Below are 64,513 nucleotides of genomic sequence, written 5' to 3'. Positions count from 1 at the left end.
GTAAGCCAGCGCCACCACGCACAGACCTTGGCGGTGGATGTGGAGCATCTTTCTGCCGCAGGCGTCACGACAACGTGATCATTTTGGGTGAAGGCAACCGGTCAATAAACCCACAAATGCTAGATGAAGGCATCAATGTTGCCGGATTCGAGACCCTCGTTATGTAATAAACGAGAACAAAGGGGGTTAACTAAGGGACCCGATTTTTATTAGTCAAATCATAAGAAGCCAACAAACAGTGACACCAAGGACAACATAGGGGAATTGCTTGTGCTTAATAAATGAAATAAAGAAACTATAAATTAATAATTATACCACTTTAACTTTTACGGGCTTGAGGACGGCTGGATCACGTCGTCTTGGAGCATCTTTCACCTGACGCTTGATGTTTCCCCTTCCACTGGAGACACTCTAAGGATGCTGGCGAACAGGACGTGCAGACCGTCCGTAATAATGCGGTGCTTTGTGATGGACGTTCGCCGTACTTTGGACGACATTGAAGAACAGTCCGCAAATTCATTCACGAGACTCAGTAGGCGGTCTTTGTGATCGTCTTGCAGAGCAGCGTTAAGGTGAATACGTTCTTTTAGGCTGGGTAACTCAAATGGCTGAGACTATACAATCTCCAATGTGGGAATGTCAGTAGCATCAATAATTGCGCAAAGAAATGCGACTGTCATTCTTCGCGGTACATGCTGATACTCGTTGCTAAATTTTGTTTGCAAAACGACTGAACATTCGTATCACAGCTGAAAAAGCCCTCTGACTATGCAAATGTGGTGCTCAATAAGCAGGGGGATGTGTGCCTCAGCAATTCCTTCGGCGTCGTCCTCCATGTCGCATCGGAGAAGGGTAAGCACGCTGCTCTTGGGCGGCAACGTAACGCGATCGTCAGCTACGCGAAGCGCGATGTCAAAGTCGTTGTCATTACTGTTCGCTATGGCTTGCGTAGTAGCGAAGCTGACTCTAGACCCTTGCAAGTAGATAATGGCGCCATTCGCCTGAAAAAAATCCATGCCGAGTATAAGGTCCTTTGAACATTCAGGATGAATGACGAAGTTGCCAATGTACATGAAGCTGCGAACGTTGACTCGTGCCGTGCACCGGCCGATTGGCCTTATGACGTGCCCTCCTGCAGTACGAATCTGAGTCCCGGTCCATTGCGTCGAAACTTTGTTCAGTATAGGCCCGAGATTCTGGCTCATAACAGACGTGTCCGCACCCGTGTCGACTAACACTGTGACATGGTGGTCGTCTGTGGTAACTGGTACGTCACGAGATACTGACATCGAACTACACTGCTATCTCGGCGTTTCAATTACGTCATATTGCGGTCGTCGTAGTGGAGAATACTGGATAAAGAAAGCGTAGTGGATAAAGAAAGCGCAGTGGATAAAGAAAGCGCAGTGGATAAAGAAAGCAACAAAATCCCAATAAAGAAAGGTGTCAGGCAGGGAGATACGATCTCTCCAATACTATTCACAGCGTGTTTACAGGAGGTATTCAGAGACCTGGATTGGGAAGAATTTGGGGATAAAAGTTACTGAAGAATACCTTAGTAACTTGAGATTCGCTGATCATATGGCCTTGCTTAGTAACTCAGGGGACCGATTGCAATGCATGCTCACTGACCTGGAGAGGCAAAGGAGATGAGTGGGTCTAAAAATTAATCTGCAGAAAACTAAAGTTATGTTTACCAGTCTCGGAAGAGAACACCAATTTACAATAGGTAGCGAGGCACTGGAAATGGCAAGGGAATACATCTACTTAGGGCAGGTAGTGACGGCGGATCCGAATAATGAGACAGAAACAATCAGAAGAATAAAAATGGGCTGGGGTGCGTTTGCCAGGCATTCTCAGATCATGAACAGTAGGTTGCCGTTATCCCTCACGAGAAAAGTGTATAATAGCTGTGTCTTACCAGTACTCACCTACGGGGCAGAAACCTGGAGGCTTACGAAAAGGGTTCTACTCAAATTGAGGACGGCGCAATGAGCTATGGAAAGAAGAATGATAGGTATAACGTTAAGGGATAAGAAAAGAGCAGATTGGGTCAGGGAACAAACGCGAGTTAATGACATCTTAGTTGAAATCAAGAAAATGAAATGGGCATGGGCAGGATATGTAATGGGGAGGGAAGATAACCGATGGTCATTAAGGGTTACGGACTGGATTTCAAGGGAAGGGATGCGTAGCAGGGGGCGGCAGAAAGTTAGGTGGGCGGATGAGATTAAGAAGCTTCCAGGGTCGACATGGCCACAATTAGCACATGACCGGGGTTGTTCGAGAAGTATGGGAGAGGCCTTTGCCCTGCAGTGGGCGTAACCAGGCTGACGAGGATAATGATGATGAGTGGCGCATCTTCAACGCTCGCAACGTCAGCGACCACACCTCTGCAGGTCGCGGGACTCAGTTTTCCCAGGAGGCAGGGCTGGGTGAGCGACGCCTTGTTGCGCTCGGCTCGAAGACGGGGCTGGAAGACTTGTTTCGGGCCGAGGGACGGTGACTGAGGGTCAGGGAGTCGTGGGGCAAACGAGGTCCTGGCGTCCGCAAGGCAGGCTTCAATCTCCAGGGGGGGGGGGCGTTCTACATTGCGCGGGCACAGCGCACTCAGTGAAAATCCTCGGAGCACAGCTCGGCGGCATGGACGCGCCCTGTAGAGGTGATAGGCTTCCCCGCAATGAACACACAAGGGCCTTCGGTCTGCAGTGTGGCATACGTCGCTCTTGCAGGGCGGTCTCGAGACATACTCATTGAAGTTGTCGGGTCAATGCGTGAACTAATGCGACACAATGGGTGACGTGACCTATCTCATGTGGCGTTTGCAGTGCACGAGCAGAAACTACCTGCACTATTCAGAACTAATCAGTGGGGTTTCAGAGCCCTTATAGCACAGGGCAGCTGCTGGAAGTGCCAAAGGAGAATAGTAATTAGTTGTGGTTTCATGGTTCTGTGCAACGATGGTTCACTCAATTCCACCGATTCACCCTTTCAGCAGCTTTGCTCATAAGACATAGGTACTGCCACGTTTAAGGATCTGTAGGCGCAAGAATCTGTTCAGCTCTGAGGCAACCCACCGTTTTTCGATCGCCAGGTGGCACCAAATTACAGGAAACGTGGTACTGGAAATGTTGCACCTTTTGTTTTTGTTTACCTATAAAGAGAAAAAAAAGTGTTGATTCGAACTCCGTGCTATGAATTACCAGAGAATTTCAAAAATCAGTTCATATACTAATAAATTAGAAGCTATGGCACCACTGCTTCCGAAACCAAAGCTAACGCTGCCTAAACACGGCCTACGCACTGTGCACAAGTTTATCGCGTTAGCATTTTGGAATTCAGATTCGGCATATCCGACTCCCGATGAACTACGGCGCCATTGCATAAGCGTCTATTTCAAGCCCAAAGCTTATGTTCATTGTCATAACAGTACGCGTTCACAATTAGTCACGCATGCCCCTGATGTAAGCGCACAAGTTGAAAGCAAGATAAAAGACATCAAAATGGAGGAATCAAGCCAAGCAATGTAAGAAAATTATAAATTTTGTGTTTTATGTAGTGAACACGATTTGATTGTGAGCCATGTCGCAGCGGTAGGTTCTGGGATGTTTCAACTACGTGGGGTACCGTAAGCTGAGCCCAGGTCACAGTGGGAGAGCGTTTCCGTATTTTGCCCCCATCGAAATGGGGCCACTGTGTCAGGGCATGTAAGCCGTCATTCGTGCATATCTGTTAGAAATGCTGCTTCGTATTTTTTTCACAGAAATATTCGAATAAGTTACGCCAGAAAATCATGTGCACATTATTAGCTGTAGGCATTAGGAGCACAGCAAAAATGATACATTAAACGCGCATGTTTGAGTCACTGTGAAGCGAAATACGTGCAACAAAGTTTAATCTATTGTGTACATTGACGATTGTCATGCCGTGCAATGTGTATTCTCCCGTAATGTGTATTTGTATGTGCCACACTGGTCCCAAATTTAATTTCATGCAATGTTTGTTCATCTTCTGCAACGCTCATATGCCGTGCTGAAATGAAAACAGCCCTTCATGTGGGTACGCATGGTGTTTTGATGATTCACTCGTGCAATAGTGTCACAGTGAAGGCAATGTTTGATTTTCGAGCACAGTAGAATAGTGAGGAGATGTGAGTGCAGATGAAACACTTACAGGACATACTCGATCTGGCAAACTGTCAATGAATGGACACTACCAAATGGCTTTTATCTAGAACGCGAAGGGTATGGTATGTTAAAACTTTAATAAAGTCCTGCAGATCGTGAGTCTTCACGAAGCGGGCCGCTCCCACGTGGGAACCGGAAGACCGAGCCTCTCGGCCGCATCGTGGGCCTGCTGGACAGCCCAGAGTTGGTCAGCCAGAAGAGGGCTGCGGAGAACCGCCTCCCATCTGGCCGAGCTGTTAGCGGTGAAAGAGCGTGACCGAGCACACCGCCAGAGCATATGATCTAGCGTTGCTATATCTCCACAATCGTGGCAGGTAGCGTTGGTGTAAGTATCCGGATAGATTTTATTTAAGAGCGACGGATTCGTATAGGTATTCGTTTTTAGTAGACGGAGCGTTAATGCTTCAGATCTATTGAGGACCGGATGAGGAACAAAGTAGGTTCTACGGCTGAGATAGTAGTGTTTAGTTACCTCGTTGTAGGTGGAGGGCGTGTCCCTGTTCTCTGGGGATTCAACTTCCGATTGGTCGAGGTTAACGCGGTGGGCAAGTTCACGCGCAGCCCCGTGAGCCGACTCGTTGAGGTTGGGAGGAGCACCCTTCATCTGACCCTGATGTGCGGGAAACCAATAAATTAAGTGGTGCGTGATTGCCTTGCCCCGCAATAAATCTGAGGGCCTCTTTGGAAACGGTGCCTTTTCCAAATGCTCTGACTGCAGAACGTGATTCACTATAGGTTCATCATAGAAGCCGCAACGACGGAAAGCAGCGCATAAAACTTACCGTTAAACGTGATAGCGACTTAAGCAAAGTGGTCTTTGCCTGCACTACTCGTTACAATCGAGCCATACAATGTCACATTGGGTAAACAGAAGGCTCAACTTGGCCTGATTTTGTCCTTGTGAACACTGGACAGGGCAAGCAAGAATAGAGACGTACACCAATGTTTACGCCGAGAATAACGTTTATGTTGTAGTCTAAATGACTTGGTTTGAAATTGTGAACAATATCCTATGGAAATTATAAAGGGAGAATCAGACATCCACCCGTTCGTAGCAATTTCTACAAAGGAAACCCATACGGGTTCTTCGAAAGAAAAGCCTCAGAGTTGAAGAAAAATTCGTCCTGGTCCGGGACTCGAACCCGGGACCTCCGCCTTTCCGGGGCAGCCGCTCTACCATCTGAGCTAACCAGGCGGCTAGCAGATGGCAGGGCGAAGTCGAATTTGTCGACAACACACGAAGCAAAGGCAAGTGTTTGACGTAGTAGTTCTGCGGAAGCCCGCAAGGTGGAGAGAAGAAAGAAATTATAAAGGGAGAATCAGACATCCACCCGTTCGTAGCAATTGCTACAAAGGAAACCCATACGGGTTCCTCTTTTCTTTCGAGGAACCCGTATGACTTTCCTTTGTAGCAATTGCTACGAACGGGTGGATGTCTGATTCTCCCTTTATAATTTCTTTCTTCTCTCCACCTTGCGGGCTTCCGCAGAACTACTACGTCAATATCCTATGGAGGTGACCAATTTTTTTATTGACGATGAAAAAAAATGTTATCGCTGCTTTTGCAGCAAAACGAGAACGTCGAAATCTCTCCAGGTGTACAGCATGACAATGGAGACAGGAGACAATGGGCACTCGGCAATCACTTCGTGTTGCATCGCGAATGTGACGTCCAAGAGTTTGGGCCAAAACTACCGAATTGACGGAGTCGAGAGAGAAATCAAAGGGTAAGAAATTAAAATACAACTGTCTACAGATAAAATCATCACGTTCATTTCACAAGAAACACGTCAGAAATATAAAATCACGGTGCAGAAAGCTTAGCAGTACGAACCTCAACACACAGCATTAAATTTTTGCGGACTAGAAAGGTCACTTTTGCAGTGAGCACTCATCGGCTGCAAATACAGAAGCTCACTGCCATCACGTCATCGCGCTTTTTAAAAGTAGCATTATAGGTACTCTGGCGAGTCATGAAGCCGGAGGTAAAAAACGTGGGTGGAAAGATAATTTTTTCGTTAGTTAGGGAAGCCATATGTGGTCGTCAATATCGATAGCCACAATTTTGCGGCCACGTGATGTAGATTAGGTACCACAGCTCATTGGGTCCGGGACAAGAACTGAAGGGCCCCTGCTTCGAGAGACTTCTTTCGTAGGGTTCACACATGCTTCGCCAAATCTTCATGCTGCTCAATTAACTTCGCAACACTGTGTGCCCTGTTCGGGGACCTTTCACAAACGCACTACACATGTTCTCTGTACTATTGGCTTCCGCGTCTTTGACGAGCGAAGAAGGTCTCCTTTGTTTGGTTCGAGCCGTCGTAGAGGACCTTGTGGGAGTCTTGCTTGATGAAAATGTCCTTAATTTTGCTGGTCACTTTCCCTGCTACTGGAATCGTCCTAGATAGAAAAAACAGAATGAAATTGCCAGACTACGAGAATTTGCGAACTTTATTAAGGTACGCGCATAATTAATACATGGTGCTCGGGAACTGATGGGTTAAAAGAGCGGATAATTAATACGGACAAGGGGGGAATACAGGCGAGCACTGATTGCGAACTAGTAGAGCTCACTTGACAGAATGTTAATGTACCTTCGCCACTAGTCTAGTTTTATCATTAAGGCACCACTTTTTATCACTCGACGCAGGTGCAGATATACTGAAAATTTGCACCCCCCTGTCTTTAAATAAGTATATTCGTGTATGCTCACAATGGACGCAAGTTGGTAGCCAGCGCTCGTCCTGTGTTCTTCCCTCGTCCGTCTTTATTTTGCGCTGTTCTCACCCGCGGTTTTACACCAACTAGCTCGCATTCTTTTAAGCTCAGCAACTGAAAAGCCATACTCGATGTAGGCGACTGGAGGGGGCTCTGGCGTCACCGGTGCGCGTTCGGCATGCCGAGCTGGAGTACTTGTGCACCAAATGAGAGCCAGCCTTCGTAATATGCTACGTCTGCATAACACCCAGCGCTCACGGTTGTGGCAAAGTGGGCTGGCTGCAATGCTGTCCGAGTATCGCCTTTCAATCGCTGAGCAGAGCTCATGCGTGGACCCTCCTAAGTAAATAGAGGGACAAATTCACTACGCTGCACCAAGGAAACGTTTAATATTCAACAGAGATTACACAAGTCCAATTACATTCAGGGGGTCCCAACTATCATGAAGGAAGCCTTATTGAGACCTTCTACGCGGATAAGGCATACTACATGTTTAAAGGTACTACAAGTTGTCCTCAACGGCGTTATTTCTTTTGTGTTTTTAGGCCAGTTTAGAAATTAAGAATAAGTTTATTTCTTGCCGGGCAATCAGTGTATTCAAAGTAATTAATTAACTTTATAATTTCTTTGCAAGTAGGCATGCTGGAAACCATGCAGGTAAATTAGTGATCAGAAGCTTCATGTTGGAGTTTCTGCGTAGGTACGCATCGTGTTTTAGTTTTCGCGATGAAAGATAAATATCGTGAAGTACAAACTTGTCACAACGCGCTGGGTGCAATAACATATAATAGTCCAAGGAGAGGGACGGTAGCTCGCTTCTAACTGGGCCAAGTCGTGGCAACCACGGCACGCATCTTGCGCGTGCCTTACACGATGTGCGGATAGGTCCAGGATGTAACTGTATACAAACACAAGCAGAAAAACATCCTGGCCGGAGCAACAAGCCGTTAATGAACAGCATGAAGTCTGTTTCGAACTGCTGGATGGTGATCATATTCCGTGGGAGACAATGTCGCTTTGCGCTCTCGTGGGAGAATAATAAATTGTACTTTTAAAATATAGCCGGCGTTTTTCTCCGAGAAACAAAAAAGATCAAAAGAAAACATGCGAAGTGTTTGTGCTTTTGGCCGAAAACTTACCTTTTCTGTTCTTGATAACGGCGGCTCCGTCACTGTAACATAGGAATAAATCGGCGTCAATAAAAACAAACGTCAACTTCACGAAATTAAAATTACCAGTTTCAAAAAAGTTTTGAACATATCGACAGTTTTCAAGAGGTTGCCGCCATTTCTGGAAAGCGGTGTCACATTGTCACGTGGAGTGACGTATGAAGAACACAATAGCAATACTTTGAAAGACGAAACTAACTTTTATTGGGCGAACCTGTTCCCACAAGAACAGTCTACACTTAAGCAACGGCGACAACGCCGAACACAGTCGGCGATCGTCAAAATCTGATCAGCGGGTCAAGCGCGTCGGATTTTCTAAATCAGTCATTGAATGTTCCAGAGTAACCGCTGGGACCCGCGTGCCTTCCACAAAGTTCTTTACCATTCGCGTCGTGCATACATGCAATCAGATTACATAACGTTCGGCGACAACATAGAAGCATCGATAACATTCTAGAAACTTCCGATACATTTAGACGCGTCCTGCCCTGAGCGATAACATTTCTTAGACGTTGAAAGCGCTCACCCGTAAAAGATAAACGAGTTCACGTGTCAATCTATATCCATTGGCTGGAATCTGGGACCACGGTTGCAACTTCCAGTGAAAGTCCCGTGGTAATTACGCAGCTGCAGTATAACGACTTACGTACGAAGGACACATCTTATTCACTAATATTTTGGCAGGCGAAATGCAATCAAGATAGTCAATCAAACTATGGCGGCCAGTTAAAGCCATGTTCTTGCTTTCTCTTACCTGTGGTATCACGCCCAGTATAAGTGGCGAGCTGCGATAGTCGCAGCCGTTCTACAGTGGCATCCGTCAAGTTCAGCCACATGGCGAAATTGGCCATCTTGTCGCTTCTGATTGGTTCGCAGTGCGACGAAGGCCTCCACCATTAACAAAATAACGCCTTCACGGCGCGATTCGAACGATGCGATTCAAATTGACAGCGTCTAAGACAGCCCCAGAGGTCCTGCTGACAGAACTAACCTGCGTGTAACTTCAGAAAAGTTTCGAGAGGGCTTGGTCGTTCGACAAACGGCACATCAACGTACACAATATCCTTCGTTGACTTTGTTCCGAATTGGTTCGTAGATTTGGCGGAGCGGCATCACCAGCTGACCGAGAAGCAGCTCTACGGGCTAGCCATGACAAAGCCCACCTATATGCACCCTACGAAATCAACTAAAAACAAGGAATCTGCGTTGGACGCAGAAACAGGACGTTATAGAAGTTGCGAGCGCCGTACGCTAGTGTGTCTACATCGTCCACGAGAGAAGAAATGTGGACAATCTACTGCCGGCCACCACGGCGGAGCCAGCATGAACGGTGACCTTCGACGTGCTTTATCGTGGTGGGCGTGAAAACGGAACATGTACTATCTCACGCCGGAGTCACTAGACCAGAGTTCATTGTGCGGTAGTTAGGCGGCTGACGACACATCGGCCTGTACACGCAGTGCGCATCTTCGGACGTGCCACTGGCGGCGGCTTGCGAAGCGCCCTCGTGAAAGGCGACAGCCGTTAGCCGCAGTTTTCTGCGTCCTTGCTCGTGGTTGGTGTGATGCGCGCTTTGGGAGCAAGATTAAGCAACACCGATCGCACGTGTGTCGTGGCGAAACTTCCAGGCATGTGGAAACAGAATGGTTGCGCGGTGGGGTGCTCAAATACGAGCAAGAACTTTCCAGTACCACGGTTCAAGCTATTCGTCACGAGGTCCCATGAGCGGGATAAACGGCAGCGATCGATCACCAACAGTTTGTCCATAAAGTTCTTGTTACGGTTTAGATTATGGTCTCGGTGTTCTTAGCACTTCAGAGAGGAGTGCACAAGAGCAGAGGAGTGCGCTTCGGACAGCTTTGGGGCACTTAGGCGACCGGCCATTAACAAAGGAGATCTTGGGTCCGTCGCCTCGAGCGTCTGCTAAGCGCAAGGCTAAAAATGCACTGGTGCGTTTTTTTGAAATGCAAACTGACGTTTCCCTTTCATCCTTTTCTTTCAGTCCCCATTCACCCTTCCCCAGTGTAGGATAGCATTCCGGGCTCAGCCTGAGTAACCTCCCTGCCTTCTCCTATGACTTCTCCCTCTCTGTAACTCTCTCTTCCTCTAGCACTTGATCGTTTATGCATGGGTAAGCGATGAAGTTGATGCGGTCTATAGACCGTTTTTTCATGGGTGCCATCATATTGCTACGCAGTGGCGCCATCTATGGGCCGTCGGCATGCTGGCTTTGACGAGCGCTCCGTCTTGCATGGCAGGTATACGCTCGGTGGTAGTTTCTGGCGTTTCTTTTTGCGCTCCTGCGATCCATTTAGTATGGCGTGCGTCTTTTACGTGCTAAACGGTTCTGTCAGACGTGCTCAAGTTGTTTAAGTCGGTATGGCCGAAGTTTCTGCCGGTGTTGAGGCGGACGGAGCACGCAGCGCGATGTGTGCGTGAATGTTTGAGCCTACAATCAGCCTAGGAGATCAATTCTGCATTTCTGAATGTTCCATTCGCTAGTGTGACTTCATTGCAGTGTTCTACCCTAGTTCTAAGCTGCGGTTTAGGAGCCATGAAGCATACGCGACGATCAAAACAGCGTGAGTACCGTTGTGCTACGATAGGGGATGTGCTGTTATACTTTGACATGCGTTCAAACTGTTAGCTGCAGATTACATTGCGTTATTACTTGGTTCGGCGGATGAGGTTTACACCAACGAATAAAATAGTTTTGGTCATTAAAAAAAAGCATATCTTACAATGCGAACTACACCTGTTTAGTACAGCGACCGTTTACGAACTGCGCGAACGTCCTAAGCATTGGTAGGTTCTGGATTACAGATAGTTTTGTTCTGTATAGTGCATTGTTCAAGCATCCGGCATCAATGTTTATAGATCTGTAAACGTTGTGCGGCGTGACTACGTGAGCTTGCATTTCAGCGTTAGCCCGTTTTCTCCTTTTTCGAGAAAGAGGTTGATAACAGATATTTTTTTCGGATGTGTTCGTTGCGTCTTCTAATACGTAAGGACTCACACGTATTATGAAAAGTTTGTCCTCAGAAATAGCCATCGCATACTTTTTATGCGATCCTTCTCATATATTATTGCTTTACAGGACAAAAAGGCAAGGCCGAATCAGACAGCTTATATATTAAACGAGAAGAGTTAACCGAGGGTCCCGATTTTTATTAGTGATACCATTAGAAGCCAACAAACACTGACACCAAGGACAACATAGGGGAAATTACTTGTGCTTAATAAATGAAATGAAGAAATGATCAATTAATGGAAATTAAAGTTGATGAAAAAACAACTTGCCGCAGGTGGGCACCGAACCCACAACCTTCGCATTTCGCGAAGGCTGATAGGCAAATTTCCCCTATGCTCTCCTTGGTCTCAGTGTTTGTTGGCTTCTAATGATAACTTATATATGTATCATGCTGGTTCACTAACCACAGCGATCGCTGTGTTGAGCAGCGCCACCGGCCTCATGCGGGAAGGCTAGCATAGAGATATAGATATTTCAGGAATACTAGACTTGAAATACGCGAGAACGATGCCGGTGCGTCACAAATATTTGATAGCGCCTGCCGCTTAGATGTTTCATAGTTTCCTTAGGCTGGCCGTACACGAGCATGCGCTCCTATGTTTTTAGTCCCTACGCCAAGCAATCAGATAGTGAGCAGATTTACCATTTCATGCTGGTAATTCTGAGACACCGGTCCTCTTCGGTGAATTAAAACCGATATACGCAAAATGGTCCATAATACAACACACACACACACACACACACACCGCGGCTGATAATGCGGATAATGCAACGTCACACGTTTGCGCTCTCAAGAGATATTTCCGCGTACTGCAATAAGGGATGCATAGAAAGGCTTCCCTGACGATCTTATATCAACGGACATTGCGTAAATTTAACAGAGTACGATCTAGAACATCTCGAAATCGTTCCGCACTACGCGACCGCAATACTTCCAAGCAGCGCAGCGCCGGATCGCCCATGCCAGAGAGGAGGAAAGGCTCGCCGTGCGCCCTTTCCTTCTCGCCTAATGAGAATGTCTATAGATGCTTTTTTATTTGTCAGCAGCGCAGCATGCGGGTCAACGCTAGGCATTTCGATTGGGTTCTAAATTGCGCTTACTACTTGTTTACGTGTTACTACGCTTCTTTACCGTGTTGCCATAACAAGTTCCTCTTGCATGCACAAGCTGCTGAAGCTTGCAAGGACTAGTTTTGTTTGTTCTACTGCCCATTAAACCGTAGCATTAGCTGTCGAGCAGTTCATGTTTTGTGTTCGTTTCATCGATGGGTTCGCGCTTGATGAACTGTTGCTGCTACGGAACAATTTTTCTTCGACACGCCTTGAAGCTTACCCCACCACACACGTGCGATGGATGTTGCTCATCTCTATCGGAAAACGCGAATAAAACAGACAAGCATGAGCAACGACGCAAGAAAGCGCGGCAAACTGCTGCCTCTCTCCCGAGTGTATTTAGAGAGACCGCCACCAGTGGCGCATCCGTCGGCGCACACTTCGCGTAGAGGCCCGTTTGCACTGAGCAGCTGACCCTGCAGGAACCGGAGAAACTTTCGGTGGCGAGCTGCACGTTGCCTCATCAAAAGCGCGCAAAGACAGATCCATTACCGTTTGTTCCACGCTTACGTACGATCTGCTGACGGAAATGCAAATGTGTGTTTGCTAACGCACTATGTGCAGCCCTGCTGCAAAATGTGGAGCGGTAGAGTAATGCCCTGTGCAGTAGTTGGCTGTAGAGTAGAAATAACGATTGACATGTTGAGGAATGAAATAAATCTTTGTGATCAATTGAATTGAGCGCTGCTTCCTACGGACTGTCTGTTTGGCCGGCCCTGTACCATTCGTGGTTTTCTAGAGGATAAAGTCAAGCCATATACCAGCATCGTATCGCTAACCTCGCAAGAATTGAGACAGAAGTGAGACCGGCTTGATAAACATGGATAATCTAGTAGCGCTGCTTCGTGGCATAGTAAATTTATCGCATGTTACCTACACATATTCACTCCAACTCACGGAAACTTACGCCCACTTTGTCAGCAACGTATGAAGAAAAAGTGAATGGGCGCACACGTCAATCAACGGAACGAAACATTGGTGACGGTAACTACGCCGACAATCTGGGGATGTTTACAGCTGAACGTGATCGTCGGAAGAGTAAGCTAGTTGCTAGCGATAACACAATTTTGCAAGAAGATATAAAGAAGTACAAAACATTTACGTTGCGCACTCGCTTGTGCGCAGCAAGAACAATTTTAGCGCGCCTGAGTCCTCCTGTTAACGATTAGATAGAAAAACAATCGGACAGCGCTCACATCGATGAACTTTATTGAGCCAGAAGCATCAGAATTTACTGATTCAAGTTGTGAGCCAAGTAAATAGCGAAGATCAAAGCACAGCGATCCGCATTTAATTTCCAAGAGGAAAGCTCTTATAGCTTTGAACAGATTTGAAGCCCCGCTTCTAATATAAGCATCCTATACTGTGCTTGCACCTTTTGGACAACGTATAATGGACTTCGAAAGCGCTTACATTTATGCTTGAGCTGTGGCGAAAATTTCTTCCAGCCAGTCGCCGCGCACGAAATCTGCCGAAACAGAAATTCACTGATCCGCACTGGCATCATGCACATCCATTACAAACTCGGAAGCAACGGAGACGGCTGAGGCAAGAAATGGACGTGTTACCACGTGATCAACGATGGCGGCATCTACGCGACCGCCGTGTTCAGAGTCAATACATGATCAAATGTGCCGTGATTGGGGCATCACTGGCATGACATATCAGGCTTCGCTAAGCGCTTCCTGGCTTGCTGGAAACGCTGGACTACTGCCGCGGCCCAAAGAGTGCGCTTATGGCTGCGTAGCCAAGCCATGCTAGTACGATGGGAACTGAGGACCCCCCCTATTTAGAGTATTCGACATTGCTTGGTCGGGTAAAGTCACCTGCGTGACGCTGTCAGCGATACGACGCGCAAATAAGTGGCCGAAAAAGCCAGAAGAAGCGCAAGCGATCGTACATTGAATCATCGAAGGTGGTTCGGGGCCCTGCAAAATTCTGCCATATCTGACAAGTGCGTTTGGTCGCGACTACTTCTGGAAGCAAGGCTCAGGGCTAATCAAGCGGGTACAAGTGTTTAAGAAAGACGAAAACAAGCAAAAGAATTGCACAGACAAGATGCGAGATGCACACAGCGCGAATACTTGCAAGGCTACAGTAAAGCGGGTTTATGCCCCGCTGAAGCTGCAAACTATGCTAATAAAGAGGCTTCGTTCAGGGAGAGCTTTCAAATAGAAACGTCCGTTTTATCTTAAAATGGCATTGCTGGTACGTGTCCTTCAGGCCGCGAAGGCACTTCACTGATTAACTAAAAATGAATTAGGCAATTTGAAGTCGCGAATTTAAGTCCCGTAACTAAAGCAGAGATAGCTATCATTGGACTAAGCATCCATAGAAGCATACGTAACACAGACATTGAAAGCGAAAAATTTGTACCGATGCCCTTAGATTGACAAGGATTAGATTATTACTGGCCCAGATGCTGTGGTCACTTGCGACCTCAGACAAGCGGTGCCACTAAGCTTTAATGAAATAATATGCTCCTTACAGCCATCAAACTTGGAAAGACTTCGCTTCCACAAAAGTGTATCTTACCAGAAGGCTGTTCAGGTTGGTCGGCTGCTGTTTCGTCTTTCGGGTCGCAAGCCTTCAAGACGGGTCCTGTCTTGTCGTCCGGTGCACTACTCATCAACTCTGCACCATCGTCAGCCCTGTGCTCACGGTAACTGGCAATTGCTAATCCAAGTTTGTCGATGTGGCCTTCGAGTATTCTTTCGGGATCTTTCTGCAGCACGACGTGGAGTGCGGCAGTGACACGGACCTCGCATCTCGTCGTGGCGTGAACGAACAGATACGGCAGCGAACGCGGAGCGCACAAGCCGATGACGTCGTGCTCCAATGACGTGTCTCCGAGAGGCGTGGCCATGACGCAGGCGTAGACGACACCTTCACTCTCAGTCTTAGCGCACTCGGTATGGCAACCCGGATATTTCAAAACGTTCGCCAATCGTTCGTGCAGAACGAAGCGGACTTTACGTGCCACAGCGGGAGTGGGGGCTCCGCTGATACGATACGAACGCCACGAGCGAAGTACTTGCCGCTCCGCGAGGCAGCAGTAGAGCCACGCAACGAGGAAGGTACGGGCGTCAAGCGCATCAAAACGTTCCAGGGAAAGTCGAATGGCGTGCGTGGCCTGCACCGGCGTATCATCCTCCAAGTCTGGTAGCCACCAGATGTCGGCTTTCTTCAGGGACAGCAGTTCTTCCGCTGACATTTGGGCGAGTGCATCACACAGCACGTCCAAGTCTTTTTGCGTCATCGCAAATGCTGAAAAAGGCTGCGGCGAACTTACTATAGCACCAGCATCAACCGTTGATACTATGACCCGGCTCTGCCACATTTAGTCGCCGTCGTGTCGGTTGCGGCTCAGGTGCTGCGCAGTAGTTCGCCGTTGCGGGTAAATCGAAACTTGCTTACAGTGAATGCAGTCGACGCCGCAGTGTGATGACTACACCGGGCGACAGCTTCGTAGCACAGTGAAACGTTGGCAGTTGCGTCGCAGTGTATTGGACTTTTCTCGCGGTGTCTTGAGCAGCGCCCTCTTAAATTCTGCATTCCACAGATGCAAGTCACGTTGGCTGTTCCTTCACTTCGGGCACGGTTGTAACAATCTTGATAGCACGCCTACCCAAAAAAAGTAACACGATAAACGAAGGTGAGCAAGCGACAACATTACTAAGAAGATACCCTATTGAAACAAAGCAGGACCATGACGCCTTCGTTTGTCATTCTTTGTCATTCGGTTCATGTACGCAGATCCGCATAAGCTGAAGCCTGGTAGCAAAAAAAGCGACTGTTCTTCTGGCTGTCGCAAGAAAGGAAATGAAGGGGAGAATTCGCTGGGCCGACGCTTGATCAACACACAAATGTGCGTGCTATCATACTCTGCTGTTTGCAACACAACTAACAGGGCTAAAATTAACGTCACAGGCTAATAGGCAGATTTACTCGGGGCATCGTCCCTCCCATGCAGAGTGCATCTTATGACTTTAAGGTGGCTCCAACCAAATAGTTTATTTTGCCTACACTTCGGGCATGTCGAGGCGCAACTATTAGGCTGTCATAGTCGAGGTGAGGGAAAGCGGGAGGGCAGAAAAGTCCAGCTTCTGTGAAAGTAATTTTATGGTCCATGTCTTCAGAGTGACCGGCTTGGGAGGGGGTGCATCAAATTGCCTACGAGGAAATCGAAATTCTTACAACCAAGACCAACAAAAAAACGAAGGCTTAAACCGTTCCAAAGAACACCTGTGTTACGTAATATTCACGGTGTAAGCACAGAATCATCCCGTACTTCCTCTGGCTGCCCTGCAGCCCTCAAGTAGTGAAGAATTGAATAGCCCGTCTTCCACCCCTTCTTTCCGCTGCTCCCCCACCTTGACTATGAAAGCATAAAAGTTGCTCCTCGACATCTCCGTCGTCTCTCTCCCCTGAAGTAGGAGTCAAGCTCCTTCCGAAACGTCAGGAAAATAAACGCATCCTTTCATTGGGGCCACTTGAGAGTCATAACTGTGTTTAACCCACTCAGACAGGCAATCCTGTCAAAATGCTTAGCTTTAAGGGTACATCTTGAGTGAAAGCCAGCTGGAGACATTATACCCCTTTGTACCCACAACGCATTTAGGATAAATTGGTATTCCCGAATTTTGCAGGATTAAACCTAACGCTCATCCGTCACTGTGGAAGCGTTTTGGAACGGGGTTCAAAACTTCCCTTCTCCTCCCCCAAACTCTCTGGCGCAGTCGCCCGTATCTGGCAGGTTCAGGTCTGGGTGCTGTTCGCACGTCTCCTCTCGCAAACTATGTCGGCAGAAGATAGAGGGGAAAACTTTATTCTATGGAGTGGATCGCTCGTAGCAGCTCTTCACCGAGGAATGACAGAGTTCACCATTCGGCAATCGAAAGGGACGTGACACCGACGCCTACGCCAGCGCATAGATCAGGCCAGGCACGGCGTGAAGCCACTGAAAGGAAACATCGTTGACGAGGGAGCAGACACGCCAGTAATTATGGCGTCTATCATTAGTGTAGCGCAGGCTTCAATATACCAAGCTTGCAAGGTTACAATATGGCCTATCTGGTGATAAATCGAGATCTTTCTGTCCTGTGAACGATGCTAGGTGGGCGTGACCGACTCATCTATAAATAACAGTTTTGGAGAACATCATAATTTCGAGAACATTTCTAGACTACCAGCTTATAAACTGATTATCATGCAGCATGTGAAAGGATCCAATGAGTTTATATTACGGTTTTCGCAATGGCTTCTGAACGTGAGGGTGAAAGCGTTAGAACAAACCTATAGCGCAGCAATGCCTAAACAAATTGTTTGCACGAAAACTATTGGCGATAAGCACGTAGAACTTAGGAATGAAAGTTAGTTCTTCGCATGCGCCTACATGGAGAACCAGTACAGGCCAGGAAGTGCTAAGGCAGTGTGGGTGTGCAGCTGAAGTATGCTGACATCATCCGATAGAGACGGCATGAAAATTGTACGGCATTTAGGATGACTAGATGCCCGTCGGTATCAGCGTTTGCTTTTGCTGTATCTGGATACGGCCATATCCATGCGCGCTGAAGAAGCGCATGCGCTTCATACGTTCTGGCGTGCCGGTTCCCAGTCTGGCCATATTCTGGACACATGTGCCTCAAGAAAAGCGCTGAAATTGACAGTACGAAATTGCAGCATGTGCTACTGAATGCTGTTTCCACCACTCGCTAGGCTGTGTGTTGCGGCGCTGCTACTGGCACGTGAAGTTTCATGCCTGCTTGCACATATTCACCCATCTTTCTAAAAAAAAAAGGGGGGTCGCAGTTTCCCCCGAAAGCGAAGAATCGATTGCGATAGCAAAATAAATCGATGGTTGTACGAAGGATTCTAAGTTTTTTGGCCGTATAATATTGTAAACATAGGCATACTGACAAAATTAACAAGCACAGTGTCACGCGCGCACAAGCAACATGAACGCATATCTCTCTCAGTGACCCTGGAAACTCGCTGTGAAAACGTTGGAGCAAGGAAGCGCGGCAGCAGCACCGAGCGATTTGACCTTCGTGCTGCGTCTCGCGTCTACGCGAAGTAAACCACGGAAACACAGCGCGCGGCCCACTGTGTATTTTCTCAGATGGCTTTCAAGGCACAATGGCCAGGGATTGCGTGCGCTGCCGTCCTGGCCACTTGGAGTGGAACGCGCCCCTCCCCCTCCCCCCCGTCCTTCTTACACCCCACCCCTTCCGAAGCAAGGCACGCTGGAAGACGGCGCGCTTCCACCCTGCTTCCCTCCCTTGCGGGTGCGAGCTTAGAGCCGCGATCGCCGGCTCAGATTCACACGCTTGCACTCGCATGCATGGAGCATTCGGCGTGCCGCGACGATTTTACCGGCCTTGTATTTATACGAAACCTCGCAGCCACGCCGACGGCAGCAACGTGCCTGGGGTGTCCATACAATTGCTATCACAGTAAAAAGTGTTCGCATCCATTGAGCCTGCAACTTTTTTACAGCCGAATTAAAGTGACAAAGTAGGAAATGAGCGAAGGAAGCGTATACTGTAACGATCACGCATAGTGGGGTGACTTGCGGCCTCAGAAACCAATTCTTTCCTTGCCAGTGGCCTCCATTATGCAGGGATAACGAAGACCCATACACGCGTGTAAACAATCGCGCAGGTGGTTATTATATTACAGCGATAGCGATCCTACTGTCACTCAAAGCGCACTCGCATCGTCACCATGGCTCCGCCGTCGGCGCTCTCGCCCTTTACTGCTATCGGCGGAACATGTGCCACCCGCACGTAGATTAGATGTTTATAAGGCTTCCAGAACTGCAGTGCTTTGGCCTGCAAAAACAGCGGAGCCAGGTGAATGCATCGTCACAGTCTGCCCAATCGATTACGCAGCAGCAGCGCTGTGGCTTCAGCTGCTTGCAAGGGCACTGCGCGCCCGTGCTGGCATCCCTGTTCAGAAGCGCGCCAAACCTGGTGCAAGGTCGATCCAAATAGATCGCGATGCTTCGGGCGTAAAGCGGTTCAGTGCAAATTGTCACCGACATCAGCAAGGGTGGCTATGGGAGCAGCGATTAAAGTGCGGCTATGTTTGGAAGGAACCAACATTAGGGAAAGAAAAACGCGTTTTTTTTTTAATTCAAGCGAACCACAGTTAGAATCATTCAATGAAAATAAGATTCCTGGTCAGCTTTATATATTGGTGACGAGCTAAGAAAATACAAGCTCATTTAATTTTATTAGTAATATTAAATGCATATCTTTTCAGCGCCCATAATTGCAGGGGGTGTTGACGCCGCTATCACTCGCAATGCAATGCAGCTCTTGAAATGTGCAGAAAGGCGCGCTCGTATAGTTCAACGGTTGAAATACGCCCGCCTCATACGTTGTGCTTTTTTTCTTGTCGGTGTTTGTCTGAATTTGGTCACGCGGGTAACTTCATCGCTTTTTAACCTGTTCAGTCAAACGTAGTGAGTTACGACCGCCAAATAATTGTTTAGTTGTTCTCGTGCGACTGCGCTGGCCGACGAGCTTGGCATCCGACGATAGGATCAGCACTCTACACCTAAAGCTTTCGTCGGCCTTCAAAGAAAATATGTTCTGTTGAGGGGTCCGATTTCGACAACCCTACGGCTGGCTTTTTCCCGCATCACTTCCCGCGCTGAAACCTCGAAACGCCCATTAAGTCGAACGGCGGGGCAATTGAATATATAGCTCTAAAGGCGAGCCAACAAAACAAATTTCGCGCCTTCAAAAAAAAAAAAAAATGACGACACTTCTGTTTTTAACGGATATAGCATCACATTATTTTTTTTTCGCCGGAAGTGTTCCCTCCACATATAGATGGCACTAAGCCTCATGAACCGTCGACGAACCGCCGTCTTTTGAACGTATGGGCTCCTATGGAAGCTTCGCTACCAGGTATAATTACCTTGCCTGGTGCGCACTATGGTCTGGGCGCAAGAAAGAGGATACGACAACCGACATTTAGTTAACCACTTTGTTGGATGCTCCGAAACGCCGAAGTTTTTCTCGCGGTGTCGTCTACCTGTAAACTTCTGCAAGCCTTTTGCAGAGCACCTGACTGCTTAGGCGTTTCACAAATGCCAGGGTGGTGTTCCTCACCCGGCTCGTGATCTGCGCACTTCACGTATCGGGCGCGAGGCCTACCACTGGAGATGCGGGCACTGCAACCCTTTTGACGTGCAAAGTTTGATCGCGTGATGCCACCTTGCTCCGACGAAGGGAAGCGGGCAGTTGGAATGCGTTTCTATAAGCGCAATTTCCTAATGTTTTTCCCTTTGAACAACGTTGCTCGTTGTTTTGCACTCACCTCACGTGCGCGGACACCTTGTAACTACAAAATATGGGAAAGTGCGTTAAATTTATCGGCAGCGCGATACTTTACTGCTCGGCGCGGAAGTGCACTATGTGCGCAAAGGAGGAGGGCGAGAGCTTTCACTTTTACCACAAAGATCAGAATCGTCGCAACGCATGGCTGATAAAGCTTCGAGAGGGTAAAGAACCGGCATCCTACCCGCGTTTTTGCAGCAAGCACTTCCGCGAAGAAGACTTTGTGTACGGACTCGGCGCGCAAGTGTTGGGCGTGTAGCAGACGACGCGAGACGGTCGCTCACGTACAGCGTTCAGCGATCGATTGAAACGCAATACTTGGGCTGCATCGCGATCGGTGCTTTTAACGCCGCTGATGAGCAGTAGGTGATCGGCGAGGGGACGAATGCAATCACAACCCACCAAAAAGACTCTAGCTTTCATGCGATACAGAAATGTATCAGCTCGGTGACCGCCGCGCCCACGGTGGCGCAAGGAGTGCCGGGACCCTCGGCAACCACGCGCTCCTAGTATCACGTTTCAATCGCTGAGCGCCGTTTGTTGTCCGCAAAACGCGAGCTGCACCTCGCAGCAAGCTACTGCATTCAAATCTGCAAAGTAATAATATCGGTACCACACGGTACGTTTTCGTTCTTGAGCGAGCCCGATAAGGAACAAATTTGTCGATAGCGATTGTCCCTTTGTGCGGCGGTGGAAGGAAGTCAATCGTCCAAGAATTGTATCCCGGTCAGGCTCGATCGCAATCGAAAATCCACCGTCTGAGAACCGTATAGGATTAGCGCACAAAGAAGCAACATTTAAATATTAAGATCGTTAGTCAGATGAACGTGCGCCCGTCGCCACACTGGCGAAAATCTAAAATGTTATCTAGCAACAACGTCAGAAAGGGAACCCCTGTCAGCAAAATAACAAGGCTAAATACTCTGAATGAGGCGCGCCCGTACACGTGGCTCTCGTGTGTATATATGTCTCCCAAAAAAACGGAGAAACCACTTGGGTTGTGCTCCATGGGGGTATGTGCGCTAATGTGCAATGTAATTTTCCGAATGCCATTTCCTTGTTGTGTCGATCGCGGCCCGGTTGTAGATGCGCATCTACAATTAATCAAATTGCACGTTGGACACGTTACATGTCTTTCCTGAGCAAAAATATTTTTTTTTTTACCGCAAGCACTCGCTGTAGCCCATTTGGTGCTTAGTTTTAATTCGACACAATGGTTTCTTACGTTTTAGAAAAGCAGAGGACTCGGTCTCCGTGGTTTCCATGTCGGTGGCCGTAGCAGGTGGCGTCGGCATTAGGGGCGATGTGTAAGCTTTTGTACAAAAGGAAATTTTTCGGAAGAGATATTTAGCACATCGTACAGTCACTGACGAAGCCATCGCAGTATTTAAGTCATTTGCTTGAAGTTAAATACAATAATATATTATTAATACAAAAAAGACGAGATGAAACCGGCGGCGGGCTAAACAGGAGAAGGCTGCCGGAGCAATCCAACATTGCACGTCGCACGGATGACTCCGCACGGCGGCGCCACTGTAGGTCCTGGCCCCCATTAGGTTTGCGTGAGTCGGCGATCGTACGGGGTGGCATCCTTTAGCGCATCATGGTTTTTGGTATGGGACTGCGTGTGCAATGTGTCGCACCTTCGCTTGTCCTAAACAAGCTGGAACCTGTTTCAGTCAACTTTCATTCCACAGTTGGGTACAGTAGAGCACACGACGGCCAGCTGTCTCTCTCTAATGCGACACGCTAGAGTTTACCTGCACCCTAGCAGACGACCTATACTCCGTCCCGAACTCGGCTTAAATCCAATTCGCTTTCTTAGCGCATTAGGTCCGTTTGCTAATCTGGTTGAGGTGAAAATGTCACCCCAAGATATCTGAGTTCCTTACCTGGCTGACGTCAGTTCCTTGTTAACTCTGGGCGAATACAGCAGTGCACACCTGTCGCTTCGAGGAAATCAACAATTTTTGTGAGTATTATTGCAATCTGTCAAGCTCAAAACTTGAAATGAAAGGATAAGGAACCACAATAAACTTACGTATAGCCCACCGTATGATGTCGCCCACTTCTCACAGTTTCATCTCTGCCAGACAATGAAACTGTGAAAACTATTATGTTTCTGAGTTTCACACAATATTCCCCGAAGTCACATGAAAGCAGATGGTTAAATTTGATTCCGCAGATGCTTTAGGGGGTTATGAATGAGCGTCCGCATGATTCGGACTAAAAATTAAACTGACATAATTAAAACAAAATAATAAATGAACTGCCTGCTGGGCGAATTAACAGACGCAATCCGGCAAGCGCGCCGAGAAAGTCATTCTGAAAGAAAACTTTAAGTGTTTGCTTTTATTTCCGCTTTATAAACGTCTATGAGAGCGATTGTCCTACAGCCTCTCTTGTACTGTGTTTTCCTCGGACTGTTCTCGAGGAATACATAGCGTCATCGAGCCTTTTCTGCGTTTTATTTGTTTTTTTTCCCTTAAACTTGCTCAGGTGTTTCAGCGGCTACTTCTTCATGTCGACAAAAGAGATAAGCACTGGAAGGTAATTTATTTATATGACATTATTTACATCAATAGCCTCAGATAAGATTGAAAAGCATATCAATTTTGCTTACAAACTAAAGAAAAAGTAAGCTCTTGTAACAAATTTTATTCGTGTGGCGCGTTTCTGCGATTAATGTTTCCTGTTTGCTCCGCTCTGTAGGCCAATGGTCAAACATAAACACGTGAGCGACCTGCTCAAGAAATAGCGCTGGTTTTCTTTAACCATAAGCACGTCATGCGCCGGCTCAATTGATGAGCGTAACGTGGTATTTGGTAACGTGTACAGTTATAATGAAGATTAATATGCAGAAGACAAAGATAATGTTCAATAGCATGGCAAGGAAGAAGAATTCAGGACCGCCTCGAGGTTTTCTATGCGGAGGCTGCTTAGAGCGCCAGCAACAGGCAGCAAGGGGAAGCATGTCCTCTTGCAGCGTCATCTTTTGGCGGCTAGAATAAGCAGACAGGGCTGACAGCCAAGTGGCAGCTGGACGGCCTCCCACGCCAGTTGGCTCCACAACAGGCGAGGCCGGCAACGCAGCGTCTGATGCTAGCAAACCGCGCTCGGTACGCTACCGCAGTGGAAATGTAGAACATATACCCCCTAGTTAATAGGCACTTGCAGCGTATTTTAATGCGTAAGCATTATTCGGTGAGTACTGCAGAAAGATCTATCTTGTTGTTACCAGCGCAAAACGTAGACGGAACACGAGACGAGAAGCGCCGTTTTGGGGATGGCACAGAAGCCGTGGTGTATTCTATACCTTTGAAATGTGGGAAAAAGTATATAGGGCAAACTGGAAGATGAACGAACGAAAGACTAAAGGAACATAAAGTTAGCGTCGAGCAGGCGGTATACCTCTAAATCTTGTGCCACAGAATTCACACGCTGCGAAGAGCTGGAAAAACACAATTACCAGCTGGTTCGGGAGATAATTGAGACAGCCGTGATAGCCAGACTTCGTGGCCAATGTGTTAGCATGCCGTCCTTGTTACTAGCAAAAAAAAGAAAAAAAGAAAAGAAGAACTGGAGCTTTTGCACATACAATCATTATCTTGAGAGCAAAAAAGTGCGTGTTTCACGTGATGTGCAATGACGTGTAAGTGACACGTGTGTGCCAAATTATAAGAAGCCGTGTTTCGTTCAAGTAGACTTTGTTGAAAGCCAGCTCTTGTGGTCTCGTCTTCCCGTGTACGTTTTGCGCTGTTAACACCAGGATGGAAAACCAACAAGCCCAAGCTGCTATTCTAAATATGTGTCCTCCACGCGAAAAGTGTAATGCCTTGTATCTGCACAAAAATTCCTAATGTGCCAAGTTACAACATTTAATCATTATAATAGTGTAAATGTAGATGATTGGTAGCTTTATAAGCTATGTGGAACAATTTACAGAATTTGATCACGGTGAAGAAGCATGGAGATGTATAGGGTCTACAGAAAATGCACGGGGAAGTCTATAGAAGGGGTGGGCCAACTTAAATTTGGGGGTTAGCCAACTTGAAATTTCGCTTTAGGCCAGCATGAACTTGGGGTGAGTCAACATAAATTTAGGGGTGAGCCAACTTTAAATTGGGAGTGGGCAAACTTGAAATTACGAGAAGTATGGAATTGGGCCCACTTAAAATTTGGGTGCGGGCCAACCTAAATTTGGGGGTTGAACAACTTGAAATCTGGGAGTAGGTTTATGCACACGAGCGACTATAGGCGGCCCGACGGTAGGTCAGAATGGCTGCCGAGACGGTGATAAGGCGATCTCGCACGCGTGTGCATCACGAGCAGCATAGCACGTCGGGCCCTCCGGTTTCGCTGTAGGCCATACTTTCACTCGCTAAAGAGACGCGAAGGTGCGTAAATGACGGCGTAGCTACGTTCAACGAAGGTCCCATCATATGCTGCGGCATCCGGTCCATTGCAGACACCGAGGCCAGCGTCGAATCGCCCTACCTGCAGATGAGCGCAATCAAGGGCCCACCGCACTGCGTGAACATCCAGTACGTGACGATACAGGCCCCTCTACAGTTCAGTTTGCCCGTTACTAGCCTTGAAAATTCTCACGGTCATGAAGCCATATATTTGTGTTTTCGCAAACAGTTAATAAACGGAAGCGCATAACGATAACAGTTGTTTTTCAAGCGCTCCTGTTTTCAACAAGTTAATGCTGTGCAGTAAGAAATAAACTTTAGTGCGTTTCCAAATGCGAACTTTAAAAACGAAGAACGGCTGTAAAATACAACAATTTACGGAACTCGTAACGTACAGGGCTGATCACGCTCGTCTAGAACCTCGAGCAGCGCACGGCGGAGCAAATAAACTGAAATTTAGCGTAGCTATTTGACTGGCGGAACGGTTTGAGCACTGCGGCACGCTGCACATGCGATTACTATTTGCTTTTCTTGCACTTCGGTGCGTCCACGACAACCGCGAGACCGAACCATAGAGTAACATAGTAAAAGTGAAGAGTGGACACTCCCGTAGGCGCCTGCGGCCGGATGGACGGATGGATGTTATGAGCGCCCCCTTTGGTACGGGGCGGTGGGTTGCACCACCAAGCTCTTGCTATTATACTGCCTGATGCCCTACCCAAGTTAAGAAAGAGAGAAAGGAAAAGGAACAACTATCAACTCCCACAACCACATTTTCTGACACCCAATTGCGAACTTTGCTTTTGTACGTCTCCATCTTTTGTCGTTTCCATACTTTTGTTCCAACCGCTCTTCCAATTGCCTCTTACTAATATCTATTGGGGACATGATTGCTTTTCCCGTACTCTCGTTGAACCCAAGGGCTTCAAGGAGGCCAGTGGTGCCCAAATCGACCGCTGGGCAGATGTTTTCACATTCTAATAATACATGCTCCATAGTATGCGTGAGCTTCCCTTTGAGTTGATTTTGGCTCTAAGCTCCCCTAGCGGAATCGGTGAAACGCACTAGCCTCCAAGATGGTCTCCGTAGGCTGCCGAATCTCGGAGGCCATGATTTCAGTTTCTGTTCTTTTTTTATTATTTTTTTGCGTCCCATAAGGTTGTATGAATCGAGTGATTTCACGTAGGCGCTTCTGCAGCTGTTGATATGTAGCCTTGAGGAGCACGCGAAGAGGCTTCGATTTATGCTAGTTTTATTTAAATTCGTATTTGCTGTTTCAAGCTATAACTTAGCACAAGAATCATGCCAACTGTGGACGAAGTAGAACTTTATCGTTTGTGATATTGTAATTCTAGTAACTGACACCGAAAAAAGTATCATAAATAAATGTTCCATGTTCCTTCAATATAAGGCAACTGGCTGCACATCCAAGAACACGGAAGTAGCAGACAACAATTCATTGCAGCAAGATTATGAGAAAAGTGGCAGATATGAAAACAAAAAGAAACTGCGAAATGCAAGTAATGGAGAATAGTCGGAAATTAATGGCGTGATGGCAATAACTTTCGACAAGCAAAACACATACAAGACGTGTTGTAGCGATCCAGCGAATGAAAAAAACAAAGTACAAAGACACGCCAGCAATAATTTTCCTCAAGATGGTATTGTTCTGGAAGGAAAAGTATATGAAGCTTTTTCTTTTACTTATGCTAAAAAGGGTGCAATATTGTGTGAACGGTTGCGTGCCAAAATAAAATGGCTACAAAAATAATTGGACGCGCATGTGTAAGTCAGTGCGTCCCTCATTGAACAGCTGCAAGATAATGGCGTCTCAGTCAGTTAAGCACTTTGACTGTGTTGGGGGTCTTCATCTGTTGATTTCGAAGCTTTGCAATCGTCTTCTGGTACTTGGAAATTTTCCCTTCAATATCTATGATGACCTTTGGCTGTAGAGTACATTTCGAGGAACCAGTGGAGATTGCTGCAGTACGTAGAATGAGTGGCAGAAGGCAAGCAATACTGGAGGCTTCAAGTCTTTAGAATGGAGGTACTCCGTTCCTTCGTGTGATGCATATTTTTCTGATCTAAGGTCAAGGAAGAAATGTTATAAATGCTAATAAAAAATGAAACTTTCTATGGTAAGGACTCTATGCACAAAACATGAAAACACGTATCTTCAGCCCAGCGCAAAACAGCTAACAACGCTCGAGCGCACATAACCTGCTACAGAGGTTGAGAGAGAACGCGTTATTTCCAAAGTGCAAATATTGCGCATGTAGCGCATGAGTAATAGCTACATTTATTTTGCAGAAGTGGAGCACCATACTCTTTCAGAAGTCGCTGCGCGTAAGATAAACCTCTCTGCACCGAACGGCATATGTTCATAGGCCGCACTTCTTAACGAACCATTTTATTTTATTTTATAACTTCGTTATCTTTTGGAACGTGCCTCGCAGCTCGGACGCTGCCGCGTCGCTGTTATCGCTAGCATCACCACTCATGCACTGCTGCGCATGATAAAAGAAAAAAAAATTGCCGACGATTACGTTACTTCCTAATGCGAAATTTGAGCGCAGCAAATAAGCTGTTTCACCTTTTCGATAGATTGAGGCAAAGAAATCGAGCAACACATGTATGCGCTATCACAGAATTTTTTTTTTATTTTTCACACGTATTCCTTTAACAAAGACTCCACTAACAGTTCTTGACAGTCATGAAGGAAGTTTTGTGGTCGGAGAAATAGACTGATATATGTTCGACTTGGTACACCAATGCTTGATTCTCAAAGACGAGATCTATACAAGTGCCTCGCGAGGTTGTCACAGCCGTGGGACGCGTTACGAGCGAGAGGAACGGGATGTTCTCCCGCATAACTGTTAGGAAATTGCTGTTTGTCTTTATGTCAAGCCGCCACCGATCTGGCTCTCTGATTGCCACCGCACAGGGCGAACGGCAGCGGCAATTTCGGCTCGGGCGGTGCACATATACAGATCCGCCGCCACCGATCTGGCTCTCTGATTGCCACCGCACAGGGGTTGCATTGGAGGAGGAGCGAAGAAAGGAATTAAGTTCGAGCCGGCGCTTTGACAACCGGAGACTCGCAGGAAGAGGGGGGAGGGGGGCGGCGTGTACACCCAGCGGCAAACGATGGGGGCAGAAGCGCGCGCAGCAAGCGGACAACATGATAAAGGGAGGAGGGAAGAGATAGCAGCGACTGACTGATGCCGCTGACGCCGATAGTGAGTCAACCCCAGCTGCGGAGTTGGTTTCAGGGACAACGAATAACCGGCGCGTCGGCAACTGAAGAGCACCCTATCCGCCACACAAGAACGGGGGGGGGACCCTTTCCTCCTCTTTCTGCATGGCGGCGACGGTGTTCTATGCAGTCACGTTATCTTGACTCTCTAGCGGCGTCAGCGGCATCCAGCGGTATCAGTCGGTCGCTGCTAGCGCTGGGGGGATGAAAGGGGGGCGGAGCTGGTTACGAGGCCGACGCCGACGACGACGCGAAACCCAGGAACGGACGCCAAAGAGCTGCGCTCTAAAAGAATGCGAAATGAAACACAGCGTTGCAAATCTGCAGCAGCTGTTTATGGCTTCAAGGCCGCCGTCACTGATTCATGCGGCTAACAGTGACACCAGGAAATATGAAAGAGAATAAGTCTTTACCAACGTGCAAATGAACTTCCGCTGACCTTACCATGAAACGGCAACGAAGCAGCAGTGCCAGACGCTGGCAGAAGAGCCTAACAACGATCTTCGAGAGCATTTAACAGAACTGCGAGCCCGGCGAAACGGCATGACTAGCCTGCGTCGCTGGATGGACCGAATGTGGCTACCCACTCCCCCCATAGCGGGAACAAACAGCACCTGATTCGGAGCTGTTTAGCAGAGAAGTGCACTCAGGTGAAAGTTTATCTTAGGTAAACAAACATAACTATTTCGAATAATAATTATTCGGGATTAGTTATTTCAATAATGACATTTACTTATTACTAAATTGGCCTTAGTTAAAGTTGTGATGAAGACTTTGTAACTAAATAACAATTAAGATTACTTAGGTCTTACTAATCTCAAGGTACCTTTAAATGTTGATTAAGCCACGTTGATTTAAACTAAGTAACTATTGATTAGTCTAATAATGTAACATAAATTGATTCCAATGAGCCCCGCTATTATTAATTACCCTCAATTAATCGATGTTTCGTTTAACTAATTTTACCCTAACTGACCTTATTAGTCTTTACTAACCTTGCCTACACTTATACCTTTAAGTACTCACTATGTATAGTCATAATCGTAAATCTCATTAGTCATGCGTAGTCATAAGGCATTCTCGTGTTTACCTATGCATGCAGCGCATTGTGTCACGCATTGCAGACAGGGAAAGATAAGGACAGACGGGCATAGTTCCCAGAGAAGTAGCCCTGGAATGCTTGCCAAGAGTACCTGATAACTACCGGCCGTATGTTGGCCCTTGCACGTTGCCAGTGCGCTTGCAGACCCAATGCGGTTTCCTAGCAGCAGACGTAGCACGGAAGGCCGCGCTCCTTGCGCAACAGTCATGCGAGGAGGCGGGGGGGGGGGATCCAGCTAATTCTAGCAGACTCTTTCCTATCGGCCATGCCTGGTTATTTTGGCCACCAATAGCTGACGCCACAAGCGGATATGCTTCTCGTTGCCGCCACTTGCTGGCCTTCTATGCAGCCTCCGCACAACACGGGCAACGCGTTCGCGCGTTCTCTTTCATAAATGACTTCCTTGTACAAGGAAAAGCAGTGTGATACCGCCGAAAAGTTTTATAGTTGTACTAAGTTTGAGAGTGCAGAAGTTGGGGCATTTGATACGGTTCTCCATGATATTCTCAGCTTTCTTGGCGCTGGATGCAGCTGCAGTAGAAGTTGGCAGCAGTGGCGCCGAGCATTCAGCAAGACACAAAGGGGCCGTCAGGAAAATTATGTTGAATGCCGTGACGGCGTCCCCTGAGCCAGTGCGCAGCGATATGATAAAGCACGCGTGGAAAGTGTGTTTCGTGGAATTGAGCAGTGACGACGGGTCCTTAAAGGGATGGAGACATCAAAATTTTCGTTCATGAGTTCGTTGATTCAAACGTTGCGTTATGCTTCAGGAAGCGCGATACACACAGCGGGATTTATATAGATCCGGTAAATAATTTAATAATAGCACTATTATACCGAGCGATTTCGGTTTCGGTTTCTAGGCTCCGGGTGATGCTATGACGTCATAGGGGAGCAAATGCAATATGGCATGGTCACGTGGGCCACAAGAATAGTGACGTAAAACGATGCTGCGTCGTCTGCTCGCGCGTACGCGTGCTCTCCCAGCAGAGGTAAACAACTGGCGACCCGAAGTGCATGTCGCGATGTCCGACGAATCATACTTCACGGAAAGCACGGCCTCCTCTGAATGGGAGTCGTACGAGGACACAGACTTGTTTTGTTACGGCGACAGTGAAGGTGACGAAAACAGCGCGGTCCCAAATCCAGAAAACCATTTTAGATTCGATCCGCTTGCCAGCGATGTAGAAGAGGAGAATGTCATGCCTGCCGTTCACGAGCAGCAAGTTGAGCGGAGCGGCAACGTTGACTGGTAAGATACGCTCGTTATGTTTTTATGGGCTTTGCTATATTTCTGAGCGTAGATGGCGTATCCCATATCACGTAAGCTAGGTTTTCGGCCCTTTGCCTCGTCGCGCTCTGAACTCCATTGTGCTCAAGACAGCTGGTGGTCGGCGATTGGTCTCCTGAATATTTCTTCTGAGCACTGTGACACAGCTGATCGGGTGCTACAGCTAATATCTAAAATAGCGATGTTATATGTTCTGAACTTTGCGGTCATATTTACTTCCGAGTCTGTACCATGTGCCGTCCTGACTCTGAGGCTTTTTAAGTACGCATGATGTATGTTAGAATACGAGAAACGATAAAATGTATGTTCATTGCAGGTGCCCCTGTGGTCGTTGTGGGCCACAAGTGTTTGACGTAATAGTAATGACGTAATAATAAAGTGATCCAAGTGTTTGAGGTAATAGTTCTGCGGAAACCCGCACAGTGGGGAGAAGTAATTAATAAAGGGAAAATCGAACATCCACGTTTTTCTTTCGAGGAACCCGTATGGGTTTCCTTTTTAGCAATTGCTACGAACTGGTGATGTCTGATCTTCCCTTTATTAATTACTTCACTCCACCTTGCAGGTTTCCGCAGAACTGTTACGTCAAACTCTTATCCTTGTTTTGTGTTGTTGACAAATTCGACTTCGCGCTTGCACCTGCTCCTGGTTATCTCAGATGGCAGAGCGGCTGCCGCTGAAAGGCGGTACTCCCGGGTTCGAGTCCTGGACTAGGACAAATTTTTCCTCTATTGTGAGGCTTTTCTTTCGAAGAACCCTATGGGTTTCCTTTGTAGCAATTGCTACGAACGGGTGGATGTCTCATTTTTACTTTATTAATCACATTGGGTTGTGCCAGTTGTCATCAGTGCTACTGCTTCTGTAATTTCCTGCTCGAGTTTGGGGTCTGTCATCGGTGAAGTCACTGTATTTATTGCGACGAGGTGTATTTTCGTTCACAACGTTGTGGGAAAAAAAAGGTAAAAGCACTGCAAGGGCTGTCCGTAACACGGGGCTCGCTCTCCATCACGGCACGGTCCTTCGTCTTCCTCTTCAGTCGGCACATACACAGGGGCGCGTCTGCTTCATTACAATGCCCCGGGAACGAAGCATAGCCATCCTGGCGACTCAGGGCGCGGAGAAGACGAGCGGGTCGTAATACGGTTTCAGGCGGTTAACATGTACTGTCTCTCGTCCACGACGACGTAGGTCTGGTGACACTGAGAGCGGCTCGACGATGCAGTTGAGCGGTGAAGTGGCCTCAATGATCCAGTATGGACCGTGATAACGCGCCAGGAGTTCAGAAGAAAGGCCAGGAATGTGGGCTGGTATCCAAAGCCACACAAGCAAACCAAGAGCAAAGTTGTGCGGTGGTTGATGAGTACGGTCATGTCTTGTCTTTTGACGTTCTTGAGTCTCACTAGTCAGGGCACGTGCTAGCTGACAGCAATGTTCAGCATATTTGACGACTTTGGAAAGCGGAGTATACTCTGTAGCATCTGGTTGGTATGGCAGTATGGTGTCCCATGGGCATGAAGGCTCACGGCCATACACGAGGAAAAAGGGGGAAATGCCGGTGGTCGCTTGCGTCGCGGTCTTGTATGCGAACGTAACAACAGGGAGTACGGTGTCCCAGTTGGAGTGATCGGATGAAATGTACATCCGCAACATGCCGCCAAGTGTGCGATTGCACCGCTCGGTCAGACAGTTGGTTTGGGGATGGCACGCGGTCGATTTGCGGTGAATTATTCTGCTCTCAGCGAGGAGGGCTTGGACGCCCTCCAACAGGAAAACACGGCCTCTATCACTAAGTAGTTCTCGGGGAGCACCGTGGCGAAGAACAAAATTGCAAAGCATGAAAAAACGAACGTCATGGACGGCGGCTGCTGGCAGAGCTGTAGTATCAGTGTAGCCAGTAAGGTGGTCTATGCCGATCATAATCCACAGATTTTCACACCCGCTACATGGAAGCGGGCCGTAGAGGTTGATGCCGATGAGGTTGAACGGACGAGACGGGCACGGTAGTGGCTGCAATGATCCTGTTAAATGCTGGGTAGGTGGCTTGACTTGTTGGCATGTAGTACAATACTTAATGTACTTTTGAACAAACTTCTACATGCCTCGCCAATAATAGCGCTGACGCAACATTGTGTAAGTTTTGAGGACGCCGGCATGAGCACTTTGGGGATCAGCGTGAAAAGGCGCGCAGATGTCAGAGCGCATATGACGAGGTATTGCAAGGAGCCATTTCCAACCGTCGGGAATGTAGTTGCGGCGATATAGAATGCTGTCCCACAAGAAAAAGCGGGTTGCTTGGCAACGCAGTGCTCGTGTCAAAGGGACATCAGATGGAGCGGCAGAGTAGTCAAGTAACATTACAAGTGTTGGATTCTTGCGCTGCTCTGTGAGCATGTCATTAATGGTCAACGGTGACAGTGTGGACGAGGAAGCTGACAAAGACGCCAATTTAGGCGTCAGTGGGGAGCGAGAGAGTGCATCAGCGTCGGAGTGCTTGCGGCCGGAGCGGTACATGACGCGGATGTCGTACTCTTGCAAGCGAAGCGCCCAATGTCCCAAGCGTTCCGACGGGTCTTTCAAGGGAGAACGCCAACAAAGGGCATGTTGGTCAGTAACTACGGCGAAAGAACGGCCGTAAAAGTATGGGCGAAGCTTGCTTAGTGTCCAGATGATCGTTAGGCACTCCTTTTCTGTGACGGAGCAATTTCTTTCTGCTTTCTTTAGAGTACGGCTCGCATAAGCGTCGACATATTCATCATAGCCAGTTTTCCGTTGCGCTAAGACCAGGCCAAGGCCAACTCCGCTGGCGTCAGTATGAACTTCCGTGGGAGCATCAGGGTCGTAGTGGCGAAGAATCAGTGGTGAGGTCAACAAGTGGCGCAACTGCTGACATGCTGCATCACATTCAGGTGACCACGCTGCTATGTCGTTACTAGCGGAACGTAAACTTGTCAAGGGTGCCATGATGGATGCGAAATTGCATACGAAGCGATGAAAATAGGAACCTAAGCCAATAAAACTTCGCAGGGTTTTGATAGACGTGGGGTTTGGGAAGTGTGCAACGGCGCGCAGCTTGTCTGGGTCCGGGAGGATGCCGTCTTTTGAGATAACGCGACACATGATGGTTAGCTTGCTCGCAGCAAAACAGCACTTTTTGAGGTTAAGCTGTAGGCCGGCACATGCGAGACAGGTCAGGATCTCATGCAGGCTAGCGAGGTGTGTCGGAAAATCGGCTGAGAAGACGACAATGTCGTCGATAAGCAGGTCTTGGTGGTGTCAATCATACGCTCAAAAGTAGCAGGCGCGTTGCACAGCCCGAAGGGCATGACGTTCAACTCGTAGAGGACATCGGGTGTAACGAATGGGGTTTTCGAACGGTCAGGCGCGGCCATTGAAACTTGCCAGTACCCGGAGCACAGATCCAAGGAACTCAAATATTCTGCGCCCTGTAAACAGTCGCTAGCGTCATCGATCCGAGGCAATGGATACACATCTTTTCTCGTTATCTTGTTTAGGCGTCTCTAGTAGACATAAAAGCGAATGAAGTCATCGTTTTGTCTTACCAATACGACAGGCGAAGACCAAGGACTTTGAGAGGGAGGGATGACTCTACGTTTGAGCATATCGTCCACTTGCCCTGTGATGGTTCGGCGCTCTTCGGCGGAGACACGATACGGGCGCTGTCCCAAGGGGGAGTGGGAACCGGCGGCGATGGTGTGAGAAACACCGGTTGCACGGCCCAATGACGTGTGATGACAGTGGAAAGAAGAGAGAAACTTGTGAAGGAGCGCGAGAAGTTGACAGCGATGAGATGTGGAAAGAGCAGGGTCGATGGTGTTGCCAAACCCACTGAAGGTGATGAGTCTGAAACCGAAGCGATTGCGTCAACGCGACGGAAGGAGTCGGTAGGAACATCAAGATCCTCAACGTAGTCGACAGCCTGGAAGTATTCTACGGTCTCTCCACGCAGTAGGCTGATCTGGTACTGGTAGTAGTTGGTGACCAGAATCACAGTTGAGCCAGACGTTATAGTGAGCACGGCAAATGGAAGAACAATGCCCTTGCGCTGAGTAAACAAATCAGACGGCGTAAACACTATAGCGGCGTCAGATGCGGCATCAGACGACAGGACAAAAGCCATCGACGACTCAGGGGGTATGGTTGTGTCGGCATCAACAGCGAGTTGTCGGCAAAGTGATGAGAGCTAGTCGGCAGTGATTCACATAGTGGTAAAAGCGACACTTCTGCACGCGAACAGTCAATGACAGCATGATGACGCGAGAGGAAATCCCAACCAAGGATGAGGTCATGAGACCACGGTGGTAGCAGGAAACATTCGATTATGGAGAGCGCATCGTTCATGACAACACGGGCCGTGCATAAAGCTGAAGGGTGAATTCACTGCGCGCTGGCAGTGGCGAGCACCAGGCCAAAGGGACCTGTAGTCACTTTTCATAATTTGCGAGAAAGGTTCTCGTGAATGACAGAAACGGCTGCCTCCGGTATCGACTAGTGCCACTGCGGGTACTCCCTCTACAAAAACGGTAATAACATTTTGCAGCGAAAAATGAGGTCTTGAAAACGTCCATATATTTGCAGTTCTGGCCTCGGGAACTGCCTCAGTCAGTTTCCCTCTTCATGGGGAGCTCGATGACGCAGGGGCGATATCGAACACCGACGAGGGTAAGGGGAACGCCGACTTTCCGACCAGCGATCAGTGTCAAGACGTCGCGGTGAAAATCGAGGGGCGGCGGGGTATTGTGGTACGTAGCTGGGCGTGTCAAAGGTGGTACGCGTAGTTGGGGCGCGGCGGCAACAAAAGCGCGCCACATGGGCAGCAATGCCTCAGGGGAAGCAGATAGGCCGGTTGTCTAGAGTGCGCCACGTCTCGGTTGGACGAAAAAACTGTGATGACGGTCAGGCAACTAGAAATGAAGCCGAATACATGGGCGATGAAAAGGAAGCTGTCGGCGCAGGTGGCCGTGCAACTACGGCTGCATAACTGAGTGGGAGCGATGTAGGATGTGTGGCAAAGCCTGTATGGGACAGCGGCACGTTCATAGGATTGGATCGAAGGGTTGTAGGAGCTGCAGGAGGCACTTTAAATATCTGAGTATGGATGGCATGCTGCAGCATTGAAGGCAAAGCTGTCGTAGGTGCGTCGCTGTGAGGCAGCAGCGAGAGCTGCCTCGCCACCTCTTCACGAATAAAATCTTTGATATGCTGTGAGAGGGTCGAGTGTGTCATGTTGGGAGAAAGCGCGATGCTCGAGATGGCATCGGCGTTCTGATTGTTCTGGCGGGCGATGGAACGTTGGTGGTGCAGCTCGTCAAAGCTGAGGCAGAGGTTAATGAGGACGCATACGCTGGTTGGGCTTTTGGCTAGCAACATCTGGAATGCACCGTCCTCGATGCCCTTGAGAATATGCTTGATCTTGTCATCCTCTGACATGCCGGTATTTACCCGCTTGCACAAACCGAGAACATCCTCGATATTGCTGGGGAATGTCTCTCCAGGCAGGTGTGCGAGCTGGCGTAGGCGCTGTTCAGCGCGTAGCTTACGCACACCTAGGCGTGCAAACACTTCGGCAAAAAGAGTAAGCCCTGAAGGACTCTGGCGATGCCCAGTCTTTGACCTAAGAGCAACTGCACAATTCGCTCGGATGTGCCCTCAATATTCCCAGTATAATGCTGGCAACCACAGGGACAATGATGCTTGATTGGGGTAGAATGCTCGCGTCTTCTTCAAGCACCCTAAGAGCAAAGCAATGCTCCGACGTTGTATTTCAATGCTTTGTCTTTGTTCGCCAAAAATTGATTGACTTCGATTGAAAGTCAAGGATCACTCGATGCTCAGTCAAAAAGTATGCATAAGACCACGTGTTGGGACTATTGGTATAAGGCTATGAAGGTTGTACGTCCGGGTAAGTACGTCCGCTGACCTTTATTTCTGCGGTGCATTGTCTTGACAGTGAAACAAATTGGCCTTCAGCAGTGCAGATTTGTGGGCCGTCCGAAGTGGTTGTCATCTAATTGAGCTGAGCGGCAAACGGTTCATTGATGACAGAATGGTCCACTCCTGTTTTAACTGATGTATTTAGCATGCGACTGTCAACAGCTACTTCAGGGTCAGTGGTCCATGTTGCTGCTTTGAAAGTTGGCGTTGGGGCCTGGTAAAGGCTTCTCAAGGTGCTACGATAGTGGTTGGGGTATCGTCACAATCTTGCAGGGTGGAGGCATCATCTTGAAGTCGGGTCGCATCATGGCCAACTTGTTTTTGTAGTGAGTGTGGAGTGTTCACGTGGCATGGTCAATGGAGGATCTTCAGCATTACACTCGTGAGCAATGTTACCTCAAACTAGTGCTGTCTTTAGTTTGCCTACACAGGCTAGCGGCTATCACTTGCACAGCGGCTGCGTAACGGCAATGTGGCGAAGCAAAGTGCACAGCTGATGGCAACGAGGAGCTTCATGAGTGGCTTGGCATGTATTCGGCGTCATGCAGGTAAGCTTCTACCTCGCGAGGCCGCTGACGGGGGTGTGGTCGTCGTGCACCGTAGAAGAAGCATCAGAGACCCATTCTTATGTATAAGCAGTGCTACGGGATGTGGCCAGGTTTGCTGCAGTGACCACGCAGTGGAAGATTGTCATGGGTTCTCCAGGTGTCACACTTCCTGGAGCTAGAGCACTGTTTGAACGCAGAGCAGGGGAGGGCTATGAGGTAGCATACTAATACAGTAGGTTTGCATCAGATGGGGATTAGGGCACCTCGACATGGCTCAGGGCTGCGTGGTGCCGCTGCGTATGTAATGACCGATGCTGCTCGCCCAGTGGTTGTTGTTGCCAGGGTTCGTCAATGAATTTCTTCTATGAATGCTAATACTGTCGCGCTTGGGTGCTGGTTATGTGACTGAAAACCACATATCCAAACCACATCCTTGCAGGGCTTTCCAGGGTGACAAAAAAAAACGTGGCCCACTTCTTTCGGAGTCTTCTCAGTTGTTGAATACGGCAACACGCTCAAAATGCTGGGTTTCATCTTGGAGGGCCCGAACTCAGACCAATACTTAGTAGTCGATGGCTAGCTTTTTGCGATGTTGTCAGCTTCTCCGGCGCTGCACAAGGAGGGCGTGTATAACAACTTGTAGGGAGCATTTGGAACATGAACGGGTACACCACATCTCCAGCAGGTGTCACGCAGTGGCGGCAATTAACAGTCCAGAAGGCATGAAAGGCTTCCTTAAGAAACTCCATTGGCTTGATTTGCGCCCATAAAGAACTGAAGGAATCGGCGGCCGTACCTGATAGCAACAAACATGCTTGCCTGTTGGTGGAGAACAGAATCTCTGCTGCACTCAATTTAAAGCTGGCAAAGGATATTCAAGATAAGGCGAAAAAGTAACTACAACAATTTCAAACAATACAGAAGCCCTTGTGCACGACTGCAACCACTGGACGTAAATCTGGCTGCTTGTTGCGTCACAAAAAAAATGATAAAGCCACATGCGCGTCGCTTTTAACAAGAACTAACATTAAAAGCGTTCGGGGCAATACAGTGATCGACACATCTCCCGTTTTGCAACACCTCTGCACTCTGCATGGAATTAATTCAGAGCCCTTCGCCATGACATCTCCACAGCACGTGTCACTCTGGGACGTTAATTCCTACAACTACTTGTTGGAAATTTATGACAATGATTGTCTCGTCCATGTGTAACCACATCACAGACTCTCATCATCTGTGTCTCCCAAACCACTGGGGTGGAAGGTGGTCGTGCACTAGATCTACCTTATCCACAGCTTCAAAACGGCTTGTAAGAGGTGGTGCCACAGGGGGTAGGGCAATCAGGTGCACAGCGCCAAAACTGTTGCTTTCCACAAGGTATTCAAGAATTTGAAGCAGTTTCACAACGTACTCTGCAGAAGATACGCGCAAACAAACAAAATCACATCATACTATTTTAAACTGATGCACAAGTGGGATACCCGCCGTCTCCGTACTTTAGTAAAGTACACAAAGCAGGAGTGCAAGTATTCAGTTTGAAATCTAAAAAGAATGACTGCTACTACTTCAAAACAAACACAGCCTTGAGGATTCTTGCTCTCATTAGGCAAGCTGGAGAACTGATATGATGCTGTATACCCCTTATCCACCTTAGGCAAAAATGTCATTTAAAAATTGAATTTTTTAAAGAGGGGTGACATTAATTGCAGTGAATTGTGGGTTGCTCTACAACAGAGTGAAGCACCTCTGTGCGATCACTGTCTTTTCCAATCTACCGTTTGACTGTAGGCTTGTCATTTATTTTGTATATAGGGTGTATCCCTTCAAGACGAACCTCAAGGGACCGGAACATTTGTTTCTCTGAACAGAAGTACCCCTAAAAATATTTGAGCCCACCAGGTACATCCATATGTTACATGTGAACACTGCGTAAAACAGCCTTTAAGAGAGAGGATAATTGCAAATAGAGTAGAGTCCCATTAAGATGAACTTCGTTAAGACAAATTCTTTGATAAGACGAACAATGCGAGACATTCGGTTTGTTTCCCATAGCAATTAATGTAAAAGAAATCTGCTTAAAGGGCCACTGGCGACCCTCCAGCCTAACATCTCTTCTAACTAGACGGTTGTCTTTGGTACGCGTGGCCACTAATGTTCTTTAAAAAAAAAAAGACAATAGCGGAGCTACCGCTATCCAAATCAAGCAACTCCATCATGCCCCTTTCCTGCCATTCCCTCTCCAAGTTTTTTCCTCTCTCCTGCAACGGGGACTAGGATCACCAAGCAAACTTTTGCCCTCCTCCACCAGTGTTTGTGAGAAGCGTGCGCTCTGGTGAAGTCAAATCCTCACGTCATGGCCCCACCTTCAAGAGTATATTTTTCTTGCATTTTACTACCCGGAGAACTTCCGTGGAGAACCCGATTACGCGGTACTTGGCGAATGTCCGTTCCGCCATGTTTACAGATATTTTTTGCCCTCCGCATCCTCCACGTACCCCAAGGATGCCTTGCATAGGTGTAATATTTTTTTCTTCTTTTTCTATGTTCGCAGAAGGAGCGAGATAATAGGGCCACACCACTACTCTGCTCGGCACCTCAGATGCGTTCGGCGCAGTATGGAAAGCAAAAGTCAGAAAAAGCAGAGAAGTAGCAGCCTCTGTAGAATGCAGCAAGCAAAAAAAAAACATAACGAAAACAGAAAAGAAAGGAACACTAGACTACTGCTTCTTGCAAGCCGAATAATGCGAGCTTATTTCATGCTTTATTTGCAATTATCCTCTCTCTGAAAGGCTATATTATACATTGTTTTCACGCAACATTTACCATATTTACTCGGATGATGATCGCACCCCTGAATTTTGTCGTCGAAATTTGATTTTTTTTACCGTGTAATGATCGCACCCTGAACTTCTCGCAGTGATATGGCATGTGCCAAGTCTAGCTAATGATGATCGCGCTTACCATCTGTCGAATCCTGCACATATCAAGCGGTCTGCACGCAAACAACATTCTTAAGCAGATGCCCCATTTCATTCCTTTCATCACTTTCCGCACTTCCATGAAAAAAAAGCTGCTACCAAACTTGCCTCGGCTTTATTATTTGTAGGCTTCATGATGGTTTTGGTCAACAACAACATAAAGGGCGCCTTTCCATTCTTCTCGTCTGCACACGTGGGCATGCAACAAATCGCGAGCGGCAACGATAGTGGCCACATTTACACTGATACATTAGAAGTGCACCCTATTCATACGCCGACGCTTGTACCGCAGCTAAGATATTCGCCCCCTCCCCTCTTAGCGGAAACCTGCCGTATTAGAATAGCAGCGCAGACAAGTGCCGCAGTTTCCGTGGCATACCCGCCATGTTTTTCTATGCCACTGGCAGCAGCTAAGCGCGCCGATCTCTATTTCTGTCCCCTCAAAGTAGACATGGCTATGTTATATTCGCAAATTTGCCAATATTAACAATATTATGCATTAGTGATAGGGAAGAAACTGTTTCAATGCACATGATGTACTCACGAGAAGAAAAATAATCGCTTTAGGCGCGTTCGGCTTGCTCCGCCGGCCGCCATATTTGTTTTGGTGTACCGCACTGAAAGCGGCAGCCACCTGCTTGTTGACCCGCTGTCATCCCGCAGAAAATTCGGCATGAAAAAAGAAAAAGTTTCTTTTCGTGGAAAATTTAACCCGCATAATGATCGCACCCCTGAGTTTGCGTCAACTTTCTTTCTGACAGAAAAGTGCAATTATTATGCGAGTAAATATTGTACGGATAGACCTAGCATGCTCAAATATTTTTTAGGGGTACTTGAACTTCTGATAGGATGAACAACTTTTCTGGCCCCTTCAAGTTCGTCTTCACGGGAGTATACTCTGTTCATACTCAAATAAAATTTCATTGCATATATCAAAGGCCCGATTTAAAATAAAGCTTCCACTGCTAATGTCAAATGGTGCAGTCATTTAGATCCCCCTTTTGCACCGCAGCGCTGTTAACAGGAACTAGAATGAATGTGTGTTGCTCAGTAGCGCAAGGGCCAGGTATGGCGAAAGAGTGCCACAACCACTTCTTTGCTGTTGGTACATGTAATATTGTTCTTGTAGTCCAGTATTTCGGATCGTGCATCTGAAACCAGCAATGGGTAGCGCATAGTGCCTCAATTCAAGGCATTGAAGTGGTGCCTTCCCTCTGCAGTTGTGTACGCACCGTAAGTTGGAGGCTCATTCACTGGGCATGCTACTGCCTTGCCTTTCCTTCCCTTGAGATGTTTTACCGTCCACCGACACTCACCCATGGCGGTTCTGCCTTGCAACGTGTCCGCATTCTCGTTATAACGAAGTGCAGCCAGTTGTGACCTGTGCAGGGATATGCAGAATGTCAAAAGCGGTCAGACAGTGGTCATGTGGTGTAGCAATAACTTTGCGCAAAACTCAAGCAGCCTGCCTGCTTGCAGTTTTGCAGTGAGACATCTCATGTACCTGTTCAGCTCCCGTTTGAAAAACAATCACATACTGATATTTTATGCAGGAAAAATAAATAGTTTTCTAACACTGCAACATGCGTATTTTGGACAAATTACTCTCATTCTTTACAATACGTAGCGCAGAGCTACATTAGTGTATGTAAAGAACTGGATGCTTTTTTACCTTGCCAGCATTCCATAGAAGGAAAATGTGAAGATTTTTGGCGCGAACCTGTTAATTAATGAATGGAATGACTCCGCGTTCGATTTCTGGTATGATGCTGACACTTGCTTGATGCCGATAATCAGGCGAAGGTTTTCGAAATCTTCTGCAGCTTTACAAACCTGTCGGTGAATGATCACACAAAGCAGAAGGATACAGCGTTACATACAGGCAGAAATATTTAAGAAGGCTCTGAGAATAAATTACGAAGAGCGTATCAATGAGCAGGTATACAATCCTCATTTCAAATGCATCAACCAAACACTTTATCATGATTCCAAGGGCCATTGTTTAGATCTGCAGCCTATGAAAAGCAAAGGATATCCTTGCAGTATAAATGAAAAGTCGCTTGGTATGACGCAAATACCTGCAAAAATCCACTTTCTCGACAACAGGTTCCGATATTCACAATGCAGATAGTCATCACTGTGGTTGCAGTGCTTATTTTACACGTGGTTTAGGAAAGATTGCCAAACGGCCACTGCAAGGTTGCCTCTGCCCGCACCAATCTTCACCGAATAACGGAAGTGGTTGATGATGGACCTGATCCACTATTCAATGAGACTGCAGTCTCGTGAACGTGACACAGCGTGCAGCTTCTTTTTTAGCCTTGCACGCACACACACACAAAAAAACAAGGCATACCAGGCAAGTAGTCTTAGCTGCCTTTCTTAAAATGTAATTACCACATCTGCATCACCAAGAGCTATCAACTGCAGTTAGTCTTGCATGATTATGAGGACACTCTTGTGCCTAATTTTCTGAAAATTTGGGCAGTTTTCATGAGTAAATAGCAGCCCGCACGAAAGAATCATAATCTGAACATACAACAGTTATATACGACAAGACCACTGTGCATGATGAACGGCACAAATATGTTTGCAATGGTCAGAAATGGTGGAAATACTGCTTTGTCACAATATAGCTGCTACATTAGCAGCTTACAAGAAAGGTGATTCTTTTGGATAGAACACAATGATGACAGCACTTATGCCAGCAAAAGCTTGCGACTCTGCTAATGTGACAATCTCGCTTCTCCTGCTTGGCCTTCTGTGTTTCATGACAGTAATGCTAGTGGTCCTTCAAGATGTCAAGTTTCCTGGCCGACAGCAGACCAATGATGAACTCAAAGCGGTGAAGCGCTAACCTTTTGCAAGATGCCAAGCATCGATGAGTTGGGTGATATCAGGCTGCTCTCTGTGCATATAGCTGCACACCTGGGTGTGCCTGTCTGTTACCAATTCATTCACATGAATTTTTCCGTCATCAAGAGTCTTCAACACCCTCTTCAACCCTTCCAGTTCCATGGCACCACTGCTGGTGACTTCATTTGACTGCAGTGGGAAGGGAAAGAAAAGTTAAAGCTGATAAAATCAAATATGCTGGACATACCGAAACCAGAACGGTCTTTCACCTGCACAAGCTGCACATCTATTACAGGGTTGAGAGAGGTGTCCAGCAGTGAGTACGTCTCGTACTTCGCACAGCAGCCCGGAGAATCGGCACGGCTGTCACCTGCCAGCATTGCACCAGTTCTGCTTAAGCAGGTCAAAAGGAATAGTTTTTCGCGTTCCCAAAGCTAGAATGAAAAGTAGACACATACATAAACAGTGTCATAGGGTCATAAGTAAGGAAGAAAAGAAGAGAAAAAACAGGAAGTGTAATGCGATGAGATAATACAACAATACAGCTTTAATAATGGGCAAAGTAATATGACATAACAAATGCATGTCGTACAGTACGTGAAAGCATTACTGCGCCACAGCGGAGTTTTGTTTTCGAATATGTCCGCTTTTGAGCCGGCAGTATTCAAGACATAAAGCGGCACAATGATGAACAACCTTCTCCAGCAATGTTTGCCTTGTTTTCTCTCGTGGTGTCGCCTCAGAATATCATCTTTCTTCTCAGTTATGCATTTACACAAGTCGTGGGACTGTCATGGCAGGTCGCTGTTTTTAATAGAGCCACCCATGGGTCTTGTGCGACCCAGGTAACCACATTGTCTGTTTTGAATCCCGCGTCAAGAACACAGCCTTCCCCCCCCCCCCCCCCACCATGTTGGGCAGTTCCCTCACAATCTGCTGGGCAGGTTTTATAGAGCCGCACCTTTTCTGGCGAAGTGGTGCAGCGGTGAAATAATGCACTACTGTTCTGGCAGGTGGCTGTTCGAAAACAGCCACCCGTGGGTCTTATGCGACCCAGGTTGTTCAGGTTTTTGATTTTGAACCCGGCTTCAACGCCGACAACAACAACGACTTTTCCGATCAATGGGGCTAATAATGCTTTCGCATATAAAACATGCTTCAAACAATTTTCTTTTTAAGATTAGCTTCATGGCCTTGTTCATACTAAAGCTTTTTTTCTTGTGGACACAAGCACACTGCTAATCATGCTCAGCTTGTGCACAGCTAGAATCAACAGATCCCTCTGTAGGTTGTCATACGTTCGCTTGGTGAAGCAAGCAATAGCGGCACTCTGGAGCACCCGCAGCACTTGTGTGGAACTTGACCCGGTAAACAAGATTGAGGCAGCAAGAATGACATTGCCCATGGCACACCGCTTCTTCTTTGGCTGACCGTGCAAATGCAAAGTGTGGCCGTCCTGGCAGGTTGATGTAACAACGGCAAGAGAGTCACAAACCTGCGCACACAAGAACACCCACATAGTTCTCTACACATACCAGAATGCAAGAATGAAGCTCCTATTATGCGATTACTACATAGAATTAAATGAAGAAAACTAGGACACAACATTTGTTTTATAATAAAGCTAGAACAGAATGACCAGTGATCACGTAAGCTCGGGTATTCCAACAAACACTGCCTTCAATTATCAGTGAATTAGCCGTGTGGCTTAAGTATAGCCTGATATTTTCATAGGGGCTTGAACACGAGAGTAAAAATAAAAGTTTCTTTTCTACTGGAACTTACAACATGCAAGAAATATTTTTGCATTGTCTTGTGATACATGCATATTGGGAATGCAAGAGAGGGAGAGGTAATGGGGCTGGCAAAATGCGAGCACGAAATTTAAGTGTGTTGCAACAGCTTTGCATAAAAGAAATGATTCCCGTAGCTGCACTGATGACTTTGCAGGAAAGTGGCATTTCCTGCAAAACTTCATAAGGGCCAGGAGGTTTCGCTCATACACAATGAATTGGCGAGGAAATCCTGGTTGAATGGCAGAACTGTAAAAGAAATTTATATTCCATTTAGCGCAATTTCTCTGATCCTGAGTTGCATCCTTCACATTTTTCCTGCAGAAGGCGCAGCGCTTCAGAGTATTACTGACAAAAGCAACTATTCAGCACGAATATGTTGACAAAACTTGTATGGTTAAAGTAGCTGTATTGACCAACATATCTGTAAGCAAAGATTTGAGCCTTCAGACACACTACCCCAACCTACACCACTCACATCGCTTACACCCAACACTAACGCGTATCACATGAACATGTTCGCAAAATCCCCAGCAGCTAAGGCAGCGTAATATAGCCCCGGAGCTGTGGGAGGTGAAGCTGACCAGTGCATGCCTGGAAGACCAGGCAGCACTCCTTGTAATTGCCAGCAGGTCGACAGAAGCCTCCAGAGCCCTGGACTGAGGGCTCTTCCACAAACGTGCCAAATACCATCCTTGTCAATAAATGTTTAATCAATCCATCAGACACACTAACACTTCCACGTCCTCTAAAGATGGCTCATAGTGCCATCTGTGTTGCCAAAATGTGTAATCATTTCGATCGTCCTGAAAACTGAGTGAAAATGCTTGGGACTGTGGCGTAGAGCACCTTGGGACCTCGGGCAGCACAACGTCTGCAAAATCACACTCAGTCTGACATTCTGCAAAGAAAGATGAAAAGCTGTTGTAAATGGGCACATGTTGAGGATAAATTGTAAAGAGTGAAAAACGCAGCAGCTCAGCAAGAACTTTGGGTACTCCTAAGTAAACCCTTAGCAAGTCGCCGCAAGAGCATAAGAGGCCCCCTATATGCAACTCGACATGCACCATTCTACTCACAGGTGCTACTCACAACTGTACGTATTGAAACCTCTTTTTTGAGCTGCGTAACAATGCCACGCACTCGTACCTCCACGTCATGCAGCTAGTAGACTATAAATGCCTTCGGCTGCCATGACAAATCATGCATGGCATGATACCCCAGTTCTGTACTTCACTCGTATTTCCGGCAACCGCCTCATGCTGGCACTGCTACAACACGTCAGGCGGCTGTCATTTGATATTATGTTCTTTGTTAATTGGCAACATTACCTGTTTAGGATAATTAGCCACTATATTTAACTACATGTTATTGCCCACTCTGTAGCATACTCTGTGGTGCGAGGCACATACGCAAGACCTCCTTTATGTTACACTGAACCCAAGCCCCTCCTCAGGACCCTAAGGATCATGGTTCGGTGCCGCGTGACCACCCATTTTTAAAGCAATGCTGCTACAATGTTGTCATTAACTGGATCAATCAGAGAGCTTCGTCATTGGATACGTGGGTTTGCTCAAAATGTTCTTTCTTATACTATTGTATTATAAGTATACAAAACGCAACATGTGTTCTGTGTAGCTGCACCTTCTACACATGCCTAGAAGTGAAGCATTAATTTTTGCGTCAGGGTCCATAAGAGAAAAACGCGCCTGCACTAAGTGTGTTGCTTGAAAGCACTGCACTACATACCTTACTCTCAGAGGCGAGATTACAACACAAAAACCTAAGGTGGGAGGTCGAACAGTCAACTGTATCATGTTTCGAGACCAAAACAAACAAACTGTCCATATCACGTATACTTTACTTGAATACATAATGCAAAGTGCAAATACGATGCACAGTGCAGACAGGAGAACACGAATATGCTGTTTCCATGCTGTTTCCATGCCATGTACTCTTACCTGCGGTATAAGATGACCCCTATCAAAAGACCAATTTCAAGTCCTTGGAAAAGAAGCTATTAGTATCATATCTTATGTCATACTCCAATCAGCGAGCTGGAGCATGTTTTCTTGCTGTGTGAACTAAATGCATGCTTCAATAGGAGATTTGGATTCAAATCTTAACTTCTTATCGGGCAAGATGGATTATGTGCTCATTCACAGATGCTAGGCCCTGTCCCTGATCGCCAGCTGGAATAAGGCACTAATCGTAGCCAGTAGAATTCCTCAGAGCATACCTTCTCGCTGCCCTAATTCACTGACATAAGTCATTGTTACTTGAGTCTTCGGTTGCACTGACATCCTTAGAATGAGGCGAGCCATCAGGGGACATGCAGATTTAAAAATACCCTATGCTGGCTGATAATCATGGGCTGTCACTCATGCAACAATATACTCTATAATGCATAACTTCATTAGAAAACACCTGTTTTTCATATCCAAACTCGTCACTACTGGCACATATGACAAGTTTCTCACGTAACTGAACAAAGATCAATCATGCTAGCTCTCTCAATACGCACCCACAGTTCGGTTTGCACCATCTGTTTGTGAACCGATGCTCCTCATTTTTGGACGCAAAAGTGGCCTGCGTCGCTTTTATCGACACTTGATAAGTGCACTGCGTTTGGGAGTCACGTGTCCTGCATGATGTTCCTTCTGTGGCTGCGCATGGGGGTGATGGTGTGGCGTAGCGCTGCCGAAGTGCTGGATCAAAAGAAAACAGTCACAGGAGTCTTGGAGGCATGGTTAATGGATCATTTGTGCACATGGAGCACACATCGTAAGCAACAAACTTGCCACAATCATGTCAGTGGTTATATTATTTCATTACAATCTAGACTGGTCACCCAGTTTTACGAGTACAAACATATGTTTGTAGGCATATTATCCCCTCAAATGCCACTTCCACGACATAGATCATGCTTGGAAATTTCTAGCCTATATAATGACACAGCAATGTAAGATCTCTTCCAAGTGCTTCTTTTAATGTGGGTTTATCAGTAACCTTATGCACCAAAATGCGCTGAGTTGGGGTTTACTTAAGAAGCTAATGGTAAGACTAGCCTCGCGATTATTCTGCCGCAATTACTTTACTGTAACGAGGCCTTAGGTCAAGAATTTGAAGCACAGATTTGAGACCCGGCACATGTAGGTCAAAAGACGCCTGTACTAGTTCAAATTTCATATTCTCGGCACTTTGCACATAAGGGTGCAATTTACACTTACTCGCAGAGACTTCGTCCATGGCCGTCGTGTCACATAAATTATCATGATCGCTGCCCACTCCAGCGATGCACTGCACAAAATAGCACATATGCCAGCGTCAGAGCCACCGACAACAAACACGCCATATCCATCCCAATCGGATGTAGCATACACCTGACGCTTCGGTGCACTTGCTCCTGTAGCATATTGAAGGAGACTGCAAGCAGAAGCGGGATACACCGTCGGCACGGCATCGGGCTTCAGGCAGCGCTTCGCCGGGATCCCGAAGTCAGCCGCATACTGACTACAGTACGAGTCCGACGAAAAGTGCAGTGAGTAAACCGCACTAGTCCGTTGCAATCATTGATTTCCTTGTGTATATTTTAATATGGGTAGGACATTGAGCAATGTAAGAACAAGTACCTAAGTGGAACAGGTCGGCCAGTTGAAAAAATCGGCATTTCATTCATTTCCAGCACCTTGGAAAAATAAAGAAAATTAGGAGAAAAGGTGCAAGGATAGGTGGGACACTGGTCTTCAAATGATTCTAGTACATAAAAAGGTGCGGTTATAGAGAAATTCACTAATCATGCGCCTAGAAATGGCGGAACATGAATTGCAGTGCCCACTTATCAATCATGTATGGCAAACAGATTTTGATACAGGTGATCACACACTTTCATTGGCAGTGCGATAATAGCTGTGCTGACACATTCATTCTTTTCTTTTGAAATGCAAAATGCTCAAAAATCAGAGTACACTATTCGTGTTTTTACCTGCCTAGAACATGTGTGCTGTTAAATATTGGTGTGAAGTGGAAACGCTTACAATGGTCCGCTAAGAGACCGGATCCCGCTAGTGCCCGGACTTCCTGTTGTTAATGCAACGACCGGTCTGGCCGACGTAACAATTTCCACATGTACGGAGATGTAGTAAATGGCGCTAGTAGCACCCGCAACAAAAGGGGCAACGTGTTCCTTTGTGTAGGCAGTACCATTCTACCCTCGGTCGTTCAATGCTCGACAAAAGTAAGCCAACTTTCCCAGTGCTGAAAACAGCACAGGCACACCACACTTAGCAGCCCTCCTTTTCAAGCAGTGCAAGAGGCGGTGGACATAAGGCACAACAACCAGTTGCTTATTCGGCCGAGTCCGGATGCCTTTTGGTTTTGATCCTCGGTACTTGACCTCATTGCGGATGCTTTCCAGCACAAAGGCGATTATCTGTTGGAGGAAACCCGCCTTAATAATACGTTGGGCTTGATCTTGCAAGCTTATTGCCAGCCGGTGTTCGCACGACTTCGATGGCTGAGCACAAGCAGTTGGCAGCTACGCGACGCAAAGCTTTCATTTCTTTGGATCTCCGTTGATCGCAAACATCTTTCCCGGGAAAAAAAGACTTGTGACGAAGAAGTGCAGGAAATCGTCGACAAACATCTCCTGAGTAAAACTGACACCTTGTGCAGATCGCTTGAATACCTCTAGAACGCTATCGCAAACTGTCTTAGCCTACCCTGGAGCGTTTACTTTAAAACAACCAGATACTCGTCGGAATATGCAGAAAATTCTTACCGCTTTTGATTGATCACACAGGGATTTCACGCTCTTGTCAAATTGAGCTAAGTACACATAGAAACGGTGCAACACATGGGCCAATCCGGACACTAATATTTTGAAGAAACTATTCTCCTTTACCTCAGGGGACCAATTGCAATGCATGCTCAATGATGTGGAGAGGCAAAGCAGAAGAGTGGGTCTAAAAATTAATCTGCAGAAAACTAAAGTAATGTTTAACAGTCTCGGAAGCGAACAGCAGTTTAAAATAGGTAGCGACACACTGGAAGTGGTAAGGGAATACATCTACTTAGGACAGGTGGTGACCGGGAATCCTCATCATGAGACGGAAATAATCAGTAGAATAAGAATGGGCTGGGGTGCGTTTGGGAGACATTCCGAGATCATGAACAATGAACAGCAGGTTGTCATTATTCCTCAAGAGAAAAGTGTATAATAGCTATGTCTTACCAGTACTCACCTACGGCGCAGAAACCTGGAGGCTTACGAAAAGGGTTCTACTTAAATTGAGGACGACGAAACGAGCTATGGAAAGAATAATGAGGGGTGTAACGTTAAGGGGCTTAACATTAAGGGATAAGAAAAGAGCAGATTGGGTGAGGGAACAAACGCGAGTTAATGACATCTTAGTTGAAATCAAGAAAAAAATGGGCATGGGCAGGACAAGTAATGAGGAGGGAAAATAACCGATGGTCATTGAGGGTTACGAACTGGATTCCAAGGGAAAGGCAGCGTAGCAGGGGGCGGCAGAAAGTTAGGTGGGCGGATGAGATTAAGAAGTTTGCAGGGACGACATGGTCACAATTAGTTCATGACCGGGTTAGTTGGAGATGTATGGGAGAGGCCTTTGCCCTGCCGTGGGCGTAGCCAGGCTGATGATGATGATGATGATCCTCCTTTAAGTGAAATAAAAGTATACAAAAGATAAACACTAAGCATCGCAAGCCTGCTGTCAATAGATAAGTCAAGGAAGACGATGGAATATATCGATTGAGATTCTTCAGTATTGTTTTCACAGATTTCAGAAAATCAGGTTTTCAGAAAAATTACAAGATTGTTCTTGACGTATCAGACCTGACTGCAACACGTCTCAATTTTGCTGATGAGATGCCTGTAGACGATCACCTGCAGGTCCATGACCTGTGTTTCCCTCTTAGAATATACGTTTGTTGGAAGTGCCACCGAGATCAAAAACAGGGGAATCTTAAATTACAATTTGGCGCACTCAAGGGTGGTTAAGCTTAGCATAACTGCGTACTGCTCGCGCTCAGCCCTCAATAAGTCGTGCAAATGCTGGCAGACAATTAGCTTGCAAGAGCAGGCCAAACGTCTTGGCAAGGCGGGTTACCCACAACAAATGATCTGCTCTATGATTGGAGGCCTCCCCAAAGAGATCAAGTGCCCAAATCGGTTAAAAGGTGCCTGGGCCCGTCCGAATAAACGACCAGTTGTTGTGCCTCATGTGCACTACACGTGACACCGCTTGAAAAGCACGGCCACCATGTCAGGCGTCCCTTTGCTGTTTTCAGTGCCGGAAAATTTCGCTCGCATGTGTTGAGCACTGAACGACTGAGGGCACAAAGGGCCTGCGTGCACAAAGAAGCACGCTACCCCTTCTGTTGTGTTGCACTGGAGTCGTTCACTACATCCCCTGTCATGTGGCAACTCTTACATTCACCAGACTGGTCATTGCACTAATGACAGATTCAGGAAGCAGCACATGAAAGTCCGTAAACTAGCAGGATCCGGTCAACTAGCTGATCATTGCAACCTGTGCCACTGCACACCTATGTTTAACAGCACAATTGTTCCAGGCAGATAAAAACACGAGAAGTGCCATCCGATTCTTGAAGCTTTTTGCATTCGAAAAGAAAACAATCATTATGTCAGCACAGCACCTATCTCATGTCAGTGAAAGAACATGATTAGTGGCATCCACACCTGTCTGCCATGCAACTTTGATAAGTGGCTTAAAGCGTACGCATTATCAATGAGTGTCTATGTATACCCGCACATTTTCCTGTACTACAATCAGTTGAAGACCAGCGTCATACCTTTCCTTGCGTATTTCTTCTCATGATTTTTCCTATTTATTTAAAGTGTAGCAAATGCATGAAATGCTCACAGAAACACCACATACAAATCACAGAATCACGTCTAATTAGGCAACCTCCATAGTAAAAAGAAGCTGCCAGTAGTATACATTTTGACAAAGATTTTAATTCATAAACAATGACATGTTTTCTTTTTAATTACATCTCTGTTCACACCAATTTACACTAATCTGAGTCACTTTATACTGCCATCTATATTTGAGAACATTTTACACCTGCTCAGTTTTGCGACAATTCATACACAGTGAGCAGTATGTTTAAAACGGTTCCAAAAAGAGAACAAAGTATCTTAGGCTCTACAATCGTGATTGAATGAAGTATGATTTTTGTTTCTGATTAAATATTTGCCTCTTTCTGCTTTTCAACCGAAAGCTAGGGCACAACATTGCAGACATTGCAGGAGCCAAAGCGGCGACTTGTTGATGAGTTCGCCGCCACTCTTTCCATGTTTGCGGCCTCTCTGTTTATGCAGTACGTGTTGGTTTTCAGTTATAGCTTTAGTTATGTATTTAAACTTCTCGAAGAAGGTTGTGACTACTCCAGTAGTCTAAGTGAAGCAAGCGTTCTGACAGTTCGTTGCGTATTTGATCTACGCACTGGTCAACATGTAACACTCACACAACACTTACAGATTGCTTCTTTTATGAAAAGAGCAGCTGCAGCATCTCCACCAGGGGCCGCTTGAATGAAGACATTTAAAGAGAGCCAAATTACCGAAGTGTTAAAAAAAGCTTTTCAGGTCTCTAAATTGGTGCTCCGCTGTATTGAGCATTCGAACTACTCTTGGAAGGCTGGCTAGCTCGTCCGCTTGGGGACAAAACTAAACCTTCCTTCTGTTACTCGTACGAGAATATTTTGCGAAGGGAAATTCTCTTTTACCCGCATTTTATCAATGCCTGCCGCTGTTTTTTGAGCTAGGTACAATCATTCTATAGGCCTGAGCCTACAGAAACCATAGATACTAATAGACCAAGTTTGCCCATTTGGTGTGTTTGGCAACGAAGAGATCTGATGCCGTTTCAGCTTTCACTCCGATGGCTGCATTTTCATTTGTGAGCATTTGCAACCGTACCTCGAGGTGCGTACGTGAGGTAGCATGGCTAGCATTACTGTCGGTGCAGTTGTACCTGATCATTTACGTGATCAAAATACCTGTGCTGTCGAACAGGTAATTTTCTTGTCATAACACGCAAAACAGAGGGCGTCAACAAATCAGTGGCATCCCCTGAACATTTGCCGTCTACTTATTGCCTTGGGAGAAGTGGATTCAGTAGCCGAGTGCTTTTCATTACGTATACATGAGGAACATGGCAGCAGCCTTTAACTGCAGCCTATGTACACTGTGTATACATAGAGTTGACATTTTTCCCACGAGCTTTGAGGTTTCACATCAAGTAGTTCTCAAGGAATTCTTCAGTAGTATTAGTTTACGAAAAAGAAACGAAGCATGGTATATGTTCGGATACGAAATCATGGTGTTTGTTGCTATGTATCAAAGAAGCATTTTTTTTTTCATTGTGTCCTTTTTTAGCTTCGTGCACAGCTTTGTTGTTCACAGCTGGCCGTGTCTTCATCAGCAGCTGAAAGGCTTGCTATTGGAATAACCGCGCCTCCAAACGTACTCTAAAGTCTACTTGTTTACCCTAGGAGGGATCGTTATGACAAAGTAATGTCCAAACATACTAAGACAAATATAAAAAGAACACTGTCTCTTCTGTTACCTAGCAACCAACGGCGTGCTTGTTTTTGTGGGAACATGCTACTTTTACATAAGGCAAATGGTAATGCTGTGTTGCCATCACCGCAATAACAGTAAGAAACTGTGTTTAGAATTATCCATTGAATTTAGTGGGGCTGCAGTTACGTCCCTCATATATGCAAAGTAAAAATCGCTGTGTTTCTGAATTGCCCAGTCGACTTCTTCAAAGCAAATGCTATGCAGTATACAAAACGAACGCAGCTCAATTTTCAGCATCAGTGATATTCAGTGGCACGATCAAATACTTCATGTTGCAAATAACAGCAGTGCAATAGTCACTCACAGCAATATCGGCACAGTCACGCTAGCCATCCTGCTTTACGTATGCAGCTGAAGGTGCTCCTCTAACAGCTTGTCCATAAATGTGGTGCAGTCATTTTATCTTATCTCAGCGGGAATTTTACGTTTCTATTGTGCCTTGTAACAGAAAAGCAAAGCAGCTTCACACCATGGGAAGGAGCAGCGCAGTCTTTTGAATTTCTTGTTCTTCAAGTTTAAGTAGCCGCTGCTTGCATGAGGGGACCCTTCCGGGGCTGAATCCACCACAGTGGCATGATTTTGCAGTAGAATAAGCGCGTTCTTGTTTTATGACAATATATGATTTCTCGTTGGGATGTTGCAGTGAGTTCGAAAGCAAAAAAAAAAAAATCTTCGTATGCGGTGTCAAATTACTCAGAGTTGATGAATGTATGTTTCGTTCTTCGTTATCTTGCTGCGAAGATAGCTGACATAAAACTGTCTTGTGCTGCCCTATGTTTGTCACTAATTCTTGCCAATAAGGCGCGCACTGGCTATACCCTGATAAAGTATGTGCTGGCTAAGTGGCATATTTTCAAGGAAAGCTTACGCCATAACACCTTCTACTACTAAAGTGAGGAATCACAGAACTACGCCATGAAAGTTCACGAAGCTCAGAGCTCATCTAACTAAGATGCGGCTCCCTATACAACACCAACTACCTGCTCGATCTGCAAGTGAAGCACTTGGCTAATGACAAAATAAATATTGGGGGAGTCCTGTGGCTGTAATGACATTGTGTAGAAATATCTGAAGCTGTTCAAAGACTAAAATTGGATAACACCAAATAACAGCGGTAGAGCCCCCACGACGCTATAGTTTTTCCGGGATATTTTCCGGGATAGGTCATTTGTGATTTATTCCTTTCTCCAGTATTTGCGCCCTTTCCCTAGACGGTCTTTTGAGCTAGCAGTTTCTACATACGTAGAACTTGATCACTCACTCACAGAGTTTCCTTCATTATGAATGAAATCTCGGTTTGGTATGGTGCTACAGCACCCACATCATAGCTGATGGTTTCTTGGGGTGAAGTCGCATAAATTTGGGTAGTTCGTCATATTTTTTTCTTTTGTGAAGCTCAATGGGATGTAAAAAACAGCCGTGACGTTGCAAGGAATCATGTTGGTCGAAGAATACATTGATACCCAGCTCTTGACTGCTTAGCGTAATAAAAGTAAAAGTTGTGCGTTTTATTTATTGTCCTTTTATGGCCTTGTGTAAAAACTGATAACTCTAATTGTTCTGTTTTACTGAAACTTGATTTTCTGGTAATTCCACGCCAACTGTCCTAACCGTGGCACTGAAATGATAATCATTTCAATAAAGAATTACAGAAGCGTTCCACATGTATAAGGATTCATTCTGCAGTAATTTCCCGCCATATATTGAGCGGTAAAAAATTGTTGCGTCCATGAGGGCCACTTTAATTTCACGAAACGTTGGAAAAGTAGGTGCGAAATAAAAATGTGCGAAATATCGACCATTTTGTGCATTCTTTCCAACTATGCGTACTTGCGTTCTCTGAAAAGTGTGCTTGCATAGTAGAACATCTTCATAAAACACTTTTATGTTCTTCAACCCGGCACACGAAGGAAAAATGTGTAAATTATAGCGTGTTTGGGAAGTCTTAAGCGTGAGACGCTCAAGGAAGGTAACCTGGTCTTATTCATGCAGGAGTGTCGCTAACAAGTACTATATTACAAACTACTATCATTACTTTGCTGCGCAAAGGCTCCAAAATAAAAGGCAAATTTTGGCAGAACCAAGGTCGCAGAACCAAATTGCTTGCACAGTGCTTGCACTTGGGGGGGGGGAGGGCATTGAGGGGCGCAGTATAAAAACATCCCTGTACTTAGGTATAGGTGGACGTTAAAGAACGCCAGGTGGTTAAAATTATTCCTGTGTCCTCCAATGCAGCGTGCCTCGTAATCAAATGGCGGTTTCGGCACTTAAAACTCGATAATTCAATTCAATTTTACTAAGGTGTTCCATGAAAGAACATACAGAAAAGCGGATTTAATTGGCAACAATAACTACTGTCGCCACAAAAATTTGAATCGAAGTCATTAGCTTTTTCATTGCCAAAAAAAAATTTACTTTCAGTTCCACCATTGCAATATGTTTGTTCATGCTTCGACTGCACCTCATAACATATTAGCAGGAATTAAAAACGAGGGTGGTGCATATTGTGGTGTGTGCAGAGGGGAATAGAAAGCGGTGATCACCAGAGGCTTGTAAGAATTTAAATTGGGTCGAAATTGAAGGAAATGACTAGTAAGAGGGATCGGCATCGAGGTACGAAGCACTCGTTCCATTGCTGTCGACATGAGTAGCCGTTAATGACCACGCGCTTGCACAAATCTATCAACTATGCATCACGCTCTGTAAGTATCCACCAACGGAAAGTGCAGTTGTAAAGGAAAGTGGTGGCTCTGCCTCGTGGCCTTTGGATGTATGCAATGAAAATCAAGGTAATTTGCCATATGTGTAGCGATTGCTAGAGACCGTTGTAGCTAGAACATTCACGGCCCGTTCCAGCATAGCATGAATGATTACAAAGCGGCAGCTTGTGTTAGGTATAACTAATGTTGAATAATTCGCTACAATTATTTTAGTCGCCGTAAGCAAGTGAGACCACTGAAGCAAATTATACAGTTACAGTCACGAAAGCTTCATACCCAAAATCAGGAGGAAGGGTTCAACGGCAACACTGAAAATACGTAGCATCCAAAGCGAGCTTGACACACACAACAGAAACAGCAGCTCCCCGTGGCTGTTACAAACACTTCATTGTATAATTACATTTAGTAGACAAAGAGGGGCTTTATAGGCAAAAATTCAAAAGCTGACATTAGTCATCCATTTCAAGGCAACCGAAGGTGTTTAGAAGAATATTGCTGCAAGACTTCCTTAAAATGATCAAGTGCGACGTCGACAGGGATGCACGCGAGCAGGGATTTTAAGTTCAAAGAGACCATAGCTTGCGTATACAGCGCAGTGTTTCAGTTGCTGGACAAAAGGTACTTCGCAAAGGATAAAATCAAAAGGACAAAATCATTCTTACGGAAGTTTGATGCACTTTGCGAAGGTAACGGCGAAGCCGATATAAGTGTGAGCGTATGAAATCTACGATTGCTTTCCAAGACACGACTGCTTTGAGCATATACGGTAAACAATGTTGCATCTAAGCTTGTATTGGATATCAGCTAGCTATGAAGTTGTTTGTTTTCAAGGTGTTAGAAATGAAAAGCACTGGCCAGCAGCTTCTGGAGGTAACCCTTGATCTTTTTAATGAAATCTCATCTTATGTGTATGTTTCCACGTACTCGAGATGCCCCTGCGTTTGCCAGACACATTATCAATGATCAACATCATTCTAAGTATCGGCTGGGTTTATAACGATTATTACACTCTGTTTCAATCGTTTGTGGCTGTTTCTTTTATGGCTACCTTAGCGACTCTGCAACAGGTGTTGTTTTGGCGAGAACTAGGATTAATCAAGCCCTTCCTTCTTCTTGTCATTTCCGGTCAACGAAGTGCCTGAAAGGAAGGCGATAAAATGAGGAGTCCTGCTGGGGCTCTCAACTAACCTGCGCCGCATCTTCGGCGGCGCAGGCCATTCGGGAGCTTCCCTGATCAAAGCGACGTTCAATGGAACCTTCTATTCAGTAGCATCAATCTGTAGGTTTCGGCTACATTGCCGAACTTTTCTGCATATTGTGTTGCAGATATGGTCCACGGTCCCTTATCCATCCAACAGCCAAGCGCCAAATTAGCAGTGGAAACTAAGACAGCGGCTTCATCGCAGTTCTTCTTTCTTTTTTTCTAAAAAGCCACGAAACGCATTGTCACAGGGTTATATCCCAAGCCCATACAGATGGTCAAGCACCTCAATTTCATTACCGTAAAGCCGCGGAGGCTAAAAAGTAGGTGCCACCTCGTCTCTGTTCGAACGCGCCTCTCTTATTCGATTAAGTCTTATGCGAAGTCAAAAAGGGTTGATTTTTGTTTGGAAGTATCGGGCAATAAACGTCAAGACGAGTAAACTCCTGAGAGCTCAAGAACGTTGTGCCCCGGCAGCCATCCGCCGAGCTGTGACTAAATTAAAATTAAGATGGGAAATTAAAAGAAGGCCGCCCCCCCCCCAAGACGAAAAGGCACCAAAGAAAATTATTTCAAGCAATTTGTTATATATTGTTCACACTATTTATTTTCCCTTTCTTGTCCTCCTTCCTCTTCACGAGTCTCTTCGGCAATCCAAACCCGCGTCCTTTGCCACACTTGTTCAGCTCGAGCCTGGTACTCAACAATTTGTACACAGCTTGCCAGATAGTTACACGCACAAAAGAAAACACCATAACTAACCCTTAGCTTTTTCACTTGCAGAAAAGTGTTGCCATTGAGCGTTTCCATCATGAAACAGGCACTTTCATTTCTTTAGACGACTTAAAGCTATATAAAGAAGGCAGCCTTTAACTTGTGCTGCTTTAAGTAATTATTTTACTTAACTTGATTTCTTATTTAATGCGTAATTGCATAAAAATTATATTGGTGATCCTGCATTGATATGGGGCTTTCTTACTATTTTTATATCCAGGCGCAATATTTCAGAACAATCGTTAACTGCTAGGTGCTCGAATATTTTGCTACTGCACAGTATAAGTTTGATGCGCATGCTTTTTATTAATGTACTTCGTATATGTACATTCGTCATCTCCTAGTCGGGTTGAGCATCCACATTCTGTACACATTGTTGCTCTAAAGCCACACGCTACTGCCAACTATGCCGCCATCGGTAGTGGTGTATTCCGCCTGTGAGACCCAGATATGTGCACTCGAGCGGGACATAACCAGATGGAAAACAAGCTTTCATGGTGTGACTGACGGGAGCTTCACAAACAATGCGACCATGCGACAAAGCCATCCAATGGGACATTTCATCGTTCGGCTGAGTTACGGGCACAACGACACCCTTCCCGTTTTTGTTACTCAAGAGTTCTTCCACTACGCTTCGCTGCACCCACCGTCCCCGTCTGCTCCAGCGCACTGATTGTTTACAACTCGCTTCCCTCGCTACTTCCCTGTTCCGCCATAAGTGCCTTATCCAGGTCCAGCTATTCAACCTGCTGCAAATTGTTACGCTGCACTGTTGATCCTACGTCGATGTCATTTCCTTCACCAGGCTAATCAACGCTGGCGTATTTGCGGAAGGGTTCGACCCCTCCACTGCTGACGACCTCATGACTAAAGAAAGAACGCCAATTCTTCGTTTGCTGCATGACTTTAGCTCATCCTGTGAGCTTGTGCAATCTTCTTTACGACGTACTTCCGCTGTAAAACACTACATTGATACAGGCCCCAGCCACTACGGTCACCAAAGACTGTATCGCGTGTTAGCGCCCGAGCGCCTCGTCATTAATGAGCAGATCACCGCAACACCTCTTCGTGGCGTTATGTAGCCTTCCTAGTACCCCTGACCTTGCCCAATGGAATTCGCAAGGAAGCAGGATGTATCAGATGGATTTTGGTGTAGATTATTGTCGAATAAATGAGTTAGCACAAAAGGATCACTAAGCTTTACTTCGGATGGACGATGGTCTGGACTCCTTACAATGCACATATTTCTTATTTTAAGCTCGCGTTCACGGTACAGGAATGAAAGCTGTGTTGGTGGCAGAACTGCGACAAAACTGTATTTATTAAGCACGATGGCTTATGCGAGTTAATATTTATGCCCTTGAGCCTTAACAACCCGCAGGCCACATTCGAAAGAACCGTGCAGAATGTATTGCTTGGCCCGAAATGTACATGATGCTTATCTTACAAGGGTGACACTGTAGTGGTTACAGCAGATTCTGCCCTCATCTCCGGCGCCTTCGGTTTATCAGGACGCGCTTTACTGCTCCAGGTCTACAACGGAATTTGAAGACATTTCAACGTATCATATTCAAAATTATGTCATAACAAAGATGTTCCATGATTCACTCATTTAAAGAAAGCAGCCTAGCTACTCGAAGTTTAGATTACTGCACCAAAAATGGTCATCATGTCATTCTGTTCTTGTGTAGTATAGTCACAGCCCCAAGTTGAATTTAGTTTCAAGGTAAGTAAGTCAGATATTACGAGCGGCGCCACGTCGAAGTGTGCTGTAGTGGACGTTTCAAATACAGAGCTTCTCTTTTTTAGGCACACTCCCCTTGACGAAATCTTTTTCAAAAACTATCCTTGATCTACCATCCTTATTCTGTTCAAGCTTCTCTCTGTCTGTATACCTTCATCTTTCTGTGCATCATGGATGTTTTGTACATGCAGAACATGTTGTATAGGTAGGAAAATAATTATAACGATAATGCTTGCCTTTGTGAGGTTAAGTTGTTCATATCGCTTCTTAAAAAAATTAATTCGATACTTCATGGTACATTTGGCAGACCAGCAGGAAAAGGAAATCACGGAGTTTGAAAATAGCCCCAATATAATGCGCAAACTCTCAAATATTTCATGACAATATGAACCAATGTCTTCGACACTTTTTATATCTATTTCTAAATATATATTCGGTACAGCGTCGCTTACTGCTTCAATATGCACTGCGCTGAACGCGTCGTCTTCGCATTGTATATATGTGAGTTTGCCACACAAGATTTTTATGTATTTTTTGTACAATACTGAATTTCAGTAAATAAGGTTCTCTTCTGAGCACTTTCTACCTGTACACTTTTACTGTAGGCGACAGACATAGATATAGAGCCACGGGTTATTCTAGCCTAATGATGCTTATTAAATCTACGAAACCAATTACTTAAACCTTATTCCACTAATGTTTCTAGAGGCAATCAAAGCGGGTAACTAAATGTGGCGTTCTTCCCTAATGTCCTCTTGGAACAAAACATTTTTGTCCGGGTGGTGTTCACAGGCTAGTCTTGAGCAAAACACTGTCCTTTATCTAATAATAGTTTATAGCTAGGCTGTATTTGGCTAGGTTCTGATGGGAAATGCACGTGTGGGCAAGAGTAGTGCGGAATGAAAAAAAAATATGTATAGTCGTCCAACTGTTTCCAAGTGATCTTAACAGCCGCGGCGTTTGCTCTGAATGTTATCTCATCGACCATCCTACGACGCCTGACCTTCATGGTGATATATCAAACGTAGGATGCCGGCGCTCCTATGTGCCCATCGAAGGGTCGAAAATAATGATGAAACGCAAAAGAGCGTGTACCCACCAATGGTCGACTTTAACCTAGCACGACCTAGCAGGCCCCCACGGAAAGTGGATTGCATCCTTCATCTTGGAACGGTTTAGAATGACGTGCTTCGCGGACAGCAGTGACGGTGCTGCGCCGCCCGTGTAATGATTTAAAATTTGGCAAGGACGTGTCTAGCATAGCAGTACAACCGAACGCGGTGTGCCACAGCGAATGCAAAGCTATGGCCACTGTATTAACGAGTCAGACAAAATAAAGACGATAAGAACTATGAAGTTACGTGTATGTGTCTATGCTCCATTTCACGAGTCAGTGTAGGTCAGGCAAGGAGTTGCTTGCATGCTTGCTTGTTTGCGCCTTACTTGTGGCGCGCACCCACGACGGAGGATTGGCGAAGAAGTCGGCGGTTCAAGGTTAAAAGGAAGCGGAGCGAGAAAAGCCTAAAGAAAAAGTAAAGTAGGGCTAAATATGACGATTATGATAATGAGGAAATAGATTTACCTGGCAAATACAGAAATACAAATATTTGTAATTATATGAAAACAGCAAATTTTGTGATTAGTTCTGTTGGTATTAGAATCATTTCAAACACCCGATGAGCGACTTAATGAACTATTGAACTATTCATCAGGAGAATTACCATGGTAGCCATCGTATGTCTGAGATAGTCGGAAATGGCCACGCAGATGTTCCGGTGGGTAAAGTTCCGTGAAGAAGGCCCGAAGGGGAGGATATTTTGAGAAGTTAAAGAAATAACCAATTTTCGCAATGATAATTCTAATTTATTCCTCTGATTTTTAAATCGACGGCAAGCTACTACAAAGCCATCAATGTTTTCGGCTTCCTGGCATCTTGGACACAGAGGGGACGGTGCCAGGCCAGATCTGTGTATGTAAAAAGTTCATGGTGGGACGCGGCATCGTAATTTTCGTAAGGAGATTTATCATTTACGTGTTGGACATCATTTATTGTACCAGAAAATTGACGAATAGTCATATTTTGACATCTGGATTTTCAACTTTATAGAATGTTGGATAAGTGAAAATTTTCTTAACCTAGCAGCAGTGACATGAGCCGAAGTAGGCATAACAGAAGTAGCTGGTCCATCAACAGACATCCGAACAAGTGTGTGTTATTTCATTTAAAAATATACCATGATGCCCTGAGACCCATACGAACCACTGCAGGCTTAAGTTTGAGAGGATTAATGATTTAAATGTATTGACTACAGTAGTGTCTGAAGATGAAGTAAATGATGTGGATATTGATGTGCATAATTGGAAGGACGTTTTCGGAGAGCTAAGAAAACGGCTGATAGTTCAGGCAGAAATATGGGTGTGAAATCCCGAAGGCGTCATTCCTATGACCAGCATAGGGGCTCGGAGAAAATACCCACACCCGCTTTCGCCTCCCTCATTGACGCATCAGTCGCTATCACATGATCTATTCCCAACTGCGTTAAATAATCTTGTAGCATGCCATTTAAATATGTATTGAGCAGGAGTTTCGCCTTCCACAGAAATATATTATCAAATTCAATATCTATATTAGACGATGGCTTTTTTGGACAAACGATATCCCGTATGTTAAGCTTTAGTGGATCAAACTCAACTTGTACAAATAAAACCTGAGGTCTATATAAGCTGGACTTCATCAAAAAATGTCCTCCTTTCACTAATAAATGTAAATTGTGATCGTCTCCGAGAAGATTCATAAATGTTTGAATACGTTTCCACTGGTGGAATACCGAATCGACAGAGAGGAGCAGGCAGTCATGCTTCTTGATATAAAAATCGTTACCAACAAATTTCGGTAATCAGGACAATTACGAAGAGCCTGCCGCTCTTCAATCAGGGGTTAATCTGGTATGCTTGTCCACCAGAGAATAGCACGCACCCAAATTCCAGTATCGGTACAACGTACACGCGATGAATTATTATTAGAGTTTCCCTGCGTAGCCAAGAGTGATGTCGGCCAAGTTTGCTTATCATGACAACAGCGCTTGCTGCCATAAATTTAACATAATCAATGTGATGGCGCCAGCTCATTCTTGCGTCGTAAATTCACCTAGATGCGCAATTGCGCATCTAGGTGAATTGGATATAATTGCGCAATTCACTTGCGCAAATATATTTTGATGGGGCGGCACCTGACACCGGCACAAATGCGCAAAGCCAGTGGGGCTACATTATTTCAAGTACAATAAAACCAGGAAGGCCCACTAAACTTCCACAAGACGATGCTTCACGAGAACTGGAATTGGCCTGTCTGGTGCAGTATTCGGCCACTGCCTGCCTGATGGCTCCTTCAATCACCCGATTTTTCTCGGTCCCCAGCAGCTGTGGAGAACCTGACCAAGGCTGCGGCCAAACCTGAAGCGCAGCAGAGGGTGCTAAAAATATATCGGCTTGTACAGGCGCCAATCGAAACTGACCCTGGCAACGTTCAGCGCTCGACCTCTCTGACTGAAGCTAGCTAGCTTAGCAGGACTATTTGCCGACTTTCTCAAAAGATAAAGTGGCGCCCTAACAAGTTGCAGAAAGCTTGCAGGAGCCGCAGTGGACTATTCATGGCGTTGGTAGACATGACAGATGATGACGTACAGCCCTGTTGCCTTCCACGAGTGAGCTCAATAAAAAACCTTGTAGGAGGCGTTGAGGCGTTTCAGCAAACCCAAGGCGCCCGGATGTAATTTTCTCGTGCATGGCTCGAAGTACCGCATTGCCCAGGTATGTTTGGACGACGAGGAAGAGCAGGGCACCGTTCCTAAAATAATTCTTGAGGTGCAGCAGACGGACACGGAACACAACAGCTTAGGCGCTCAAATCTGTTAGTAGCATGTACCGAAAGTCCAAGTTAACTTGCACCAAGGTTTAGAAAGAACGCAGGAGCTCTAGAGAAATTGTACCGACTGCATTGTAGCCGCAGTTGTGTCTACTCAGAGTCAGTATTTTTTTCATCACGAAGTCTTAATTGTCTGCTTTTAAATAGTGAATTTCCTGTTATTGCTTGAATCGCAAAAGATATCAATTACAAAATCGTAGGACACCTCACTCAAATTTCCTCCGAATCAAGCACTTGTTGCATGTTCAGCTTTGCCTGGTTGGTTTTTCCGAGAAAATACAAGAGTGAGCCGAACATCCAAAATAAGAAATCGACACGCGGTCGCGCGCCGCTATTCAAGCGCTCCCAAGCGAATAGCCTCGAATACATCATCGTGCCACATAATCACAAAGTGATTTTGGCACGTAAAACCCCATAATTTATTTTATACACGGCTTCACTAGCGGTGCCAGCTCGATAAAAGGCTCCACGTTATGTGATGATGGCGGCAGCATGAGAATTCGAGGCTGATGCAGTGACAATTGTAACGGGGCCGTAGAAGGGAGAGGGGGATTTTCAAGCCGGGGTACCGTGATGGCGGACTTGGGACTGCACTTTGCGTACTCATCATGTTCTGTAGACAGCCGCGCCCGGAACGTAGGTTGCATTTGTTCCCTTTTGCAATAGAAAGAAACCTCGCGCTAGCAATGTCCCTCTAATACCTTCTGGCGGATCTGTGCGGCCAGCATATAATGTTGTCGATTACGTAAATAAT

At 46.2% G+C, this 64,513-nt stretch overlaps 1 protein-coding gene and 1 non-coding gene across 2 annotated transcripts; both read right to left on the bottom strand.

The window, feature by feature from the left end:
* Positions 1-5,307: 5,307 nt before the first annotated feature.
* On the bottom strand, positions 5,308-5,382 carry TRNAS-GGA (transfer RNA serine (anticodon GGA)). Its single transcript has one exon. It is a non-coding gene; the product is annotated as a tRNA-Ser (tRNA).
* Positions 5,383-5,710: 328 nt separating this feature from the next.
* On the bottom strand, positions 5,711-15,743 carry LOC142564986 (uncharacterized). Its single transcript, XM_075676222.1, has 3 exons — positions 14,754-15,743; positions 8,045-8,076; positions 5,711-6,587 (listed from the first exon to the last, which is right to left on the bottom strand). Exons 1-3 carry the CDS (start codon positions 15,556-15,558, stop codon positions 6,549-6,551), a joined length of 876 nt encoding a protein of 291 aa, XP_075532337.1. The 5' UTR covers positions 15,559-15,743; the 3' UTR covers positions 5,711-6,548.
* Positions 15,744-64,513: the final 48,770 nt, after the last annotated feature.

This window comes from Dermacentor variabilis, chromosome 11 (assembly GCF_050947875.1).
Source record: "Dermacentor variabilis isolate Ectoservices chromosome 11, ASM5094787v1, whole genome shotgun sequence".
Taxonomy (NCBI): Eukaryota; Metazoa; Arthropoda; class Arachnida; order Ixodida; family Ixodidae; genus Dermacentor; species Dermacentor variabilis.
This window is presented reverse-complemented; position numbering and strand designations above follow the sequence as displayed.

Bases quoted from the DNA above. Each gene is read 5' to 3' on its own strand.
- LOC142564986 (XM_075676222.1), bottom strand. From the start codon at position 15,558: ATGTGGCAGAGCCGGGTCATAGTATCAACGGTTGATGCTGGTGCTATA. The intron at 8,077-14,753 runs GTAAGATACACT...CCTATGTTACAG, and splicing joins CCAACCTGAACAGCCTTCTG to TGACGGAGCCGCCGTTATCA. The intron at 6,588-8,044 runs GTAAGTTTTCGG...TTTTCTATCTAG, and splicing joins CGTTATCAAGAACAGAAAAG to GACGATTCCAGTAGCAGGGA.